General features: G+C 36.1%; 4 protein-coding genes across 10 annotated transcripts; 3 read left to right on the forward strand and 1 right to left on the reverse strand.

Annotated features, from left to right (window-relative positions):
- Positions 1-2689: 2689 nt before the first annotated feature.
- On the reverse strand, positions 2690-7713 carry LOC120429783 (mediator of RNA polymerase II transcription subunit 18). Its single transcript, XM_039594841.2, has 3 exons — positions 7152-7713; positions 6993-7083; positions 2690-3177 (listed from the first exon to the last, which is right to left on the reverse strand). Exons 1-3 carry the CDS (start codon positions 7280-7282, stop codon positions 2755-2757), a joined length of 645 nt encoding a protein of 214 aa, XP_039450775.1. The 5' UTR covers positions 7283-7713; the 3' UTR covers positions 2690-2754.
- A 174-nt stretch (positions 7714-7887) lies between these two features.
- LOC120429784 (uncharacterized) lies at positions 7888-11900 on the forward strand. 3 transcript variants are annotated; one of them, XM_039594843.2, is made up of 5 exons: positions 7888-8098; positions 8949-9147; positions 10633-10993; positions 11081-11124; positions 11232-11900. In XM_039594843.2, exons 2-5 carry the CDS (start codon positions 9007-9009, stop codon positions 11274-11276), a joined length of 591 nt encoding a protein of 196 aa, XP_039450777.1. In that variant the 5' UTR covers positions 7888-8098; positions 8949-9006; the 3' UTR covers positions 11277-11900. The 3 variants fall into 3 exon arrangements, with proteins under 3 accessions (XP_039450777.1, XP_052564164.1, XP_039450776.1); XM_052708204.1 differs by having other exon boundaries at positions 11407-11900; XM_039594842.2 differs by lacking the exon at positions 11081-11124 and having other exon boundaries at positions 11407-11900.
- Positions 11901-12570: 670 nt separating this feature from the next.
- On the forward strand, positions 12571-19244 carry LOC120429785 (delta-aminolevulinic acid dehydratase-like). The gene is made up of 5 exons (XM_039594845.2): positions 12571-12701; positions 12768-13142; positions 13207-13354; positions 17878-18330; positions 18866-19244. The coding sequence occupies exons 2-5, from the start codon at positions 13033-13035 to the stop codon at positions 19139-19141; spliced, it is 987 nt and encodes a 328-aa protein (XP_039450779.1). The 5' UTR covers positions 12571-12701; positions 12768-13032; the 3' UTR covers positions 19142-19244.
- A 5649-nt stretch (positions 19245-24893) lies between these two features.
- Positions 24894-58348, forward strand: LOC120429776 (choline transporter-like 2). 5 transcript variants are annotated; one of them, XM_052706914.1, is made up of 9 exons: positions 24894-25431; positions 35198-35256; positions 50718-50840; positions 50909-51265; positions 51454-51728; positions 52243-52640; positions 52706-53015; positions 56780-57437; positions 57503-58348. In XM_052706914.1, the coding sequence occupies exons 2-9, from the start codon at positions 35226-35228 to the stop codon at positions 57607-57609; spliced, it is 2259 nt and encodes a 752-aa protein (XP_052562874.1). In that variant the 5' UTR covers positions 24894-25431; positions 35198-35225; the 3' UTR covers positions 57610-58348. The 5 variants fall into 5 exon arrangements, with proteins under 5 accessions (XP_052562874.1, XP_039450769.1, XP_052562873.1 ...); XM_039594835.2 differs by lacking the exon at positions 24894-25431 and adding an exon at positions 34978-35128; XM_052706913.1 differs by lacking the exons at positions 24894-25431; positions 35198-35256 and adding exons at positions 40006-40210; positions 50409-50629.
- Positions 58349-63793: the final 5445 nt, after the last annotated feature.

Consider the following 63793-nt stretch of genomic DNA (forward strand, 5'->3'; position numbering starts at 1 on the left):
ATAAAAAGTGTGTAAAAATGTGAACCTGATGAAAATTCATTAGAAACTGATGAAAATTCATCAATTCCTTGTAATATTACAATTTTTTTGACACAAAATCTGTCACCATTTTCTGATGAATATAACCATCGTTTTTTTTCTGTGTTCGTTTTTTATATTTTTTATCAGACCCTCGGTTTCAACCTAGGATCAGTACCTAAGCGGACTTTATAAATTAAGTAATAATCGAAGTTGACTTTACGGCTGCCGGCCACTATTGCTAGTATCAATCACAAGTAGCTTTCTTTTATTTATAAAGACTTCGACGCCCAAGCCCTAGGTCCAAGGCACCCATATTAAAACGTAGAATTTACGACCTTTGGATTATGAGCCCAGTGAGCGGTCCAATTAATTTACACGGACGGGACAAAAAAAATAAAAGACTAAAAACTACACTCAAAGGAAAAATATATTTCAAAATCTGCAACAGTGGATTTGCTGCAGAAAATGTCACATTTTATAACATTTTTTGCAGCAAGCCCGTAGATCATTTTTGCCCGCGTGTAAACATTTCAGCGATCTGCAGTTCTCACCAACACATATAATACGGGGATGGCGTCGCTATGTTTAGACCACGGAATACCCGAAAAAATCCAGAGAAATTGGATATTTTTGGAACTCTTTATTCCCGGGAAATTTGGTCGAAACTTCCGGGAATTATGATACTTATAAATTTTGAAGCAAAATAATATAAAGCCAATCAGAAACACTAGATGACTTATATTGTATACAGATTATTCTTGTTGTTAATTCATTTATTTCTGACTGATTCAACCTTCTTGGCATTTCGCTGCCCTATTCTATAAAGAGGAAAATATTTAGCCATATTGATGTTCGAAAAAAAAAGTTCGAGATTTTGGGGCCACCGGGTTAGTCCGTATTGTGGCCAGATCACCTATTGCACTAAAAATGTTCATATTGAGGTTTGCCGTTGAAAATTATGAAGTTTGACACCCATCATGCCTTGTGGACCGGAATTCCGGAAATGTCCCCCCTTCGGAACATTCCCGGGGCCACCGGGTTAGTCCGTATTGTGGCCAGATCACCTATTGCACTTAAAAATGTTCATATTGAGGTTTGCCGTTGAAAATTATGAAGTTTGACACCCATCATGCCTTGTGGACCGGAATTCCGGAAATGTCCCCCCTTCGGAACATTCCCGGGGCCACCGGGTTAGTCCGTATTGTGGCCAGATCACCTATTGCACTAAAAATGTTCATATTGAGGTTTGCCGTTGAAAATTATGAAGTTTACCACCCATCATGCCTTGTGGACCGGAATTCCGGAAATGTCCCCCCTTCGGAACATTCCCGGGGCCACCGGGTTAGTCCGTATTGTGGCCAGATCACCTATTGCACTTAAAAATGTTCATATTGAGGTTTGCCGTTGAAAATTATGAAGTTTGACACCCATCATGCCTTGTGGACCGGAATTCCGGAAATGTCCCCCCTTCGGAACATTCCCGGGGCCACCGGGTTAGTCCGTATTGTGGCCAGATCACCTATTGCACTAAAAATGTTCATATTGAGGTTTGCCGTTGAAAATTATGAAGTTTGACACCCATCATGCCTTGTGGACCGGAATTCCGGAAATGTCCCCCCTTCGGAACATTCCCGGGGCCACCGGGTTAGTCCGTATTGTGGCCAGATCACCTATTGCACTTAAAAATGTTCATATTGAGGTTTGCCGTTGAAAATTATGAAGTTTGACACCCATCATGCCTTGTGGACCGGAATTCCGGAAATGTCCCCCCTTCGGAACATCCCTGGGGCCACCCGGGTTATTCTGGATGGTGGTTAGATATCTGATGGCATTCTCATTGGTGGAATTAACAACTTTGTAGAACATTGTTTCTTCCTATTTGGAATTATATTCGGTTTATTTGAAAATTTCTGACAGGTGCACAAAGTACACCACGCGACTGCTCTTGTAGTTTTTTTTTGCGCGACTTCCCGAAGGTTATACACCTGTCCAGTTGCTTTGCCATCATAAGTTTCCAAAATATCTAAGTATTGACAAAAAAAATTTTGTTTTGCAAAACATATTTTTTTTGCGGTGCATTTTTAAACAAGCCCAAGCATGGTAAATATGATTATCAATGAAGAAAATTTAATTTTAGATTGTTTCAGTTTATTAGACTTCTATTTTCATGAAAATTTGAAGTTCATTGGAAAAATATTTTTTGCCCCCTGATTTTTCAGACCAATTTTGAACATAAATATTGAAAAATATTTGCAACGGCCTAAATTAAATCAATCTAAAAAAATATATTTAAACTTAGAACAATTATGTTAACTCTATAATATATTTATCAAAAAGCTAAAATTTACAAATTACTGGTGTTACAGAACAAAATAACCGAGAAATTTTATTGGACACTTACCGGCCACACTATCGTCAGCATAAAATAGCAAAATAGTCACCAAACACGCGCGCGCAAAACAAAAGCACCTCCCCGATTTATTTGCGCACACACAAAGTGAGCGTAAAATTTCGCGCAAAAACATGCTCTCGGCATGACTCACATTCCTCGTAAATTTTCATCTTCAAAACCCGCACCGAACGTCATCAGAAGAGAAGTAGGAGGAGGAGGAGGAAATTTTTTCTTTTATCTTTTGCCAGAAAAAAAAAGAAACGAACGAACCGCAGCTTCCGATTAGGCAATTTTTAATTATTTTTAGTATATTTGCTTAATTTATTGTGTCTCGCGATTGCTTAGGGCATTTGGGCAAACCGTTTGTAGTCGATCTTCTCCAACTGCACGAGCGGTTTGAGCTGTTCCGCAAAGATTCTCATGTCCTCGGCGATCGCGTCCTGTCCGGTCGGAGCGAGCACCGACAGTTCCACCAAATAACTTTGCGAAATCGGCTCCGCACTGTTGACCTTGAAGATCTTCGACACGGTGACCTTCATGCGGCCCTTCCGGAACATGTAACCCTTGGTGATGTACTCAAAGTCCACCCGGAAGCCCATCTCGGTGAGGAAGTCGACCACGTGGGGCGAACAGGCAATGTCCAGGCTGCTGCGGACCAGAGTGGGACGGGTGCGGTCACCGAGTTCGGGTTGGCCGATGTACCGAAGCTGGTAGGGAGCGTCCACGTCTTGGGCTTTGCGGACGCGGAGGGTCATCACGGGGGCCTGGAATAGAAATTGTATTCAGTTAATAATGAGGGCTAGATAAGCAGAATATCTATTTACTGGTCACAATCAGACATCTTAACAACCTTCTACACAGTAAAAAAATGTGTAAGTTTGTAAGGTTGAATATTACCTCTATTGTGATGTAATTTTACCTCAATTTAGACTGAAAAGGTGACTTGACACTAGAAAAGTGGTAAAATTACACATTTTTAGAGGTAAGTTTTTTTTCTAGCAGGAGTATACCCCTTCCCAGAGGTAATATTACCATGTTTTTTTGTAACTGTGTAGTGAACACGGCTTTCCGCAAAGCATTTAATTATGTTTGGGAATTTGTTTGGGAAAAAGCAACTTTTTTTGTCAATTTTTTGTAATTATCATTTTTCTGTCAATTGAAAAACTGATACAAAAAAAAGACCAAAAGACTCATTAACTCGCGGCCACAAAGCGAAAGCTACAAAAAACTGTTCTGACCGTTTCCTACTGTTTGTCACTTCCACACCAATCGCTACCAAAAACTCTCTCGTTGCATCATCATTTTCCAACATGCGAAATACAAATTACCGTCAAACTGTGATAGTGCAGGCCAAAACAGCACCGAGTTGGCATGTTGTTAGATTCTCTCCTCTCTGAACGTATTCGTGTGTGACTCGGGTCGACAGACGGAGTAGGCAAATAAATTCACGAAGTATTTGTGTCGCTGGGAGAAGCGATTGAGCAAGTCGCTGGCAGCCTTAGTGTCGTGTTCGCTCGCGACTGGTTGCGAGCTGCAGTTGGCAAAGATTCGTTCGGCGATGAGTGAGTGATTTCTGATCTTTAACCGAAAATCAGGATCAGGTTTTTAATTGGAAGAAAAATGAAAATTACAAAAATCCTTAAATACTCTCAAATATTTAAGTAATGTTTTGAGGCCTATTTACGATCAGAAGATAGCTGTTCTGGTTGAATTGCACTTTTAAAAAAAATCAAATCGTCTAGCCAAAAACAATTATCAAATTAAATTTTGAGAGCGTATTTTATTGTCGAACCTAAAATAATAAAAAAAGGGATTGGGACTCAATCAAGTTAAATTGATAAAGTAACGAGTATCTCAAATCAAAGTGAGCAAGCAACTCTCCATTATTGATGTATCTGAAAATGTTGGTTTAATAGCGGAAATCTGCAAAAGTGATGAGAATTGGTCGAACGGCTTAGACTGATTAAAATGGGTATATTTATAGAATTTTGAAAATAACAATTTTTGGAAAATATTACGATTGAAACGCTATCAAGTTAAATAACTTTTTGGTAAATTTTCTCTATAAGTTTGTTATTTTCAATAATTTTCAACAAATCCAAAAATTCCTATATTTTTGTTTCAAAAACGTTGAGTCTTCTGAAATATGCTTCTGAAACATGCTTAATATGATTATCAATAACTAGACCCGTTTTTGTTTGGCCATTAGGGTGACCTACGTCATGTTGAGGTGGTCCAAAAAATCACCATTTTCGTCGATTTTCATAAAAACACATATTTTAAAAAGTCATAACTTAGCGCCGTTTCAACCGATTTTAACTCTGTTAGACGCAAATAAATGGAGATTAGGCAAAGTTTTGATTAGGCAAGCATTTGAAAAGTCTCATGAAAACTTCAAATGCCGTTTTGATGGATTTTGGACCAAAGGGCCTATTTCTAAAAATATTTTCATCGGATTCTTCAGATAAACTATACGTGTTAAGTTCTAAAATTCAAAAAAATCGTATATTTTTAGAAAATATTCAATTTTCTCAAATCCCAGAGAAGCATAAGACGGGGAAAAATTTCATATAGCTTTTTCACAAAATACGTTTTTTTTGAAAATTTAAGGCCGTTGCAAATATTTTTCAAAGTTTATGTCGCCCCCTTCAAAATTGGTCTGAAAAATCAGGGGAACAAAAATTTTTTTTTTCCAAAAAACTACAAAATTTGCATGAAAATAGAAGTCTAATCAACTGATAACATTCTTAAATGCATTTTTCTGCATTGATAGTAATATTTAGCATGTTTGGGCTTGTTTGAAAATGTTTTGAATTTTTATAAAATTCCAATATACAGCACCGCAAAAAAACTATTTTTCGCAAAAAATAAAATGTTCGTCAATATTTCGATATTTTGGAAATAAATGATGGCAAAATAACTGGACAGGTGTATAATGCATTTTTAAACACTTTTTTCATTAAAATATTGAAACCATTGCACAGTGGGCGAAATGGAACCCAAAATCGGACTTAATTGAACGCGGCTGGTTCCCTGGTATGAAAAATAGTGTTTCTTATGTAAAAAAAATCCGGGGAATCGATTGGTGATGGTTTCATCCACCGCACGAAACGGCAAAGGGTCCATTTTGCCCCAATTCCCCATTTTTTTACATTTTTTCTTGAAAATCGGTCTGTATTTAGAGCGGAGACTTTATGCGGCCATCAAAAATGCACTTAACTTATGTGAAAATGTCCCAGGAAAAATAACCACTTGCACCGCAAAAATCATCTTGGGTTCATTTAACCCCAATTCCGCTATGATAGCATTTTTGGCCATTTTCAAATGTTAGGTCAGATTTTAAAAATCTGAAAATATTTTTATCGTAAAGATCAGACAATCTATATATATAAAAAATTTCGATGGTTTTGTTCGAACGCGAATCAGTTCAATACGGAGCGTCAGATCGAGGTGATCTTTGTTGCGATAGGTTCGTGTAAGCCCAAGGAAGGTTTATACGCAAACGAATTGGCACTTTGGCCACTCTGGAACCGATTCCGGAGCATCGGAAAATTGTATGGGGAAAGTTACGTAAAATCAAATTTTGATCACAGGAGGCTGAATAAGCAACAAGAAAAAAACGTCAATAAACGAAAAAAAAGGCAGAACGAAGTTTGTCGGGTAAGGCTTGTTTCACATAAGAATGACGATTTGCACTTGCTTGTTTGACTCATTTATGTTGATATAGAAATTAAACAAAATAAAAAGATTGAAGAATCAGTTTTGGGCCAATTTTCCCAAACGCAGAATAAACTACCTTTTACATAATTTTTATTTTTATCAATATAAATGTGTTAAACTATCAAGTGCAAATCGTCATTCTTATGTAAAATTGTCTGATCTTTACGATAAAAATATTTTAAGATTTGTAAAATCTGACCTAACATTTGAAAATGGCCAAAAATGCTATCATAGCGAAATTGGGGTCAAATGGACCCTTGGTGATTTTTGCGGTGCAAGTGGTTATTTTTACTTGATTCCTGGGACATTTTCACGTAAGTTAAGTGCATTTTTGATGGCCGCATAAAGCCTCCGATCTAAATACAGACCGATTTTCAAGAAAAAACGTAAAAAAATGAGGGATTGGTGCAAAATGGACCCTTTGCCGTTTCGTGCGGTGGATGAAACCATCACCAATCGATTCCCCGGATTTTTTTACATAAGAAACACTCTTTTTCATACCAGGGAACCAGCCGCGTTCAATTAAGTCCGATTTTGGGTTCCATTTCGCCCACTGTGCATTGCTCGTAATTTCAATTTGTATACTTTTTTATTTTTTTGCCCCCCCCCCTCGACTTTGGTCAGAGTCGAGGGACATAAACTTCAAAAAATATTTGCAACGGCCTAATTATTTTACACTAAAAACTAGAATACAGTGAAAGTCTATATGATATTCGCGTTGTTTGATACAGTAAATCATGAAAATTTTACTGTATTAAAAACATACGATATGTTATGAAAAATTTAGTATTTTGCACTAATAATTGTAATACTGTGAAAATTTATTGAAAATGGTCGATTAGAAGATTCATTTACTTACCTTTTCATTCGGAACCTTCAAACTTAGACACATCTCATAGTCGGAGAACGTTTCCGGTCCGGTGTCCACATTGTCACAAAGTCCTCGCAACCTAAAATTGAAAAATATTAAGATTATAATTCAAAACATTACTTTTACCTACTGCCAGACGAAACTCACCGGTGCAGCAAATGCTCGGCCGCCGAGTCCAGGATCGAGCCCTGCAGCAGAAACTCCTGGTTCGGAATGATGTTCGACTGGAGCGCCTGGTGCAGCAGGTCCACCGCCGGCGTCAACGTGGAGGTGGCCATCGCGGGTTGAAATCCGGAACGAAACGAACCGAAGCAGGCGTCTTCTCTTCGCTTGCGAAGAGACTGAGGTAAACAACAACAAAACGGAGTTTGACAGCTCGTCGCAGTAGCCGGCTTACGGAGGGTGGTGAGGTGAGTTTTTTTAATTAGTTGGGTGGTGAGTATTGTTGGCGGCCATGTTGGATGCGATTGATGTCATGTTTTTTACAGGATTGTTGAGGTTGTTACTTAGCATAATTGTGTCGATCAGTTTATTAGGGTAAGTCAATGTTTCCATTTCTGTCAATCAGTCAAATATCTGTCGTTCTGTCTGTAACAGTTTACAGTCAACTGTCAATTCGAACCAGCAAACTTGTTTACAAGTTGCACCACATTCGTCGTGAAACATTTCCCTTACATCACACTGCACCACTTGCGAATGTAAACAAAAACGCACGAAACAACTTTCAAAGCACACTCTGTCAAAACTCAAGGCAATCTTGTTCTTCGTCTGACCCCTCGCCCACGGACCCCTCATTTTAAAACCCCCTTATGTACTCACTGGTTGTTCATTGTAGAACCAGAGGAGAACCCGTGTGTGTTGACGTTGAAACGTCGTGGTGGACGGTCGGGCCGCGCGATTTCGCGTTTTATTTTCGCGAGTACATTTGTACATAAAAAATAAATCTGCAAATGGGCAGTGTGTAGTTTAAGGAACGGCTTATGTGCATTTACGTACTGGGATTAAAACGGGGAGTCGTAATTTATCCAGTCACGATCCGTGCTCGTGAGTGAGCAGATGACAATAACGCGTCTTCGAGAGTCATTTTCCACTAGGTAAGATTGATTTTTGCTTGGCTACGTTTCATTCTTGGATCGATTTCTTTGACGGTGGTGAACGTCGAAGCAGGGTTTTGTCGGTGAATGTGCGCAATTTGGGTGGATTCCCTCACATCTAGTAGGCGCCTTAATTGTGCAAGATTTGTTTGTAAACTATCGACATGGGGTTGGAGAGCCTGTTTGCGAGATATTACATAAACTGCGCTTAAGCTCGATTAGTTCAGAGCCTGCTGCTGCAGCTATTGCTTACCTTCTTCTGTTTTTTTCTACCGTTCGCTTAAACGCTCGAATCGCTGTAGGTTTCTGTGTCAGTACAAGCTTTGTCGCGTGTCCAAGCGTGAAATTGGAGTCGTTCACCATCCCCTTGCTTTGTCTTAACCTTCAAGGTCGTTCGCATGGCCTACCTTGATGCATTTCGGTGCAACTTTCGCGCAATTCGAGCTTTTTGGTTCAGTCGACGCCTACTAGGTTGATTCGAACTCCCGTGGTTCATTGACTGAAAGTGCTCCAATCAGCCTCATTATCTTGACTCGTTTATCGCGCTTGCTTTCTTATCTCGGTGACCGGACCATATGGTACACGCACAGCTAAACCAAACAATTGGCCCTCTTCTCTCGGTTTGTGGTTTGTACACAAATCACGTCGTCGTCTGCGGACCACTTGTCATCGCGCGGTGCAACCGCAGCAGGCCTGGAACTTATCAATTTTCCTCTCGGTTTCGTCCAGCGTTCCGCGTTTTGACATGGCTTGCTTTGCTTTGCTTACCCTCAATGTTTACTTTGTCATAAATTACTGTTTCTGTAAACATGCTCTCATTTAGCGTTTCTCCTTTTTTTCTCTGTTACAGCTGATTCGACACCTCCAGTGCACACACCTGAGTTGATAAACTTTAGTCCGTCAGGAAAATGCACATGCACATGTCGTTCTGGTGGGGCGCGGACGTCGGCGATGTGTTCTTCAAGGGGCTGACGGTGAACACGACCGGCGCGATGGTGGCGCTCTGCGTCACGCTGACCGTGCTGTCGATCCTGTACGAGGGCATGAAGGTGAGTTGATTTTTTAAGCCCTTTGCGAAAAAAATTAAAAGGTTAAAAATGAAGTCTAACCGGACGCCACGGACACCTGCCTCTTGGCTGATAAGAGTCAAAAGATACAAATGTGTTGATACCGGGATGACGGGGCTTTCCGTTTACTTCAATCAAAATTTTGTGTGAAATAAAAAATGAGAGCATTATCAGTCTTAAATGTTTGTCTGTGGTGAGAAGAAAACGTTGGCATCAGCAACATTGTTTCAAATATAATGGATTCTCAGTTACCGTCATCTGAGGTGATTCGGAACATTGTTTTGTTTGAAAAGCCGAATTAAAAAATTACTGATTTTTGTTAAGTGTAACTATTTTTTGAAAAGGTCCTAAGCAATACCTTCGTTTTTGTATTTTTGTCATTTTTGTCACGTTTGCTCGTTTGCACGTTTGTCATTTTTGTCATTTTTGTCATTTTTGTCATTTTTGTCATTTTTGTCATTTTTGTCATTTTTGTCATTTTTGTCATTTTTGTCATTTTTGTCATTTTTGTCATTTTTGTCATTTTTGTCATTTTTGTCATTTTTGTCATTTTTGTCATTTTTGTCATTTTTGTCATTTTTGTCATTTTTGTCATTTTTGTCATTTTTGTCATTTTTGTCATTTTTGTCATTTTTGTCATTTTTGTCATTTTTGTCATTTTTGTCATTTTTGTCATTTTTGTCATTTTTGTTATTTTTGTAATTTTTGTAATTTTTGTAATTTTTGTAATTTTTGTAATTTTTGTAATTTTTGTAATTTTTGTAATTTTTGTAATTTTTGTAATTTTTGTAATTTTTGTAATTTTTGTAATTTTTTGTAATTTTTGTAATTTTTGTAATTTTTGTAATTTTTGTAATTTTTGTAATTTTTGTAATTTTTGTAATTTTTGTAATTTTTGTAATTTTTGTAATTTTTGTAATTTTTGTAATTTTTGTAATTTTTGTAATTTTTGTAATTTTTGTAATTTTTGTAATTTTTGTAATTTTTGTAATTTTTGTAATTTTTGTAATTTTTGTAATTTTTGTAATTTTTGTAATTTTTGTAATTTTTGTAATTTTTGTAATTTTAATAATTTATGTAATTTATGTAATTTATGTAATTTATGTAATTTTTGTAATTTTTGTAATTTTTGTCATTTTTGTCATTTTTGTCATTTTTGTCATTTTTGTCATTTTTGTCATTTTTGTCATTTTTGTCATTTTTGTATTTTCGTACGCTTTTTATTTCCAAAGGCCAGGCCTACCACGCAAAGTTTATCGCAATTGTGATTCGGAGAAATGAATTCAAGCAGTGTTAAAGAACCGTTATTAGTTTGTGAACTGGACAGATATTTAAATCTAGTTTTAGGGGGTGATTTACTGAAATTAAATTGAGTTTGAGATTCAGTGCAAACTGACCAGGAATTTTAATCTATTTAAAGTTGTTTTATGTTTTTAAACACTTATTTACGAATTTACCTTTTTCCAGGTCCACGGCGCCAAGGTGCGTGCCCGCGCGGCCCGCGAGCGCAAACGGTCCGGTTCCTGTCCGCCGCCGAGTGAGTCCGCCACCCTGCTCTCGCTGGAACTCCCCCCGAGCGGACTGCGGCCCCTGTCGCGCCGCGTTTGTGCCTTTCTCGCCGAAGCCACCGTCTTCCTGTTCCACAACATGCTCGGGTACGCCCTCATGCTGACCGTCATGATCTACAACGGGTACCTGTTTGTAGCGGTTGTTGGTGGAATGGCCATCGGGTACTTCCTCTTTGGCCACATGTCCATGAAGGTCAACATGGAGAACGTCCAGGCGCGACAGACGAACGTGATTTGTACGGCACGCTGCCTCCAGACAGGTTAGTCGGGAACTGTTAGTGAAGTGTAACGCGCGCTTGTAACACTAACCCTCGTGTCTTGTGTGTATATTTTTTTGTTTATTCTAGCCGAATCCTGTGCAATGAGTCATTCCGCACCCTGTCCCTCCTCTGTATGTGACGATCGCTTTTGAGTTTCCCACCATTGAGTTTCACCTTTAATTCTGTTAACCCTCTTTGTGTTTTTTCCCCCACCATCTTTATTCCCACCTTTTTCTAGCGATCCAAGCCACCCCGAAGCAACTATCAAACCCTCTGCTCCTGAAACCCAGATCAACTGTCATTCCCACCATTTTGTTTTCGTCCGCAACGCCTACTGCGTGATTTTGTTTGATTTAAAATTTCCGCTCATTTTTGTTTAATTTTGTTTGCCACAATCGTCACACCTTTCACAGATTCGTTCGACCAACCTTCAGCGTCCGCACCCAGTCAGGAATCCGGCGGCGACGACGCTGGACCGTCAACCCGAGTAACCACCGTAGCAGTGTGCCACTGACTTTTCTCAGTGTGGCAGCGATTTATATGCACCCTTTTAACGTTTTCAAGATATTACGTAATCTCAGTGTCTCAAGTCTGGAAATTGCCGTATTTTAGCGTTCGTTTAAGCTCTAGAGAGAAAGAAGAGGAAGCAGCTGTAAGGGTTTCCAAATTAAGCGCACCACCAAAATTCTAAGCCATTTCTAAGCCGTTTAGGGCAGGGTAGATAGTGTAGTGTAGCAAGGGCTGAATTGCAATTTTCTTCTACGCAGGCCAAACAAGAATACAACAAAAAATAATAACTAAACAAAAAGACAAATATGTAGCATTACTCTGTGATCTGTATATAAATTAGAGGAGCAAACAAAATATTACAAAAAAGAAGAAGCATACTACTAAAGTCGTACTAAGCCGATGATTTGTCGTTTGCAGCCAATATCGAGTGTACCTTTATAGTTGAGAAGAAAACACAAAAAATATTAAACAAAAAAGCAAACGTCGCGAAGCCAATCATATTTAGTCAGTTGGTTGTAATTTGTCGATTAGTTTTCTCCCCCCAGGTTAAATGTGGTGCTGGCTATTTGGGTAAGATTTATTTTTAAACACCACCTTTATTTTTGCTAAATTTTATTCCAGTTTTTGTGTTATTTTAAGAATTTATTCTTTGTGTAAACTATTTTTAATTCTAAGTTATTGCAACATAAAATCATTGCATTGCTTTGGTATCGAATGCTACCGCTGCCAAAATTATTTAGTTAGAGTTCTTATAAAAGATATTGTAAACTTAGAGATATAATAAAGTATCACTGTTAGAAAAAAAAAATAAAGTTGTTATTCATAATTTAGATAATCCACTTAAAAGATTATCTTATTATCTTATTATAATATTTTGATTTTATATTATTTGGTTTTTCTGTTGAATCCATGAAAAGAGTTTTAAAATTTGAGCTCAACAATTGAAACACGCTTAATACTTCTTATATACATTTGTTATTTTCTTTTATTTTAAGCTTGCATTCAACTTGCATGCAACTTTGCATGCAAGTGAATTGTTTCAACCATCAAAACATCAATATCTTCTGTCAATTCCAAATAAATAAGCCGGGTCTTAAGTATCAAATTTATTTGCATTCTTTTCGCTGCAATGTTTTTAACTAGAGGGTAAAATTACAATTCTGTAATGTAAAATTCATTGAATTTTGTGTCTGTTTAAGTAAGTATGGATTCAAATACATATCAATCTGCAATCGTTTTATTTACAAAACATCTTCGATTCCAGGAGTATCTTGCCGTACTTACCAACACTTAAGTCACAACAACCGCAAAAAAAAAAACCATTACAATCACATTCCTGAAACCGGACTTCACACACCATTCGTTACACAATCACTCGCCGATAGGTCTTGAGGGTGAAAGTCAGAGCGTTGATAGAAGTCTCACGTTGCATCAGTCGCGTTTCGTATCGCGAAAAACGGGACTGATAAACTCAACAAAAATACGCTACAAGCACTCGAAATCATTTTAATTCAAGTCATTCCCCAAAGATGTCCCTGACGAAGCTCCACAGCAGCATATTCCATCCGACGTTGCGCAAGCTCCAGTGCCAGGACGTGGACATTGCGGCCCACAATTTGATGTATCCGATCTTTCTGGTGTGAGTGTCGACTTGATAAAAATCAATTTGAACCGCTATTTGAAATGGTAATTATCACTTGCAGGGAAGATGACGATGCAATTCAGGAGATTCCCAGCATGCCCGGAGTGGCCCGGTACGGGATCAACCCACTTAAGAAGCATTTGACGCCGCTGGTCGAGAAGGGACTGGCGTCGATTTTGCTGTTTGGAGTTGTGGAAAAGTTGCCGAAGGTATGTTGTTTGAATTTCTGCATTTTCTAGTTAGTAATTAAACACAAGAGTCTATTTGAGGGAAGTTATCAGCTAAGGATTCGGTCCGGATTCAATCTAATTGTTGCCAACTTATTTTGATAAACTTTTAGAAGAATGTTGCGTTCTCACTTCTTACTGAGCTATTTATCACCTAATTTCAGTTGAAACCGCCTTTTAATAGCTAAACATGAACATTAAATTGCTGAAATTCTATAATTGAGTGCACGATGGAATTACACAAATGAAAATGTTGCACCACCTATTGAATAAAATGTAAGCTCTGGCTTCTTCTGATTATAACGCTTCACAAATTTAAACTTTTCGGGAATATTTTTTAAAAAAAAGGTCAAATAAACCAAATCCTTTTATTTTTTGCTTTTTGAGTATTTTTGATTTCTATAATTAAGGCTGTTTACTGCCCCTGATCACATAAATGTCCCATATGCATTTTCATCACTTTGGAGTTCATGATGCAGTTTGGTTCAAAATCGTGTGATCTTTCAAAAGAGCCTTCAACATCCAGTACTTTTTTCTATAAATCAGGAGGAAATCAAGTTTTTTGGCGAAAACTTAACACGAAACCTTCAAATGTTTAAAAATGCATTGACTATAAAAATAAAATAATTTCACAGAAAAATAGTTTAGAAAGAAATGTTTCTGATTTTATTTATTAGACTTAAAGTTTGTTTTCAAATAAATTGTTTATCTACTTCTGGGCGAAAACTGAGCAAAAATCGTTAATTTACTGATAAGCCTAAAAAATTATAAGCTGAATTAAATAAAAATTAAATTAAATATTAATTAAGAAATTAAACATTGTTGGGCAAATATTCTAGGTCAAAAAAATGCTTGGACTCAAGCTTCTCTGTCTTTAGATTTTGTTCTGTTCTGTTTTTCTTATGCTCTGAAATTTGAAGGTTTTTTAAAATTTTGTAAATTATTATCGAATTTACTGTAAAAACATTTGGTTGGATTTCAGTGTAGAAGTAAAATAAATTTCTAATTTGAAGTCAAGTTTTCAAAAAAATTATGTTAAAAGTATCACAAAAGCTGCAGGCAAATCTACATATGTAAAAATTTGCAATATATCTATGAACCAGAATTTTTTTTCAGATGTTATATTTTATTCCAAGCTGCGGGCCAAAATTTAAAAAGAATGAAAATTGTCTAATCTGATTTAAAAAATTAAAACTAAAAGTTTTAAAAATGGACCTTATATTACTGCGGGCGTCAATAATTAGAGTTCACGCGCGGTGATACGACCGCAAAATGATGGCCGCATGACAACCGCTGAACAAAATTTTGGCTGTTGTCAAAGGTTGCCTTGAGTTTTTAGCTGACTTTTTGGAAAATATTCAAAACAAATCAAGTTGACAGTCAAATCAACGTAGAATTTCAGTTCAACTTGCTGATTTTTACACTGCGGTAGTTAGGCGGCAATAATCTCCTGTCATTCACAGCGAAGGAGAAACGTGGTTTTATCTTGCAATAAGCAATACAATTTACGGTCTATTGAACAAGTTTTTCTTTTTTATTATATTTGTTTGCCTTTTTGGTGCAAACTGCTAATAAATCTCGTATTAATTGTAGACAAATTGCAATCAAAATGTTGGAAATTTTTGTTTAAAATATTGTTTGGTTTTTTTTTTTAAAGTTAATAATTTTCAGACTTTTTTTAATCAATCAGATTGAGGAATTGAAAACTATAAAAACATCTATTTTTAAGGGATTCATGAAATTGTTGTTCAGGAATACTTCTACAGAACGATACATTTAAATTTTTGTAATGCTTCAAAATAAAATAAAAATATCATAGAAGTATTTTTGTCACTTTCACACTCAATTTAAACCATAGATTTTATCATATTTTGATTAAAGAACTGAAATGATCAAAAATAAATTGAAATTCACCAAGATAAAATCTGGACCCATATTTGAAAAGGGCTTCTCAGCATTCTGACAACTGATGCTATTTTGAAAATTCCTAGACAACAGGTAACTATAAAACAAAACCTTCAGTGATAGGATGTGGCAGCCACATTGCGGCTGTTATTTCGATGCTTCAAAACCGGTCCGAAAAATCAGGGGGCAAAATAATATTTTTTCAAAAAAATCTGAATTTTAATGGAAATAGAATAACCAACTGACATGAGTTTGAAATGCATTTTCCTGCATTTGAAATCATATTTAATATGTCTGGGATATATATTTTTTTTAATTTTTGTAGAATTCCCGCAAAAAGTTTTTTTTTGGTGAAAAAAAAAATTCAATATTTCGATATTAGAAAGAAAAAAAAAATGATTGCAAAACAACTGGACAGGTGTAAAATACATTTTAAACACTATTTTCATTCAAATGGTAATACCATAGGCTGTAATTTAAATTCATATATTTTTGAATTTTTTTTGTCCCCCTCCCCTCAACTTTGGCCAGAGTCGATGGACATAAACTTCAAAAAATATTTGCAACGGCTTAATTAGATTGAAAATAAATTTGCCTTTTTGATTTTTTCAACAAAAACAAAAAAATACATTAATTAATATTGTAATTTATGTATTAAGGGCATTTTTCCATTAACATTATTTTTAAGAGTTTCTCTAAAAACAATTCACAGCAAATAATCCGATGGTAAAATCGCATGCAAAAGCATGCACATCACCTTTGTGAGCAAAAGCATGTAATATTGTATGAGAAAACGTGTACACAAAAAGCATGTACAAAAGAAAAATAAATAAATTTTGCACACCCCAAAAATAACAACAATCTGGTGAGAGTCATATCCAGATTACCAAGTCCGCGCCCCAACCGTCTCGGCTATCTCACCGTCTTGTAAATGTTGTGTTCAACGCCGATGTACCAGTAGGTTTCCCGTACGTCGTATACTGAATTAACTGTATACGATGTATGAGGAACGTACAGCTACATCGGTGTTGATCCTATAAGGTTTACAGTGGCGGGATAGCCGAGATGGCTGGGGCGCGGACTTGATAATCTGGATATGACTCACACCAGATTGATGTTATTTTTGGGGTGTGCAAAATTTATTTATTTTTCTTTTGTACGTGCTTTTTGTGTACACGTTTTCTCATACAATATTACATGCTTTTGCTCACAAAGGTGATGTGCATGCTTTTGCATGCGATTTTACACAGAAATTTTTTTACTGTGAAGCAAAACGAATGATAGTTGATTTTAACCTTGAGACAATTGAGGGACATGCCTCAAGCTTTAAGGAAGTTAAGGTTTCGGTTCGAAAAAGTTATTTAATATTAAAATCCGATGGTAAAATCGCGTGCGAAAACGTGTACACAAAAAGCATGTACAAAAGAAAAATAAATAAATTTTGCACACCCTAAAAATAACATCAATCTGTTTAGAGTCATAACAAAGTCCGCGCTCCAACCGTCTCGCCTATCTCACCGTCTTGAAAAGTTATGTCCAGTATGTACCAGTAGGTTTCCCGTACGTCGTATACTGAATAAACTGTATACGATGTATGGGAAAAGTACAGCTACATCGGTGTTGATCCAGCTAATTTCACAACGGCTAGATAGCCGAGATGGTTGGGGCGCGGACTAGGCAATCTGGATATGACTCTCAACAGACTGATGTTATTTTTGGGGTGTGCAAAATTTATTTATTTTTCTTTTGTACATGCTTTTTGTGTACACGTTTTCTCATACAATATTACATGCTTTTGCTCACAAAGGTGATGTGCATGCTTTTGCATGCGATTTTACACAGATTTTTTTTACTGTGATGTTTTCTCTGCTAGCTTTCAAATGTCACCCCAATTTACTTTCTTCAACTAGGTTTCGACAAATATTGGTTGAATTCAAGCTTTTTTGTACACAAAAATAAATGTTTGAATAAAGTGACCACAAAAAAGAAACTGGAATAAATAGCTGTAAATGTATTTATGTAATGATATCTTTTTACAATATTTTATAATTGTATTTTATGTCAATTACTGATTGAACGTTTTTGATCTTTTAAATAAATTCTTTGGAATAAATCTGAATAGATTTTTTTTTGTATTGCAAATTAATAACAATCTTACGATAGGCCGTTGCAAATATTTTTCAAAGTTTATGTCGCCCTTAATTACACCTCCGCCCACTTTGTTAAAAAAACTTGAAAATAGAAATAGATAATAAACTGACAATAATTTTATTTTTTTTCATTTCATTTCGCATTTAGCATGTTTTAGCTGTTTATTTGTTTTAGCTTTTGTAAAATTCCGATGCACATTACCATGCGTTTTTTCTTCGGGGAAAAAAACCATTGAAGCTTGAATATTTTGATTGCAAAACAACACTGGACTTGTTTAAAAATGAATTCTGTAACACTTTTTTTTATATGTTGAAACCAAGGCTTGTCATTTCAATTATTATATTTTTCAATTTTTTTATGCAAAAAAAAACAATTCAAATAAATCAAAACATTGTTTTAGATGTCTTGACTAAATCATTTTTTAAAATAATTTTCCCATCCCATTCCAGGACCCCACCGGCACCGGTGCCGACTCGCAGGACAACCCCGTGGTCAAAGCGCTGCCGCTGCTCCGCAAATGGTTCCCCGATCTGCTGATCGCCTGCGACGTGTGCCTCTGTCCGTACACCAGCCACGGTCACTGCGGTGTCCTCACGAAAGACGGCGTCATCGACAACGAACCCAGCATCCAGCGGATCGCGGAAATCTCGCTGGCCTATGCCCGGGCTGGGGCGCAGATTGTGGCCCCGTCTGACATGATGGACAACCGGATTTGGGCGATCAAGAAGATTTTGCGGGAGAATAAGCTGGAGAATCGGGTTTCGGTGCTGTCGTACTCGGTCAAGTTTGCGTCCGGATTTTACGGACCGTTCCGGGATGCGGCCAAATCGGCACCGGCCTTTGGGGACCGCAAGTGCTACCAGCTGCCGCCGGGATCGAAGGGGATTGCACGACGAGCTGCGGTAAGACCTTTTTGAAATGCCCAACTAGAGTTGGAAACATTTGTTGCGCAGTCTCAGAAACAATATTTTGGTGGGCGTTTTGTTTTGGTTCTTGAAAATTCGGCAAAACACAGTTCATTATGTACTGTAGCTCCACCACGTGGATCTGACTATCTAGCGGCGTCGAGGAGTCAAAAGGCAATGGCTCTTCTCTCTAAAACAAGCTCGAAAAAAACTGAAGCCGGCATCGTTCTTTGTTTTGCTTGCTCCTACTCCCTCGGAAAGTTCTGAATTCTTTAGAAAGCTTGGGGGTTTCAGAGTGGGGGATATTATTTGTGCTGTGGGAAATGCTTGCGCAAGAAGCATTATTGGAGAAAAGTTCTTTGTAATGGATTCTGTGGAACTTTTTCTGTTAGGAAACTGAGAGATGTTGAAGAAGGCATTGGCTTGAACGAAAACTAAACTAGTCTTGTCAGTTTTCTTCATTACAAAATTTAACTCATACAAAATGTATAAGAATTATTTAATCAGGATTTAAAATTCTCCTCAATTTCAGAAACGTGACGTCGAAGAAGGCGCCGACATGCTGATGGTGAAGCCCGGCATGGCCTACCTGGACATCGTCAAGCAAGTCAAGGACGACTACCCGGAGCTTCCGCTGTTCATCTACCAGGTGTCCGGCGAATACTCGATGCTGCTGAACGCCGGCAAGATCGGCGCGTTCGACCTGCGGACGGTGCTGTGGGAGGTTCTGGTGGGAATGCGCCGGGCCGGTGCGGATTGCATCATCACGTACTTTACGCCCACGCTGCTCGACTGGCTGCGGGAGTAGACTAACCTGCGATGATGAGCTTCAAAGTTGTTGAGCGATTATTGTACTTGCTCGTGTAATTTGAGTTTGATTTCAGACATCGAAACGGTGTGGGTGTGTGATTAACTCTTTAGAAGAACTTTGGTTTGTTCTGAGAACAAAAGTGCAAAATCTTATTTGTGTCTAGATTTATTAATAAAAACTGAAATATTCAAACAAGTTTCAACACTCTTCTTAAATTGATGCAAATGAGCATTATGCAACACAATCCCTCGACTCTTGCAAACTGAAAAATTCCATCAAATTATTCTCGATTTCCCTTTGAACGTCTACAAAACACACCATTAAATCGCGACGACCTTCCCCTTTCCACAACAATAGTGGCAACATTCTCAGCGAAGGGTGGCCAACCGTGCATAAATCCACCCAAACAGCCACCCCCAAACAACACCCAGTCCAGCACCACCAATGGACCGTTTGTCTGTTTATGACTGCAACATAAATAAACAAGTTCACGTAGAAATGCAACTTCATCCCTCAAACCACCCACCACCCCCATCATCTTACAAATTTTTACTCAATGTTCTACACCGAGAGAACTTTGCAAAGGTATTTGACATTGCAACGAAAACAAACAAACAAGTCGCCCTTCTCTCCTCTCATAACCGAGATTATAGCAAGCTTTTTGTTGTCCGCGGGTGATTATGCTCTATTCCTCTCTTGCTCGAAAATGTTGAGAAGGCGCTCTGTTTTGTTTTGGTTGTAAATTTCCTCTCAAGTGGAGGCGGCCACCCGCTTGCTGTGGGTGGTGGTGATGGGAGAAGGATGCTGAACGGAAAGGGAGCGAGAGAGAGCTTTGCTCTCTCACGAATGCTCATGGTTTATGCAAGACGGCCGAAAAAAGCATAATCGGAAGTTTGGCGTTCGCGGAAAAGTCGTTTTGGATAGTGAGATTGTGGCATTTGCTAAATTCTTAGCCTCAATTTTAAAAATCAATTTTTCTTAATTTTGCTTCAAAATTAGAAAAGTCGAAATTTCACACATACATTGTTTTTGATCTCGTTTATTTTATGTAAATTAGAATTTGCATTCAAAAAGTACTCGTATTTGTCTCGTTTTCAAGATATAGCCACCGACATGTTTTAAGAAAATTTGTTATGCAATTGTCTAAGAGATATTGAAGATTGGACGTTTGTTTGCTGAAATATAGCGGCTTAAAGAAAAAGAATTAGGAAAATTGAGGTTTTCTAAGTCTAATGGGCTATCTACAACCACTTAGCTTTGACAAGTCTTCTTAGCTTAGGAATTTGAATCAATGTAAATGAATTAAAGTAATCAAATTAGAAACTTGACGTAGGGTTTGAAAAATTTCAAAATCTGCGGTAAGTTGACGTTTCCATATCAAAGGTAAACAACCCAGCAAATTTTCTAAGTTGATTGTAGATGGCGGCCGTAAGTTACGTACTTTCTTAAAAAACTTATCTATTTTACTTTATTTAGAAATTTAGATGTTCTAAGTTAAGTGGCTGTGGATAGCCCATAACCCATCATTTTCTAATGCCGATGTCTCTGCAACTGCAACAGATTTTCAAAAATTAAAAAATTTAACATTCGTGAAATTTTCTGATCTTTTCTAAAACAATATTATTTTTTAGGAAGACCAACATTTTAAAAATGCGTAAAATTAAATGTTAGTCTTGATTTTTTTCAGAAATTCTTAACTCGGTGGCAACATTTTTGACCATACTTCTCTATTGCCCAAAATTTGCGGGTTTTATTCCCCTAAAACATATCAACAAATCTCTCAAATAAAAAATCGGATTTTGGGAAATTAAGTTTATTAGCTTAGCTTAGCTTAGCTTGGTCGACCGATTTTGGGAAATTAAGTTTATTGTAAAAAAAAGTTAATGAAAAAAATCGGACAGTCCTCATCAATATCTAAAACTTTGCAGAAGACACTAACTTGACAAGAAATTTTTTTCAAAAGTTACAGATTTTCGAATGCTTACGTACTATTTTTGTATGGGCAGCTGCCGAAGTTGTATGGAGACTTTTATGGATGAACCAATGACGCAAGATGGCTTCTTTAGTCATAGAGAAGACCCCCACAAAGTTTGAGCTGAATTGAAAATTACAAAAAATAGAAATGGTTGAAATCAGCCAATTTATTAGAGATTTTCTCACTCATAATAGTAGTTTATGCAACAAGTTGCAAAAAAAGGATTTTTTCAGCACGAGTCGTACATTTATCCAACGAGGTTCACCGAGTGGGATAAATACGACGAGTGCTGAAAAAATCAAGTTTTGCAACGAGTTCCATACAACATTTTTTGCAATTTCGAAAAACACCCATTGAGTGAAATTTTAAGTCGAATTTTCATGTATTTTGTCAATAAATCGTTTAAATCAAAAAAAATGTTGAAAAGTGTTACTTTTCGAAACAAGTGCTGAAAAGTTCAACTTTTCAGCACCCATTTCAGTGCTGAAAAGTAGAACTTTTCAGCATTTATTTTGAAAAGAGTTGCTATTCGATTCTGTTATTTTTGGTACAGAAAAGTAGGCTATTTCGTCGTTCAAGAATGACAGGAAAAGTAAGTAGTATCACGACGGAATTGCAAAAAAATTAATTTTAATCGATTTATTTTTTTGTGCGGCTGTATCTTAGAAACTTACTATCTAATTTTCAAAGTTTCAGCGAGAAATTTGTAGGATTTTTTTAGCTTTTGAAAAATATTTTGTTAAAGGTTGGTTTTTCGTCATGAAGTATTTTATATAAATATAAAATGTTTAAATTTCAGAAAATTATAACCTGAAAATTGCTATAGAGCATGGTGCACTTCATCAAAATCTCGGTAATGCACCTGCGCTAACTAACATTCCCGTCCCTTAAAATCGAGGTCTACAAACTGACATGGCGGGCGCCGTAGATGGCCAATGACTGTTACCTATTCGCAACTGATCTAGCTTTAGCAATCATCGGCGCATTCATACATGCTGTTGATAAGGGAAACACCACTTGATCGTCGAAGCCTATAATCAGTAGTGCTGAAAGGATATTACGGTTCTGTTCAGCAACGGAGGGGCAACCATGGGTGATCTCTCATGCTCATGCTCATGCTCAACCATCCTTCACTGAAATAAAAAAAAAGTACCAAATTCCTAAATTCTAGGAATTTTGGCTCCTTTCCTTATTTAGTAATCGGGTTTTTTGGATTAGGAAGCAAAATTCCTAGAATTTAAAAATTTTGTACTTTTTTTTATTTCAAATATGTAATATGGGGAACCAACTTGTAGTGAAAGAAATAAAAGAAATATGTAATTATTTTTGAAGTGAAACTAAGATAACAAATCGATCAGATAATGCCATCACAGATTATTATATATTTACGTACCCATTTTGTATGATCAGCCTTGATTATGATACAAAATTGCTTATTTTGACATAGGAAATGTTTCATCCCATTAAAATAAACACAAATATAAGAATCACGAAATAAATCGTGATCAATCAACTACCAAATAATAGCAATCAATCTAAAAATTCTTTCTCAGAGTTTTATTTATTTATTATACCCAAGATTGCCCAAGTTTATTACAATCTAGACTTGATTATCTGAAGACCTTGGAAAAATTTCACTTCGGATTATCAAATCTTCGGATAAACGAATCACAAAAAAAAAACTTTTTTATATATTTTTGATTGTCGAGCTTGAGTATAGCCTACGTTAAAGTGATTTAGAATTTTCAAATCCAAGATGGCGGCCAAAATGGTGGTGATAAAATATTGAAAAAATGCATTTCCTTTTGTAATAGACTATCATCCATTCAAATTTGACATATATAAAATTAGCCGGGAACCGTGGTGTAGGGGTAAGCGTGATTGCCTTTCACCCAGTCGGCCTGGGTTCGATCCCAGACGGTCCCGGTGGCATTTTTCGAGACGAGATTTGTCTGATCACGCCTTCCGTCGGACGGGAAGTAAATGTTGGCCCCGGACTAACCAAAAAAGGTCAGGTCGTTAGCTCAGTCCAGGTGTAGGAGTCGTCTCCCTGGGTCCTGTCTCTGTGGAGTCGCTGGTAGGCAGTTGGACTAACAATCCAAAGGTCGTCAGTTCGAATCCCGGGATGGATGGAAGCTAAGGTGTAAAAAGAGGTTTGCAATTGCCTCAACAATCAAGCCTTCGAACACCTAGTTTCGAGAAGGAATCTCGCAATCGAGAACGCCAAGGCAATGCTGTAGAGCGAATAATTTGATTTTGATTTTGAAAATCGCAGAATTTGAATTTCATGTTAATAGTAACATAATAAAAACGTTACTTAATCCACCAGAAGGTGGTTGCTGCCTTCCTCGTAAAAGCCTTGCTTTGGCTAACGCTTACTTAGTAAAGACACTATATATCTGAGTGCTGCCATCTATGATAAATTAAATGGATCATTTGAAAGCACTGCAGTGTTTGTGTGCGTGCACTGAGCAGAAAGTTCCGACAGCTATCCGCCGGAGCTATCAAATTATGTAAATAATGACCCTTTTTTGTATCAACCAAAACAGTTATACGAACATAACTTTTAAAGTACTGCACCAATTCGGATGAAATTTAAAAAAGACTTAAAAAACCTGAAGACGAATCCAAAAACATAGATCCGGACAAAATCGGTCGAGCCAGTTCGGAGAAAAGTGAGTGAGAAAAAAAAATTCTACGTCCATCCACACGCACAGACATTTGCTCAGAATTTGATTCTGAGCCGATATGTATACGTAAAGGTATATCTTGGAGGCTTATTTGAAAAGTTCAATTTCTGAGTGATTTTATAGCCTTGCCTCAGTGAGGTGAGGAAGGCAAAACACTAAACAAATCTTTCTTGGTTCGATTAACCGAAGTCCCAAAACCTTGGGATAATCTAATTTCGGATAATCGAAAATTGGGATAATCGAGTTTGGACTGCAAAATGGAAAAAATACGTATTAAAACAAAAAACTTTTTATAAAAAAATTATTTTTTTTTTCTGATTTTCAGTTAAGTGACTGTAGTTAAGAAACCATTTGGATAGTCTCGATTTTTGAAGCAATTTTATATGATTTATTTAACTTAAGGAATTTTATTACATAGCATATTTTATGTTGGAAGCGAATCAATATTGAGAATATGTTTTAAAAGTCCCAAAACATTGCATTTGATGATGAATAATTTATATAAAGACCTTTTTTATTTGAAAAAAAAAGCAACAGAAAAGTATTTTTAAAGCATTCTTTCTAACGATACCGAAAATAACCAAATTATCGAACCAACAAACTTGCAAAACATGTTCCTCTTCCATGACTCACTGTGATGCACATCCTCCCACTTCTCCTCCCATCGCCCCCGAAAACAAAAACCAAAAACCCGAATCGCTTCGTTCCGACCGCGCGTCTATGAACTCCCGATCCGCGAGAGCACCATCGTCGTAAACTTCAAACCGTGCCTCGCTCATTCGCTTGCATCGGCTCGTGTCGCGTGGTCGGGTTCACAGCGCTTGGCTACGACGACTCGACTACTAGATTTTTGTTTGTAGTGTCTCACAGCCTCCTTTGACGCGTCGGCGGCGGTGGTCGTAATTTCTTTGCCGGATTCGCCTTCGGAAAGGTCGTGGTTTCTCCGCGTACTTGGTGTATGTTTTGACGGTAAGAGTTGTAATTGCTGTAAGTGTGTGCTCGTAGCTCAAGAAGAAGCAATTAGTGGTCATAGCATCCGTATTGTTGTTGTTGGTGTAGTGTCTTGTATAGTATGCTTCTATGAAAGTGTAGATAAATTGGCTTTGATAGGCGACTTCTAGTGCGGTAGTCTCGAGGTCGTTAATTTTGAGGGAAGTGATAAAGATCTAATAAAAGTCATCAAGCTAAGATCTTTGTGAAGTAGTCAGTGTAGTCTGTTGATTCAGCGTCCAGAAGAACATCCACCTGATGCTCAGCATCGTGGTTCGACCAAGAACAAGAAGCATGGTCCGGTAGATCACCACTTCTTTGTAATTCTTGGACGTCGGTGTCTGTCGAACACACAAAGTAGTCATCAAACAAGGTATCGGGAACAAAGAGAGGTCGGGGAACCGTCCGTCCACCGTTAGACGAAGACGCGGCGCGGTGGTGTAACGGAGGAGGTCGTAGAAAGAGACAGCAACATCGGACTCGGAAGCTGCAGCGCGTCCGGTGAGAGAGGAAGGTGGTTGTCCCCACAGACGAAGCCAAACCAGACAACAACAAGTCAGCTGTTTTTGCCGAAGTGAAGTTGGGCAAGCATCCGGAGATCCAAGAAGAAGGTCGTAGAAAGAAGAAACGCGGTAAGTTGGCACAAAGATTTTCTTTCACGGAACGGAACAATCTCGGCGTGGCGCGGTTTTGCCACAGTTCCGCCTTGCCCGTCTGGCGGACTCAATAGCCTCCACCGTCTAGCTGGCTTCTTCTTTCCCTCTTGATGGTTCAATTAAACTTTACTACCTTGCTGTGTTGTGGTGAAGCATGAGGAGTGGTGGGAACTAGGTGGGGAAGTCGGGTTGTTTTGCTTTTGAAATTAACCCTGTAGGAGTCAGATGTGTGGATTATTTTATGTTTATATTCTGTTCTAAATGTTGCGCTAATGAAAATTTAAAGTGTTTTGTCTGCCCTTTCTTCAACATTGTCCCAAAATATGAACGGGGTATTTTTTACAAATTCGATGAAAAATCAGAGACAGATTGAAAACTACAGTCCAGACTATATTATCCGAAGTCATGATTACCCAAAGTTCGATTATCCGATGGTTTGTGTGGGACTTCGAATAATCGAATTATGAACATTTTTTTTAATAATGTACATTTTAAACTTCTAAATTACTTAAGAGTGCTTTAGTGGTCATACTTAAGCTTGACAATCAAAAATTAGACTACGAAAACAAAAAGATTCGATTAAACGAAGGGATTTTTTTCAAAGACTTCGGATAATCGAGTCTGGACTGTATATATTTTTTGCATTCTAATCAAATGAATAAATTTAAAGTAAAGTATATATTTTAAAATATTGGATCACAGATGGAAAAAAGACTTAACACATAAAGGAAAAAATATGTGCATCAATTTACGAAAAACGTATTTTGTGCTTGTTTCTGCTATTTTTTTATGTTCAAAGTATTACAAAAAATATAAAACTCCGAAATTATCCTATACTTGAGGAATATGCTATCAAAAATTTCAAAAATATCCAAGAATTTATTTTAAAAATATTTCCTCAAAAGTTTCAGGTCTTTTTTTCGGAACCATATAGTTTTTTAAATTACCTTTGAAAATGTCCCATTTGATTTAGTATTGAAAAACATAAGTTTTCAATTTCATTTACAAGTACTTTTAGTAAGTTTTTCTATTAAATTTTTTATATTATTTTTCCTCTTGATTTTTGGAATCATTTTAGAGGGGCTGAATTTTAATCTCAACTCAATTTTATATTATTTCCCGTTTTGAAAACAAATAGGATCCAACTAAAAAGTGCTTGGCCAAATTAATTAAATCCGTATTTTTTTGATTGTCGATTCGAGTGCTCTTAATCAAAATAGGGTGGGTCGAAAAATGGGATGTGCGATAAAAGGGCGAAGGCTAGAAGTCGAACAGACAAAAGGTTGAAGGTGAATAGAAGGTCAAATGGACAAATTGTTGAAATTTTGCCTTTCTTACTAAAGAAGCTTTTGGCTCCGACTAAAGAGCAAGCTTTGGATCATTTCCCGAGAAATATTCATTGGATAAATTAGCAAAAAATCATGGCAATTTTGAAAACAACCTATTCTTGATAGTCATAATATATTTTTAGTTTTTTCCATTCTTTTAAACTTAAAAAGATTTTTTGAAAAAAAACAGACAACTAAAATATTTTGTGAGTTTTTCCAGTTCGTAAAAAGAAACTATTCTTGATTTTTTTCCATTCCAAGAACTGTTTGTCTTTAAAATAGATTAAAAAGTTTGACTTCTAAAATATTTTGAAAGGTTTATTTTATATTTCTTAAATTCACCTATTCTTGATCGTTAAAAAAATGTGAAGTATTTCATTCTTTCAATCATTATCATTCTTTCAAAAAAAAATCGACTTCGTTGATTCGTTGAAAAAATTGTGAATATCCATCAACATGATTTTAAGATATGATTTTTTGAAAATTAAATCATGATTCTTAGATATAATTTTTTGAAAATAAAAACTGGGTTTTTTTAAGCGCATTGCGCTGAACCCAAACAGACGGTAATAACTAAATTCATGCCATTTCAATTACAAATACTGTTAAAATAACAGAAAGTAGTATGGAATATTCTTGAAAAAAATATTTTTTTGCATAAGAGTTCAATAACAGTTCATTTTATCATAGCAAAATTTGTTATTGGTCTGATATTGTTTGAAAGCCAGAACAACTTGGGAATAAAATTTTTTGTTAAGGAAGAATACCTCCAACTGTTATTGGGATGATCGGATTAGTTGTTAAAATAACAAAACAAATAATAATAAAGATTCGTTCGAAGAATAACGTAAAATGTTTTTTGCAATTCCGTCGTGAAACTACTTACTTTTCCTGTCATTCTTGAACGACGAAATAGCCTACTTTTCTGTACCAAAAATAACAGAATCGAATAGCAACACTTTTCAAAATAAATGCTGAAAAGTTCTACTTTTCAGCACTCAAATGGGTGCTGAAAAGTTGAACTTTTCAGCACTTGTTTCGAAAAGTAACACTTTTCAACATTTTTTTGATTTAAACGATTTATTGACAAAATACATGAAAATTGGACATAAAATTTCACTCAGTGTGTATTTTTTGGAATTGCAAAAAATGTTGTATGGAACTCGTTGCAAAACTTGATTTTTTCAGCACTCTTCGTATTTATCCAACTCGGTGAACCTCGTTGGATAAATGTACGACTCGTGCTGAAAAACTCCTCTTTTTGCAACTTGTTGCATAAACTACTATTTAGTATGTTATTATATGTATGTTATTATTTTAACTTTTGGTAGAATTGACCAAATTGGTTAATGATGATCTTAATGATTTTTAATTTGTGTATTACAATTATGCACTTTCAAATTGTTTTCATGAGATGATTTAATGTATCTGTCAAAGAAGCGCATTAAAATGTTTGTAAGGGAGAATTTGCTCTATAAAATTTGTGCAATTTTCACTGTACTCAATATAAAATACAGCCTCAGGACTTAAACCGTCGCCTTTATTTTTTTTTTTTCTTGTAAATTAAAACTTTTTGAAAAAAAAAATGCATTTCAAAATCCTATTTTATTTATGGTTCCGATGCAGCTGACATGCGAGAAATAAATGTCACTTCAAACGCTCCCATTTGATCACGTTCATTAATCTTGAACGTGTTATTCCATTTTAAAACGCAAACAGGAACTTGCGATCCCATCGCTCTGCTCTGCTGAAGCTTCTAGCACTCATTTCTAAATAATTAAGTCACTACACTACTGCTAATGACAAACAAATTTAGTGTAATTATTTGAATTATTGTTTTTCAACCGGATGTAAAACATTTCAGAAATGAATCTGTAGAAATCTGTTGATAAAACTTCTTCAAATAATTCAAATTTCTGTTAAAAGTTGACCTCGAAACCTACAACAAAAAAAAATCATTTCCTACAAAAGTTCAGCCAATCATGATTCACATTCAGGTGAACTGTTTTGGGAAAACGATAATCGTGTGGGTAATTCCCAACCGTTTCAGCAGTGAGTTTGTGAACGCCTTTTCACGTCGGCACGAGGCCCGAATGCTAATTAGGTCTCTCTATTATCTTGCAGGGGAACGGTTTTCAATTCTACGTTGTAAAGTGGGGCTGTGGTGTATGGTGAATGTATTGCAAGGTTTCTTGTAACTATTGTCAGTTGAAATTTGGAAAATTGTGCTTTTCGCAGTGTAACAAGTTGAACATAAGTCGATTGAACCCTACAAGGTCGAAGAAATTCAATGTCTCCAGTGGTCATTAGCATATCTTGCGACATTCTCAATAACAAAGTGACAATAGGTGGTAATGGATGAGCTAATGAGGTTCATTCCACATAAAAAAGAGCAGCGCTTGCCGATCAATAAAAAGACGAACTTGAGTGTGTCAACCATAATGGCAGTCCGTCCCACAACCGTTGAAGGTCAAACCCATTCAGAGTCCGGTCGCGTTCGATCGTCGAATGTACAATCAAGTGTGATTCATCAACCTGTTAAGGTAAAGTATGAGTTTGCATATATCTGCGACGACGAGTGATAAATCGACTTTCCTGGTCGGTTATCAACTTGCATCGCAGATCAGATGACCATTAAGCAAAACCTTGATTGAATTTAAATGGAAATACATGGCTCCACATTTTATGCTTCCGAAGCGAGGCTAATTTTGAATACAAATGAGAGAATCGAAAGTGAGTTTGCTGGGTACCGTACGGCGGCGTGCTTACATCTGCAATACAAACACAGTTCAGTACGGACGGAGCTTGCAAAAGCTGGAACTGGCTCAACAAGTTGCTACTCGATCCCAACTTGTGCGGTGAGTTGAATGCTTGCCGTGGGGTTTGCCCCCTTGAGAGGCCAAGAGTTGAGAAAGTGGTCATATTTTTCAAATAAAAATTATTATTTCAGTTTTTTTGGATTTTAAAACATATTTATTTCGTTATTATATCTTTAAGTAGTCTAACACAACCTTAGTATCTAACTTGCAAATTCATTGGAATCTCTTGATGATCGTTCAATATGAAATGAGTTTGCGGTTCTCTTCAAAGCTGGGATGTCCAGGTGGAATCGACGTCCGTGATTTCACGGAGGAAGATATCCAGCCTGGATTCGACTCTTATCGAACAACTTCATTGTTTTCTGAAAATATAGAATACAAGAAGCACTTGAAATAATGATCAAAATGTCGAAACACACGATAAAACTATTAAATTACTTACCACAAAAGCTTAAATCTCTATCACAGTTATCTTTAGCTGGTTACCAAGCTGTTGTTTTCCGGGATTTGTTTGTAATAAAATAAAAATATTTGAATGCTTTTATAGTAAGTCAAATAGGTATGACCTTTTAACAAATGCAATGACTACCGCCATAAGTTTGTTCATTAAATAGGTACGGAAATATTTAACACAGCAATATATTTAAAAAAATACCTGCTTTAATCAAGATCATATACCTTAGTTTTTTTGTTGTTGTTTAGTTTATTTGTATGTTGTAAAAGTTTAAAAAACGAATTAATGTAAACCAATGCTACATTTAAAAATAATAAGCTGATTTTTTTTAATTCTATGGTTTCGATTAAAATAGGATAAATAGGATATTTTGTTAAATAGATTTAAAAGCATGAAAAATAGGTTTTTGGTGAATTTCGGTGAATCTAAAAAATTTTTTTATGGTTTAAAAAAGAAAAATAAAAAAAGCTCAAAAGATTAAATTTCCGCGTTTTAAAAATTTGACAGCTTGTTTTGTATTAAAACACCCTTTTGAAATAAAAGTCTTGATTCCAAAATCTTCAAAATTTTCGAAAATATCATAAAATTTCACAAATGTTTCATGAGATATTGGCATTAGAAATATAAAGAATTGGAAATGGTAAGACTTTCAAAACTTCAATTTCCTGTGTGTTTTTATCAGCTATATCTCAGCAACCTGAGCTCAAATCTTCAATGTTCCTGAGGCAACATTTAAAGATATTTTTGAACCCTTGAAAAACAGGATAAGTACAAAATAAAACAACTAAAAAAGAAAGCATAAAACAAGAAAAGTAAAGTTTTTCATTCAATCAAAACTGCTCAAAATGCCCTCCTGAACGCGGAAAAAATAAAAAAAATCAAAAGAATTAAAAAAAATTGAGCATTACAGGGTTAAAATCTAATTTTAAGTAGCGCATATCTTGAAACGGTACACTTAATCAAAATTTCTGAAGAATACTATCGATTACAAAATTGATTTAAAATAAATCATTTCCAGATTTTTTTTGTAAATGTTTTTGGCACATTTAAAAAAATCGTAACTCTGCGCCTACTTTTTGGTCGTACTTCTGTTAGGCTCAAAAGTTGTGAGTTTTTTGTTTCCTTAAACACATCAAAACATTTCAAAAATAAAAAATAAGGACTTGGCCATTAAATATTGCGGAAGAAGTTTATTTAAAACCCGGAAAAAATCCGTGTACCTTTTATTCTGAATAGTCTGAATACCTACAACATTTCCGAAGACTCCAAATCGATCAAAAAATGTCTCCAAAAGATATAGATTTTCGAACAATTACATACCATTTTTGAATGGACAGTTGCCAAAATTCTACCGAAACATTGGAAAAAGGAAAAGCTTCCAATAGTTAAGACGAATAAAAAAAAAGATAAAATCCACTTCCGAGAATTGCTCTACAATTTAAATAAATTTGTCTGGTGAAAAATAAATAAAATCAATCCGATCCCATTAATTTAACACAAAAATCTTGCAAGAAATAAATCTATATTCTGATGAAACAGCCGTCCTGCTTAAATTGATCAACACCTCTAACTAAGTGTCACATTTGGTTATCTCGTAATTTTTAAAAGGTACACCGAAATCCAACAAAGTAGCCGCTGCCGCACGCGTGCGGTATAAATAAAAGTCATCAATGACAAATCACAACAAGCCAACCGGCGGTAACTTGATCACACTTTTCCTCGCGACAAGCAATCGAGAAACCTATTTTTAATATTACTCGTATTAATTGTGTACTCGTAGTCCTAAGCCTCCTATGTGCAACCAAGTCGAGCATTCTTCACAAACCAATCGTTGCAAACGCGCGAAGAGGTAGATATTTTTAAATACCACGAAATTTTACGTTGCGGCATGTTCTGAGGAAGATGGGAAAAAAAAGAAAGTCCAACCCGACTTTGTTGTGTTGTACACATAAGTCGTCGTTTTGTGAGATATTTTCGTAATAAACATTTTCCTCGCAACAACATTGCGTAAGTTGAATGACAAGCTCGGTTTGTTTAGACAGCGCCGATAGTTTCCCAACCATTTGTCATTCGAGATATCGAATGTCTCGCGAATTCCGCGAACTAATGTTCTGAAAACATCGCATGATCTTAATTGATTGATCTAAATCAAACAAATAGAACCAAATGTACATTCCGGCAAATGTTCCCACTTCAAGGTCTCAAATTACATTGGCCACTTGTAACACCACAAATGATGCCACTGTCACCGCACAGTTGGCCATGACCCAGAGCAACCGTAAAAAAAAACCGCCACCGCCGTAGAAACAAAGTAACCGCGGCTTGCTGCGACCATCCCATTATATTTTCGGCACGGGTGGGAAAATCGATTCGAGGCGCACTTGAACTTCGGGGTGGTCAAAACTAAGCTGGATCGATTTAGCCGAGCCAACCGGAGCAGTTTCGAAGGTTACCTCTCCAAGACCGAACCTTCCTGCGGGGCACGTTTCAAGTTCAAGAACGTTCGCCGATTCTAGCGTGCCAGTTAGACGCGTTCTATGACTTCCTCCATAATTTTAAAAGATAAAACAAACACGCTGCTTCCGAAAACCAAAACCACATGTTTGTAAGTGCGTACGGGTCGTCAAAATGATGGTAGAAACTGACTGAATCATGCCGCGCCTCTGACATTTGCCGCCATGTAGTTCTGCCTTCCTCCCTCATGAGCATTAGCGACTAGCGAATTCCGTACACGGAGAAAAATCTGCTCCCAAAATTGTAAACAAGCGTTCATGAATTTCGGAACCATTAACAATTGAACTCTTTGTTCATGATTCTGAATTGCATGAACTTGTGCACGATTTTGGGATCTGATATTTCTTAGTGTAGTCAAATGACGATGATGGGGCGCCAACGTCACATGAACAGCGCAACAGTTTTGCACGCAACTCGCAATACATTGCGCTAATGGCTTGGAAGTTGATTTACGGTGACATGGGACGCGTGTGGCACAGAATTAGGATTGATAAAATAATTTAATTTGTGATGATGATTTTACTCTATAAAAAAAGTTTTAATCTGAAAATTAATCAAAAATACAGAAATACAAAAATACAAAAATACAAAAATACAAAAATACAAAAATACAAAAATACAAAAATACAAAAATACAAAAATACAAAAATACAAAAATACAAAAATACAAAAATACAAAAATACAAAAATACAAAAATACAAAAATACAAAAATACAAAAATACAAAAATACAAAAATACAAAAATACAAAAATACAAAAATACAAAAATACAAAAATACAAAAATACAAAAATACAAAAATACAAAAATACAAAAATACAAAAATACAAAAATACAAAAATACAAAAATACAAAAATACAAAAATACAAAAATACAAAAATACAAAAATACAAAAATACAAAAATACAAAAATACAAAAATACAAAAATACAAAAATACAAAAATACAAAAATACAAAAATACAAAAATACAAAAATACAAAAATACAAAAATACAAAAATACAAAAATACAAAAATACAAAAATACAAAAATACAAAAATACAAAAATACAAAAATACAAAAATACAAAAATACAAAAATACAAAAATACAAAAATACAAAAATACAAAAATACAAAAATACAAAAATACAAAAATACAAAAATACAAAAATACAAAAATACAAAAATACAAAAATACAAAAATACAAAAATACAAAAATACAAAAATACAAAAATACAAATCTCATTCACGGTGCCCAAGTCCAACCACCCGTCATAAATCGACAGAATAATAATATTTCATATTCGTAACTCGACTTCAAAATAACAGACGCCGTAGATCTCAGCAAACACGCACATTTAACGCTTCCTTCCTTCTCGGATGGTGGGCAAATCCATCTGGTCCGCGAATAGACGGCCGTGCCTACTTTGATTTATTTTTAACGCCGTGAACTAATCTAAAACAACCGCCAATTACCGTAACACGGCCCCGGGCAGATAAGTCGGAACTGTTGGTGCGGTCTTCTGGCGGTGACCCCTGAAATTGAGCAGCGTTGAAGTGGTGGGGGTCGTCCGGAACTTACGTAACATTCTATTTTTTAATGTTAGTTAAATTTTTGATTGTTCGTTGAGTAGTTTATGAATGACCCAGAATGCGTCAGGCGGAAAAGTGGTCTTTCCCCCATCAAACTTGTTGGCGTTGCTTATCAGAAAGAAAAGGTAAACAAGCATTTTTGTGCTGTCGAGTGTCTTCTTACGAACGGGGGGGATTTCACGTTTGAGATAGTGAGAAATGTTTGACGTTCGTTTACCTTATAGAAGGTTATGAATCATAGCTTTATGTACTTAAATAGAAATGTTAAAACAAAATCTTATCAAATGAAAACTTTTTAAGTTTCTATCCGTAAATTCCTTTAATTATGTTGATCATTCACTTCAACTTTCAATTTTATTAGCACACGTCATTAGTCAGTAGCAGTGACTATTTCCCCTGAGAGCAATCCTGTGAACCAACCCTATTCTAGCACGAAACAGTACGACAGCGTTGTTATCTATATACAAACACATTCTGTCGGTTGCTTCTAGTCTAGTTTCAATAGTGATATCTTCTGGAAGAATGCTACTAAGTAAATTTAACACCTGATTTACCAAGCATGAATCTGCAAGATCAATTTTCAATTTAATCAGCAAAAAGACTGATTTGAAGTAGAAAATTTTGGAAAAATTATTATTTGCCATACGCGATTTCACAGCTTGGTAGCCAAAGTGTTAAACATTAACATCTTGTAATTATCTACAAAAAAAAGTTCAAATGTTTCTCCAATTAAGATTTCAACCAAACAAAATCCACTCAAAACCAACAAAATGACTCACTCCGCCATGCAATATTGGCTAGTTTTCCGCCCTCATCCTGATAACAGACAACTCTTGTACAGGTTGCACTTCCCTCCCAGCAGGGCCACTTATTGAAGTTGGCATTTAGCTCAGTGTCTCGTTATCATTCGACGGGGCGACACACAGGTGAAGAGGCAGTTGGAGTTTGAAAGACTGTCGTCTTGGGGAAGTTCTTTGTAGAGGTTGTTTTGAAATTTGTTGCCTAAGGTTTGTATTTTGAACTAATGCAGGGTTTCTTCTCTTAATTTTAGGTGCCAAATCAAGCTGGAGCTGTAAATTATGGCCAGACATGATGATGGGGAAAGTTATGGTGAGTTTTTACTGAATAAAAATGTTTTCTATGTTATCCAGGTAAAAGAGAACAAGCTAACGTTGAAAGTGATGATTGATGAACCACATGTGCCAACGTATTTTCTTTGTTCAAGTGCAACTATCCAGTATTGATTTGAGAGTTCAGCTAAGTTAAATGGTTTCTTATCAATGGTTCACAAGGTAACCAACAAAAACAGCTATGACATTTCAAACCATACCTATTTCTCTGTGATGCAAAACAGCGCTGAAAAAGATACCGTAGCTACTCTCTTGGCTGTTTATTGGCACTGAGTGAATCACTGCACTTGACGGTGTCATATACCACCAGGCAGAGGAGATTTATAAGCGTCAATTCAAGTGCCACTAATTAAGCCACATGCGCTCTTATCTGATGGTGTTTGTGCACTTCTTTTGTTGAGTTTGACAGTTTTTGAAAGATACCTTCGAAATTAGGTCATTTCCAGTCAAATATGGTACTAAACTTGACATTTTTTACTCAAGAGTAAGGACGTTTCAGATATTTTTCGGAGTTTTTGACTTTGATAGGTTGGAGATTTTTCCGCAAAATGAAAAGTATAAGTTAGGGGTTACATACATGTAAATCGGCAAAAATTTCAGAGGTTGGTTTGAGCACACACTTAAACTTTTTTTAAATCTGTTTTAAGGGCATTAAAATAAATATTTTCAACTATTATCAAAATAAATTTGAAGACATTTGGTTGTATAATTGCCGAGATATAGATATTTGAAGTTAGCAGTTTCAAAAAACGGGTGCCACGATATCTCAACACTGCTTTGACCAAATCGGCTCAAAATTTTGGTGAAGCCTCGTTAAACCGGTCCTGTGTGCATGACGAAGCCCGATTTTCAAAAAAAATATTTGAAAAAAAGATAAAAATATTTCTGTGTTTTTCATTTAAAAAAATTGTCAGTTTTTGATTTTTGTATTTTTTAAAAAATGTAAAATTTCAAAATCGGGCTTCGTCATGCACACGGAATATGTCTTGTAAGTCTTCACCTCAAATTTCAGCCAATTTGGTCCATCCCATCTCGAGATATCGTGGCACCCGTAAATCAACTCGGCGTTTAGAGAAAAACGCTCACAAAGTTTGACAGTTCGCTTTGCGCATGGCAAAATTTTGAGCGTAAATCATCTCTTACTCAGTTTAATCATGGAATATCTTCATGAAACTTTCAGGAGTGATTGAAAATCATATTTTAAGTGGATTGAATAAATTTTCTGAAACATGAAATTTTGTGATTTTCTACATGTATGTAACCCCTTAAATGCGTATGAAATTGTAATTGTAATTGTAATTGTAATTTTATTGAGACGATATCCTGTTAGTTTACACTGTATATCAGGGCAAAGGCAAGAAATGGTATGGTATCATACTGACCGTGGTAGAGAAGTGTTCAAAGTACTGCATGAAGAATTTTTCATCAATTTTTTAAATGTTTAAAATGCAGATGAATAAGATTATTCTAATATTTTAAATATTGTCATGACTTTTTCAATGAATATTAGTACGTATCGCGAAACGAAATGCATTTTCTAATTTTTTGGACAATTTTCCACTAAATGAAGATAAAAATAATTTGAAATATTTAATTTTATGTGTATTTAAAACACATTTCGACATGTACAAGTTTAGAAAAACTTTCCGAATAACACATCTCATATAATTTCTTTTTCAGCGGCCTAAGGCACTACAAATGGCTACTTTTGATTTTTAAAATCATTCTAGAGTTTTTTTATTATCAAAAAAACAAAACTTTATTTTTTCCCTTTTTGGGTGTTTTATAATGAAACCGCCTTAAGTCAGGATTTTTTTTAAAGCATCAAAAAAATGGTTTATTGAAATCTTCCAGCAAAAAAAAAAAAACGAATTTGTCAAACAAAATTTAAAATTTCCAATCAAAACAGACTTTACACCTTTTTTAATAACATAACAATTTGTTACATTGTTTGCAAATAAAAGTAAGTTTATGTTTTTATACAGTTCAGTTTTCTGCAATTTCAAAACTCTTAAAAAGGAAAAGCATTTGTGAAAAGCTGTGAAAATTTCCTGAAGTTAAAGCCTCTTAAAGGTAAAATATTAAGATAATGAGTTATTCTCAGTGTTATCTAATATGCCCTCATTTTTCACACCGTGATGTATCAAAAATATGTTTAAAAATTAAACTTTCGTGAAATTCTTACCTATTTTCTACAAACATAATTTCAAAACAAAAAAAAATCGAGCATCTTTTTAAAACTTCCAATTTGAGTGTTTTTAGCCCTTTCAAAAGGTTATTCTTGGATTTAATAAATCAACTTTATGTTATTATTATGTTATTATTCATTGAATTAACATTGAAAATCCAATCGTTAGTTTCCGAGATATCGTGTGTTCAAAAAGGTGGGCTAAAAATATAACACTGAGAAAAATTCTTTATTCACAATAATTTAAACTTCAAGATTCTGAGAAGTTTTTTGAATTTTTGCATATGAGCAATTCTCTACCAAAACCGGAAATGGATTTTATTTGTATTTTTGATTTGGCTCAAACTTTTTGGGGGCCTTCCCTATGACCAAATAAACTATTTTGTGTGATTGGTTCATCCATACAAGTCTCCATACAATTTTGGCTGCTGTCCATACAAAAATGGTATGTAAATATTCAAACAGTTGTAACTTTTGAGTGAATTTTCTGATCAATTTGATGTCTTCGAGACTTTTGAGAAAAAAATAGGTACACGGAAAAAAAGCCGATTTAATCCCACCTGGGGTGAGATAGAGCCTTTCTTACAAAAGGAAGATAACGGCAGTTGATTTTTTTTTTTTCAAAGAAAGATGGTCCATTCATGAATCAATTCAAAACTCAACATGATTTTTTCATAAAACTGAAAAGCGCTGGTTTTTGCCTCATTTGCCATGGCCGGGTGTAAGCTGTGCTCGCACACAAGCATTTTCGATTTTTAAAATCAGAACAAATTATTTGTGAGGCAGAGAATTAGCTCACAATTTGCGATGTTCTTAATGTTTTCTGCCTATCGCTAAATTGTTCTTATTCGCATAAATGTTCTTGAAAGCTTTGAAACGCCTGCTGGAATTCACTAAACTGACATTTAGGCGTCAGGCAAAATTGTGAGCTTTCAATAAGCAAGCCAGAAAATGATGTAATTTGGTATGGAACTGGTTCAGGTTCAGCACATCCCCTTTCAAATGCGCCCAAGAGAGCTTAAATCCATAATGTGGGCTCTGAGAAACCCCCTACCACAAAATTGAGCACTTTTTTACCACACACGGACGTCACGCGTGCTCTACAGTAAATTAGGCGCCAAAATTCGGATATTGGAGGAGGACCAATTCTGTCATTGTCAATCGATCGGGCGTCGAAAATCGATCGTCCATGAATATTTCTCAAAAAATGATTTGGGAACGAAGCTGGATTTGGCGTCGGAGCCAAAAGCAAACCCTATACCTTTCTTTAGTAAGAAAGGCAAAAATCGTTGAAAATAATTACGAATTCGAATAATAAGAAAAATACTCATTACTCATTACTCATTAAATGCTATTCAAAGTGTATCATTTTGCGATCAAAAGTCAGCACCAGTGACGGAACAAAATTAACATTAACATCGATTTTTTTTTTTACATGTGTCAATTTTGTTAAAAACTGTTAAAAATAAACAAAATTCAAAGCAGGTGGTCGTCTCTTTGAAAAATCTCATATCAAGGATCAGAAACACCGTCAACTGTGGTGAATCGGTTCATCCAAGGTAAATTGTGACACTATTTTTCGTCAAGTTTCGGCTCAATATTTTATTTATTTTTTAATTGATTCGGTTGTAATCGATTTAAAGTTTGCACTGCTTATTCCAAATTTAATACAACTTTTACAGTAGTCTCATTCCGTCCAAATCTACGACAAAAAATGACGATCTTTCAATCCCATTGCACGTGTCGTCAAGAACTCGCACATCAGGCGTTATTTAAACACCGTGAGAATCTGTTCACAGCTCCAATTCGCGCACCAGTTCCGTTTTGCTCACTGAAGCAGCTCTCCTCACAGCATGCTGAGAGACGAAAAAACACCAACATCACTACTTGATTTGCACTCGATCGCCGATCGCAAAGTTGCATAAGATCACCGCTACACAGTAGCAGGCCATGCACGAATGATAATTTCGCAATAAGATAATTATTTCTCGTGTTCTAGGAAAAAAAAGAAGAGTTGACCGCACAAAGCCTACCGAGTCGCGGTGACCCGTTTTGTACACTCACCAAGTCGCTTAATCAACGTTACATCTTCCGCCGTACTTGACGTTGCTCAACTTGTCGACTTAATTAAATATCACACACGACGCTGAGAAATACTGTCCATTCTAGCTCGAATGCTCTTTTTATCACCGTAGATTGAAGTTGGCGGGGGTCATCCATAGATGACGCCGCAGCCCGTCAAACTTGTTCTAATTTATTTTCCATCCAGCTTAATTTGCTCGCCATTGAGAGCTTCCAAACAAAGACGAGATTGGTCGTACCCCGGTGGCCGGTGGCCACTCCCTTGTGTTCCCGGCGGTGATGCTGGACAAAGGCGCTTCCACCAACCACATCCACATGCCACATGCTTGTAGGTTTAGGTTGGGTTGTAGGTGCAAGCGACGCCAACAAAGAGTCGTCGTCAGCTGTTGATGATGTTCGGTGCATCGGTTGTGGAGTCCGCAACGCTCAGTCAGTCTACGTCGAGACTTGCCGCGTGCGGTTCGTGTGTAATAGAATTAGCGTTCGTTGTTCGGCGGAATAATAACGTAACGAACAATATCGGCATTCAATCAGTGAACCGTAACCGTTTGTGACAAAGTTGATGCAAGTTGGAGGAAATCCGTGAATGATTTCAAATCAAAGCAACCATTGAACCCTGTTTCGTAACGATCCCAGCGCTGAACCGGTTACAAGAAGCCACCCCGTTAGTCATCCTCTGTTTGTTCTGGGGAAGCCATGGAAGTCGCGGCAGGCCGTGCAAGCAAACGCCAAAGCGGCGTTTCTGTTTACCAACAAATCGTTATCAGTCGTAGCGTGCGGAATCATTCTGTGGTTGCTTTGTTTAGTCTCTGAATTGCGGTTTTGTGAGGAGAAGTTTGCGAGTTGTGGTGACCTTGTCCTGTAAAAAAAAACTTTGTTTGGGAAAACGGAGAAAAAGTGTGCTGAACAAAGACAACGTGACAAAGGCTGCTAGGGGAATTAGTCGGTGGAAGCAGAGTTGACAAATTATTTCAATTATTGGTTGCTTGACGCTGTTTTCGGATTAATAACATAAATATAGATTTGTTAAAATTCAACGAGACAGTTGAAGAATAAATCAACTTTGATTATTTTGGTAGATTAATGCACGAAATTGCTTCGCATACCTTAAGTATTTTGTACTGGTGACGGTACTATGTGCCAATGATTAGCCAATTTGCATGTAGTAAATAATGTAAGAATAATTGTTCACATTATTGTTCTAAACTTTATCACTGAATTTTAAAATGATTCAAAACTTGTTTTTTTTTTTAAGAGGAACTCCTAGCTTTTTAAATAGTTCTTAAATTAACCAGAGAACTAAAACTGAATTTCAATTTATACTTACACTGTAAATTTTTAACAGTTTTCAATGTAGGCTATTCCAAATCTTTTGTGCGTTTTTGTGTGTTTTCGGCCCTGGTCAATTTGATTTTTGTGCCATACAGTATGTAAATAAAAGTATTTACACCCCTTGGGCACTATGCACATTTTGTGATGAAACATGTAAAAAATTTAAAGTTTGACAGGAACCTAGTACTACGTTTCGTTCAGAAACTCATGTCAAACATTTTGCTACAAAAATCTCATGAAAAGATGATTTCTATAAAAAGTTATATAACAAATACTAATACGAAAATAAAAAAGGTGCATAAAAAGTTTGTACACCTTTCGAAAAATTAACATAAATAATGTTATTTGTTGACAAATCACCATAAATCCAGTCTCCCAACTTCAAATAGGCATCCTTGACTGATTAAAAAAATAATTTGGATTTAATATAAAGTTTACTAACTACTAAGTATGAAAGTTTATATAACTCTCTAAATTCTATATAAAACTTATCTAAACTTAATTTTGCAAACTTTTAATTCAACTAAATGTCAATATATTACCATAGCATTGCTAAATAAACATTTTGGAGTGGGTATAACACCGTTTTGGGGGTATTTGTATCGATAGAATAGATTTTTCGTTGGAATTTCGTACCAACCCGGAATTACGTCTTCGGAAAATCCGCCGGCATCTGAACCGGTCCACAATTCACAAGTCAACCTATGTGGAATCGAAAAGGGCATAAAATTTCCGATCTTTTGATACCTAAACATCTAGGTTTTCTTTAAAACCTACGTTTTTAAATACCTGGGCGTATAGTTAAATCATATATTAACTCTATGCAAATTTAATTAAAAAATGCAAATGAAATAAAATAAAGTTACAGTTTGTTAACAACATTCAATTTAACCATTTCGCATTTCTTTACAAATGCATTATTTTTTCTCAATTGAAGTTTTATGAACTTAGACCGTTGCAAAAATTTGATTGAAAAAAGTGTTCTTAAATGTTTTTCAGATCAGTTTTGCAATTATTAGCTTTAAAAAATACTTTAAAAGCAAACATCGGAATTTCACAAAAATGTTAAATATTTTTCAACGCAGGGAAATGCATTAAAAATTGAATTAGAAATCTATTTACAGTGATATTTTTAAGTTTTTTGAAAAAAAAAATTGAAAAAAAAATAGAAATACAGTGACTAAGAGTATCACAAAAATTACTTTCAAATTTTAATTGACAAATAACATACATAAATTTGAATTACTCGCCATGGCATGAACATTTGAATTAAAAAAGTGTTTTAAATGCAGCTCACCAGCCCACTTGTTTCGCAATCATAAATTTTCGAAATATCCAAGAATCGAAGAAAATTTGTTTTTCCGGAAAAATACTTTTTGTAGTACTCTACATGGAAATTTCACAAAAAAATAGGGCCCAAACATGCTTAATTTGATTTTCAACGCAGGGAAATGCATTTTAAATAGTTATCAGATTGTATTTCAATTAAATTTTTTGAAGTTTCTTTAAAAAAATATTTTTTTGCTTCATGAGTTTTCCGGCCTATTTTGAAGGGAGGAGGTGGCATAAACTTTGAAAAACATCTTAAACAAAATGTATTTTACAAATAATTCCAACAAATATCTTTGAAAGATCGGTTCATTCTTCAAAGAATTTCTCAATGCCAATACTAGCATCACTTACCCTACCACATCAACCCAGTTCTGGCGCAAGCAGAACTGTGCAATAACGCAAAGCTTTTTTGTGGTATTTATTTTCTCTTCTTCATTCGCTTCTCTGCTAAACTCGACTTTTTTCGCACGTCTTCTTCGAGTGTGTCACACTTCATACTTCCATATATTTAATTTCTGCTCCTTCGAGCTGTATGGACTGAGTTGTTGAAACTTGTCAATAAACACAAAGAGCAAAACTTACAAACGACAATGTCATAAACAAGATTCTCAGTTTTAAATGTTGAAAAAAAAATATATGAAAGGGTAATATTTTTAAATTTTAATGTATTTTTTTCAATTTGATTCTTTTTTACATGAAAAATAACAGTAAAAAATAACACCACACAGCGATAATATTTTGCTCACTACCGTGAGTGTGGGTGCGTTTACTTTTTTCTTTTTTTTTTGTTGTTGTTATACAACTTGAAAATCTGCGTCCGCCCCTCGATCGTCTCAGAACGACAAGCTCCACAGTCAGCAGCTGTCAGTCGTCGGTCTAACGCGCCGGGGAAAGGATTGGTCGTGTGCCTTGTTTCTCATCAGCATACATACGTTTAACCCGAAGGTGGTCGGTCGGTGATCAATTCTGCTTAATTGTGGCTTTAATTGACTTTTAATTGGGCGGAACAAAGCGGTCGGAACGGTTGCGGTGTTTTTTTAGGATCAAAAAGTGTGTTTAGTGATAAGTTTGTGAATAATATGTGGTGATTAGGGACTATCCATAAACCACGTGGACACTTTTTTGGGAATCTCAACCCCCCCCCCCCCCCCTTCGTGGACAATTGTCCATACAAAAAAAAACTTTTTTGTATGGAGCGTGGACAATCGCTTACCCCCACCCCCCTCCCCCCAAAAAAGTGTCCACGTGGTTTATGGATGGTCCCTTAGTAGGAGGTGTTAATTTATGTGTACTATTTTTTTGTTATGAATTATTGCGCAATTCTCACCAACTTAAACTTCGCACTTAATTATAGCTATCGATCGCACTATTGCGCCTTGTCAAGCTGGCTTGGGAAATTTCAATTTTCTCAAAAAATGATCAAAGCGAGCCGATGTTGCTCACCTGTCAATCGCAATTTTAAAGTGCGATTGTCCAGTTTGGTGGAAACTGCGAGTGGAAATGTAAATAAACAACTGCTGGTTGCCTAGTTTTTGGAAATTTTGTTGTCAAAAGTGCGGGCCAAATCCAAGTTACAGTGCAAGGATCAATAGTACACTGTCTTTGATTGGCTGTTTTTGTCTTAAATATTTAAATATTAAATATTTTAACAAAAAAACTTTTATATTAAATGAATTAAATTGTCAAAATAAAATTACTGAACATTCTTAATCATAACTATCAAACGGAAGTAATTTTCTCCAAACCCAACACATCATTCTTCACAAAGATGGAACTAGTACGTGCTATTAATAGTGATCTGATAAGCCAAAAAATAAAAAAACTTTTGAGCAACCGACAGTTGCGTACTAAGTGCTAGTTTCCTCCACCATTCAAATTCACCAACCAACCAACAGCAGAACGACACCACCGCACAACTCTTTTTTGGCCTCACAAAGTTTTTGTTATGAAGTGCCAAAAAAGCCAAAGCAAGCCGGTTGTTGAAAAAAAAAGCTGTTGCTTAATTGAGTGCAAATTAAACAATCAAAGGTGACATCAGCTTTTGACACTCGATCGTGATGGGGAACCAAATTCAAACTGGAGATGGCCTCTAATGGTTGGGGAGCTTAACCGCAACATTGTGAAGGGAAAGCCATTTTAACCGCAACTTATAGTTGCTTTCTGTTTTGTTTTGTCTCGACTAAAACTTTTCAGTATTGACGGTATTTAAAAAAAAATCGGATCGTCAAAAGTTATTATGTATAAAATACCCCACTCCAAGTTATCAATAAAAATTTGCAACTATATCAATTTGGTCACACCTCAGTCTTCATTGTCACATATCTGCCACATATGTTGTTGATTTCCCGGAATGCAAACTAGGAACATACAGCCAAACAGTCTACGATTCATGAAGGTGTGGTGTGACTCACGTACTTTTTTCGACTTGCCGCGTGAGTACACGTAAAATGCCATACCTGGCCTCTGTTGTCGCCAGAAGTTGAGCTGAAAATAAGTTTACAGTTTCGCATGCGTTGCACTTTTTCCTTCGCTGAGCTTTCTCGCATGTGTTTGCGTCTCAAGAAGGTTGAAACTTTTTATTTGGAGCCAACGGTAATAATGGCACAATGCACAGTGGTCCAGATCGCAAAATTAAGTGGAAAATGGATTTTCCGAAAAATGGTGACGTTTTGGAGCTTTGGTGTCTTCAGAAGAGTTGTTGCAAATGGAAAGGGGCAACTTTTGGTTTGGTTCAAAATTAGGGTGGTTCACGATTAGGGTGATTTTGAAAATCTAACTTTTCAGGAATATTTTTGGGAATTTTTTTGTCTTCTAAAAAGTTGATGGGCTTGCCAATCCAAGCAACTTTGTCGAAGACACCAAAATTTTATCTCGTAATCTACGCCTTCTATGACCAAATTTATAAAAAGCATCTGAGCAAACCTTCAAAAATCAGTTTTTTGAACGTGGCAATTCAGGGTTAACTTTTAGAGAAAAGTGATATTCGGAGCACTTTTAGAGCTCTACAAAACAAACATTTTCATTTTTTGACATGTCAATTTGGACTTAAGGGTCAAAAGTTACAGCCATTTTAAGGTAAAAAAGATGCAAATTTAAAACTTAAATATCTCAAAATGGCGCAAGCCAAATTTTGAGCACTAGGTTGCATTTGAAAGAAGAGATCTAGCATTACAAACGCTGAAAAAATCTCAGGGGTGTTTTTCTTTAAACTTGAGATATCTTCATTTGAAAAAGTCTAATTTTCAAGGGAAAACCATATGGGACCACCCTAACGAAATTCGAAAATTGTCCAAATATATGTTTTTCCATGTAATTTTGCCCGCTGAATCTGAATCTGCCCTCAGAATTGAGCCAAAATGTCAACAAATCGATTTTTGGTCATATTTTGGGTTTAAATGATAATTTTACATGGAAACCCAAAATATGACCAAAAATCGATTTGTTGACATTTTGGCTCAATTCTGAGGGCAGATTCAGATTCAGCGGGCAAAATTACATGGAAAAACATATATTTGGACAATTTTCGAATTTCGTTAGGGTGGTCCCATATGGTTTTCCCTTGAAAATTAGACTTTTTCAAATGAAGATATCTCAAGTTTAAAGAAAAACACCCCTGAGATTTTTTCAGCGTTTGTAATGCTAGATCTCTTCTTTCAAATGCAACCTAGTGCTCAAAATTTGGCTTGCGCCATTTTGAGATATTTAAGTTTTAAATTTGCATCTTTTTTACCTTAAAATGGCTGTAACTTTTGACCCTTAAGTCCAAATTGACATGTCAAAAAATGAAAATGTTTGTTTTGTAGAGCTCTAAAAGTGCTCCGAATATCACTTTTCTCTAAAAGTTAACCCTGAATTGCCACGTTCAAAAAACTGATTTTTGAAGGTTTGCTCAGATGCTTTTTATAAATTTGGTCATAGAAGGCGTAGATTACGAGATAAAATTTTGGTGTCTTCGACAAAGTTGCTTGGATTGGCAAGCCCATCAACTTTTTAGAAGACAAAAAAATTCCCAAAAATATTCCTGAAAAGTTAGATTTTCAAAATCACCCTAATCGTGAACCACCCTAATTTTGAACCAAACCAAAAGTTGCCCCTTTCCATTTGCAACAACTCTTCTGAAGACACCAAAGCTCCAAAACGTCACCATTTTTCGGAAAATCCATTTTCCACTTAATTTTGCGATCTGGACCACTGTGCAATGGTAAAAAAATGGACGAAAAAGTGGTAATTTGGTAATTAGAAAAATTACATATTTTTAGACCTTTCCGAAAGATATAATTGATTTTTTAATTTTGAATTATTTTTATTGCAGAGATCAGAAAATTTTAATGTTAAAAAAATCATTTTGCTTTAAAATGATTTTAAATATTCGTTTTGTCCAAATTTTGATATTTTCAAAAAATATATTTTTTAAAACTTTCATATCTTCTAATCCAGATTTGCACCATCCGTACTACGGTCAAAAAGATATCTTTTTTAGTCCCCTTAAAAATTTCGAAAATTAAAAATCAGGCTTTTTGGGAATTATACATTTAATTATAGTCGGATTTTTTCCGTGTGCCTATTTATTCTGAAAAGTCCAAACCATAACCTACAACTTTGCCGAAACCACCAAATTGATAAGAAAATCCCTTCTTAAGATACAGAATTCATATTAACATTTAAAATTCACATACCCATTTTGTATGACCACCCCCCAAAATAGTATGGAGACCTGTTCCTAAATCTAACTATGCAAAATGACTTCTATTGACATAAGTAGGGCTAGTGATTTTTCACGGCAAAAAAATCGAAATTACGCGGCATGTTAGTTTTTGAAACCATGGATTTCACGGCAATTTCACGGCACTCTAAAATCTGCTCAAAATAAACATAAAAATACTTTGTTTATGCATAATTATGTACAGAAAAGTGTCTAAAAAGTTAAGCAGTAGTTCAAGATACAAATAAAACCACCTCACACATATTATTCAATTAAAAAAAAAAATGAAATTATGCAGCATTTGCGTCAGCTAAATTATGATTCAGCTATTTTAATTTTACTGAGATTTTAAAAATTGATTTTGTTAAAAAAATCTTTTAATCGAAGCAAAACCTAAAAGTAGAATCAACAAAAAAATGTTATAAAAATTTCGTTTGTTTTCATAAATTTCAGCAAAAGATATTTTTTGCATTCAAACAAAGATCAGGCAAATTTCATTTGTAGCATTTATTTACATTTATTGATATTTCCAGAAAATTATGATACCATACAAAATGCAAAGTAAATTTTATTTCAACCTGTTCATATATAACCAAATATAAAAATTCTCTTCTCTTCAAAATATAAAATAGCTATTTTTTACTTTTTCTTTTACTGTAGTTTTCAATAACGTTATTTTACATTCTTTTAGAATTTTGCGAAGTCAAGAAATTTTGCTGAAATTTTCAATTAATTATCTGTACATCGAAAAATATTGTAATGAACAATATTTTCAAAAAAAAAACTAAATTTGCCATGTATTTTAGTTTAATTTGGGAACTTGTAAAGCGTACGAATAAAAAAATCAATGCTTTATTGCTCTGAAAAGTAATTATTCTAATAACTATTTCAAATTTCGCGGCATTTCACGGTATTTACAAGATTTCACGGCCAGGGGAAAATTTCACGGATTACGCGGCTTCCGCGAAATCGCGAAAAATCACTAGCCCTAGACATAAGGAATGCATGAAAGTTTCATCCACATAAAAAAAAGAAATTTAAAAATCGCGACAAAAATTGCGAAATTGTAGAGAACTACTCAATAAGAGCAAAGCATTTAAATCTTTCAATTTTGTGCATTTTATATTTTTTTGTATTTATTTATTTGGAATAAACTTTGTGTGGGTCTTCCCTATGACCAAAGAAGCCATTTTGTGTAATTGGTTCATCAATTCAAGTCTCCATACAATTTTGGCAGATTTCCATACAAGAATGGTGCGTAAGTCGAAAATCTGTTTCTTTTGAAAGATTTTTTCTGATCGATTATTTATTATTATCTTTGGTAAAGTTTTAGGTATTGAGGAGGACTATTCTGTAAAAACAGATTAAATCGATTTCTAAATTAACTTTTTTTTTCACAAAAATGCAATTTCCCAAAATCCGTATTTTTATATTTTTTTGTATTGTGAACAAAAATTCGCAACTTTTGAGCCCTATGGCCAAAAATGTTGTCGCCATGTGATATGATATGATATTTTGAAAAAAGTACCCAAATTAAAAAACAAAAAACATTGCCCATTTCTGAATTTATTTTTTTTCGAAAAGTTCAGTTTGAAAATTAGACAATAAATTTTTATTAATCTTAAAAATTCTCCAAAAACCTCTTTTAACCAAATTTACAATTTTTAAAAGTATTGATTTTATTTGTTTCATGTTACTTTAACAATGTTTGAAAATACATTTTTTGAGATTAACTTTGGCCATTTTTTTAAACTAACACCCCCTACTTTTAATGTGAAACCAAGTATGCTGTAATTTTTTGTTATGCCCCAGATCATGTGTTGACATATTAAGTTTGTGACTTAATAGCTAATTGTTTTTCTCAAAAGAAATGTAAAACACTCAAAAATAAAAAAACTGAATGGAAAGTACCGTAAACTGGGGTGACTTTGATAGCCCGGGGTGACATTGATAGAAATTTGATTTGGCCACTATTTTTGATACATCCAATGTAACAGTCACATTTTTGTATATATGTTCGATAATAAGCTTTCCCTTAATGCTTTCATACTCAAAATTCTCAAAAATGTTTAAATATTAATTTGACGGGCATTTGAAAAACCTATCAAAGTCACCCCGGGCTATCAAAGTCACCCCAGTTTACGGTATATGAAGTCAGCTAGAAGGCAAAAGATTGTAATATTCAAATAAGCTTAAAAACAGGAAATACAAACTTGACACTTAAATAATAAAATTAAGAAAACCTTAAAACAATAGAAGTAAAGTTTATCTTACACAGTAAAAATATAAGTTAATTTGGAAGATGTAAAATTTGTAGGTGAATATTAATTCATAACGATTTAGATTTTAGTCTCTTTTTTCTGACATGAAAGTTGTACCCAGGTGTAATATTATCATCATTTTTACTGTGTAAAACAAAAATTATTCAAAATGACCACGAAAAAAATAAAAAAAAAGTCGAAAAAAATTTTAGCGGTAGAGGATTACAACCACATTAAAATGCTGCCAAGCGTAATCGTTTTAAAAAAAGCTTTTCTAAACTTTCTTTTTCAATTTTAAATAATTCTAGACTCAATTTCAAATGTATAGAAAAAAATGAATCATGGTGCATTGCCCAAACTTTATCTATTTTTTTATTTTATGAAATTAACAAAAATGAATGTAACCATGTTTAATGCATGTCATCAAGCCCTTCTTTATAAAGTAGTTTTATCATTTTACCTTAGATATTTTCACACTTAAAAAACTTTCTATACATTTTAAGAATATTTTTTATGTTTTCTACAAAACCCTACAAAATATTGTAATTCAAACAGCATAGGTTTTAACAAAATAGTTTGAAAATCTGCTAATTTGCACAGGAGAGGGAACATTTTGAATCTCGAACATAGTTGAGTTTTTGCTATATATAAAATTATACTTAGCAGGAAGATAAGAGGGGGAAATTTTCAAGTCTTCTTGTAAGAATTTCTAGCCCAGAAAACGGCATATGATTGACATACATTCCAGGACAGTGCTTTTATGATAATGCTTGGAAAATGGTAAGCTGAATAATTGCATAATTAGTCAACAAAATTTCGGTCGGAGAAGTATTTATTTTTTTATGAAATTTGAAAACGCAAAAAAAAGTTCAATTTATTTACCAAAATAAATTGTAGTTTAAAATCTTAGCAATAGAATCGACTCACACCTGTACAAGAGATAACCGAAAAACAGTTGCGCCGATTTGTCATCAGTTTGTCTCGGCCCCAGCAGGCTTTGGCCGCATATCAGCGCGGTAGTAGCTCCGATACCTGCACGAACGAAGCCTCGCACACAGTGTGCTTATTTACCATGACGTCATCATAAGTATTCTAGCTCTACCAGAGCCTACTATGTGGCGCTGTGAAAGTTTGCCGGGGAAAACTCTTTAAAAAAATGGGATGAAATCACGTGTTCTAATGTCGCAATATAAACGCAAATATTGATTGTTTTTCTTTCTGCGAATATAATTTAGTTGTATTAAATTACTTTGATTGCAAAACAGTGATAAGAGCGGGTGAGGTAGCCCATGCAATGGTTATCAGTTGCGCTTGAACACTTTTCTATACGGTGATTTCATTGAAAAAAGTGCTCGCATAAGTCTAAAGCAGGAGGTTGGGAAGATGGGTCTCTGCTGTAGATCTTCCGACTCCATAGTTCACCACACCGTAGACGACGAGCTGCATCCGTCGGAAAGTAAGATTTCTAGTTCGCAAGCGCATGATATCTTCAAATCCGCGCAAGAATCGGTCCTAAATTTGTGCTTTCTTTTCATTTTTTCCAGGTCAACCCCTAAAGTTCGATCCCGACTTCAAGGGACCACTGTCGAAGCGGTCATGCACGGACATTCCGTGCCTGTTTCTGTTTGTCGCGTTCCTAGCAGGCTGGGGCTTCGTGGCCTACTACGGTAAGTTTAAAGGAGCTCAAAAAAAAATAACTTGGACTAATCAGCGACTACTTTGCGTGCGCGCGTAGCTCTGCACCATGGCGACTTGGATCGGCTGCTCGTGCCGACGGACTCCAAGGGGCTGAAGTGTGGCGTTGACAGCGAAGTTCAGGACAAACCGTACCTGTTCTTCTTTGACATCAGCGAGTGTGCCAAGTACGACGTTCCGTTGTACGGGTGCAAGACTCCGCAGGTTTGCGTGAGCAAATGTCCGGCGGATCAGTTTGGCTTTGAGCTGAACGCCTGTAACGCTGCAACGCTGGATACGTTCCGGTCGAAGCTGATCTGCGATCAGACTGTGCCGAAGGATTCGTTGAGCTGTTCGGAGATTCAGGATAACATCGACCGAGGTCACTGCGCCAGGTATTACCTCAAGAGTGTCCCATGTAAGTATTAAAATCAAAACGTCCAATTGGTTATCTACCCCTCCTTGACCTCCTTTCCTTTGATTGTTGTCGCATATTGTCTGCCATGATCGATGTTGTCTAACCAAGAGAATGAAATTGAAGCTAGTGATTTAACCCCAAAATTGTGGTAGAAGGTAGTGAATGTTGACCAACGAGCTTACTTTCAGTTGCGAAGCGGTGTATTTCTGACCTGCCGGACACAGAGTGTCCGTACATTCCGCCCAAGGTTCGCCAGCAGTATCACCTGGCCGCTGCTCCTCCGCAGCAGGAGTCCGGCATTCGGAACGGTAAACAGCTGTCCGCCGAGATGAAAGACTGCTCCAACAACCGCCGGCTGGGCCGGCAACTGCTGGAGGAACGGATGACCCGGCTACAGTCCTACTTTGCGCGGTACGTGGACAACCTGCTGTCCCACGTGACCAACGATACCAGAGTCCACCAGGTTCGTCGCACGGCCTACTGCGCTCTAGACTGACCCACGTGTGCATGATCGTAGTGTGCGGACTAATCCCGATTTGGCTATGTGGCTACTTTGATCTCCTCTTGAACCTAACCTCAATCTCATAACCCCTTGAAATAACCCCCCTTAGATAACCAAAATGCTAGAACTCTGCACCTATTTCTTCACACCTCATGCCGTATTTATGCTATTTCTCTCATACACATCACAAAATCCGCGCCCGCGTAGTCTCCAAACGTTGCTTGCCCGACCTGGACCAGCTGAAGGACATTCCGGCCGATATCGTCGACGCGATCGCGAACATTAAGCTGTTCGCCGGGGTAGGTTTCCAAAAAAATCGCGATCACACTGTAAAGTATCTCACTCTACCTTCAAACAACTAACCCGCGTAGATTTGATCTAACCAGAGTGCGTTCAAGAACTAACCCGTCTGAGCCTCCTTCCGATCCCAATTCTAACCTCACTTCTTCAAATTCAAAAACAAAAAACAAAACAGACCGGCCAGATGGTCGTCGAGGACATCCTGGAAACGTGGCGCCTGGTGATCGTCATCCTGGTCCTCTCGCTGGTCGCCAGCCTGCTCTTCATCACAATGCTGCGCTGGATCGCCAAGCCGATGGTCTGGATCTCGATCCTCGGCGTGATCGCGGCGCTCAGCTACGGCGTGTACTACAGCTACACCCGGTACGACTACATCAGCAAGCACCCGGTCGAGAACCACGTGAACGTTTCGCCCAACCTGAGCTCGCTCGTCGAGTCCTGGTTCAAGTCGGAAAAGGTGTGGCTCTGGATACTGGTGATCCTGTCGATCGGGCTCGTCGTCCTGCTGCTGGTGGTGCTGGTGTTGAGGAAACGCATCGTGATCGCGATCGCGCTCGTCAAAGAGGGAAGCAAGTAAGTCCGAGAAGTGATCCTCCCCCCTAAAATACCCCAAACTCACCCCCAATCAATCTTTTTAGAGCCGTCAGCGCCATCTTCTCAACGGTCTTCTTCCCGATCATCCCGTGGTTGCTGCACATCGCCGTAATAGTGTTCTCGATCGTTGTCGGGCTCTACCTGGCATCGATTGGGGAGCCCGTCTACCGGGTGTACGGGCTAAACGCGACGCAGTCTTGTGTATGCGATAACGCGTACCGGGATGGGGATATCTGCGACCCGACTACGTTCAATGCGCACTGTCAGAACAGGCTGATCCGCGGGGGGATCTGTACAGATGCGGCGTGTCACTTTCAGGAGATTGATAGTCCCAAGGAAGTGGGGTATTTTCATGTGAGTAGCACAATTTGTAGCATTGGAAATCGAGAAATCTAGATTTTTTTGGAAGGGTCCTATTAACTTAGAGAATCCTACAATTCATAGGACCTTTTAAAAAAAACTAAATATCATCAGTTGAAAAAAAAGTGTAGATTGCCAACACTTGGTCCTTGGTCCAAATCCTTTTTATGGGCTGAATGACCAAAATATCCGAAACGAACAAAATTACCGAAAAGGCCAAAAATGACCAAATCGATCAAATCTACTGAAATTGCAAAATGACCAATACGACCAAAATTACAAAATCAACAAAAACGACCAAATCAACTATAATGGCCAAAATGACCAAAATGGTCAAATCGATCAAAATGATCTAATCAATAAAAAATACCAAATCGATCAAAAAAACAAATCAATCAAAACTACCAAAATGACAAAATGGTCAAAAAGATCAAAATTATCAAATCGACCAAAATGACCAAATCGATAAACACGATCCAATTTACCAAAATGACCAAAACGATCAATATAACCAAATCGACCACAATGACCAAATCGGCCAAAATGACCAAATCGATCAAAACGACCAAAATTACCAAATAGACCAAAATTACCAAATCGATCAAAACGACCAAAATGACCAAAATCACCAAATAGATAAAAACGATCAAATTTACCAAAATGACCAAAACGATGAATGTAACCAAATCGACCATAATTACCAAATCGATCAAAACGACCAATTTGACCAAATTGACAAAAAAGATAAAAATAATCAAAACGACAAAATCGACCAAAACGATCGAAACGACCAATTGACCAAAATTACCAAAACGATCAATATAACCAAATCGACCAAAATGACCAAATCGACCAAAATTACCAAAACGACCAATTTGACCAAATCGACCAAAATGACCAAAATTATTAAAACCACAAAATCGACTAAAATGACCAAAACGATCAATACTACCAATTGACCAAAATGACCGAATCGACTAAAATGACCAAATCGACCAAAATGACCAAATCCTTCAAAATTACCAAAATCGACCAAATCGATAAAAACGATCAAATTTAACAAAATGACCAAAACGATCAATATAACCAAATCGACCAAAATGACCAAAACGATAAAAACGACCAATTTGACCAAATCGACCAAAATGACCAAATCGATCACAACGACCAATTTGACCAAATTGACCAAAATTATTAAAATAACAAAATCGATCAAAATGACCAAAACGATCAAAACGACCAATTGTCAAAAATAACCGAATCGACTAAAATGACCAAATCGGCCAAAATGACCAAATCGATCAAAACGACCAAAATGACCAAAATCACCAAATCGATAAAAACGATCAAATTTGCCAAAATGACCAAAACCGATCAATATAACAAAATCGACCAAAATTACCAAAAAGATCAAAACGACCAATTTACCAAAATGACCGAATCGACTAAAATGACCAAAACCACCAAAATGATTAAATCGACCAATTTGACCAAATCGACCAAAATGACCAAATCGATCCAAACGATCAATTTGACCAAATCGACCAAAATTACCAAATCGGCCAAAATGACCAAATCGATCAAAACGACCAATTTGACCAAATTGACCAAAATTATCAAAACGACAAAATCGACCAAAATGACCAAAACGATCAAAACGACCAATTGACCAAAATGATCGAATCGACTAAAATAACCAAATCGACCAAAATGACCAAATCGACCAAAATTACAGAATCGACCAAATGACCAAATCGATCAAAACGATCAAATTTACCATAATGACCAAAACGATCAATATAACCAAATCGACCAAAATGACCAAAAAGATCAAAACGACCAATTTACCAAAATGACCGAATCGACTAAAATGACCAAAACCACAACGACCAAAACGACCAATTTAACCAAATCGACCAAAATTAGCAAATCGGCCAAAATTAGCAAATCGATCAAAACGACCAATTTGACCAAATTGACCAAAATTATCAAAACGACAAAATCGACCAAAATTACCGAATCGACCAAATCGACCAAAATGACCAAAACGACAAAAATGACCAAATCGATCAAAACGACCAAAACGGCCAAAATGAGCAAATCGATTAAAATGACCAAAACGACCAAAATGGCAAAATGACCAAAGCAACCAAAACTACCAAAATGGCTAAATCACCAAAAAGACAAAAACGATTAAAATGACCACATCGATCAAAACAACCAATTGACCAAAATGACTAAAACGATCAAATCAACCAATTGACTAAAATGACCAAATTAAATAAAATGACCAAATCGATCAAAATTGCAAATTAACCAAATTACAAAAATGACCAAAAAAACCAAATCGACCAAAATGACCAAATCGATCAAATAGACAAAATCTACCCAAAGAGCTGAAAAAGTCTAATAAAAAATAAAAATAAAATAAAACAAAATCGACCAAAATTACTAAAATGATCAAAATGACCCAAACGATCAAAACGAAAAAAATGCCAAATCTACCAAAATAATATAAATAACAAAATCGATTAAACAGGCCAAAACGACAAAAATAACAAATCGACCAAAATGGTCAAAACGCCAAAAATTGTCATATCGACAAAAATGTCCAAAATAACCAAATCGACCAAAATGATCAATCCGACCAAAATAACAAAATCGACCAAAATGACGAAATCTACAAGATGACCAAATCGATCAAAATGACCAAATTGATCAAAATGGCCTAAATGACAAAATCAACCAAAATGATCAAAATAACAAAAACAGCTAAACTGGTCAAAACGATAAAAATTATCAAATTGATTAAAATGACAAAATCGATCAAAACTAACAAATTTGCTAAATTGATTAAAACGACCAAAATGACCGAATCGATAAACGACCAACTCGACAAAAATTGCCATTCCATCCACCATCTTAATTGCAATATGAAGCAAAAAACACCTTTATCTCGAAATGCATATTCTTTAAAGTGCTGAAATTGTATTGATTTTATGGATTTTCTTTGAAAAAATCGGAAATAACATTTTAAAATGGCTGTATCTCGAGAACTACATCAGCAAACCTTCTGAAACTTGGCCCAGAGATACTTGACAGTCATATGAAGCAAAAAGAATCATTATCTCGAAATGCATATTCCTTAAAATGCTGGAATTAAGTTGATTTCATGGATTTTCTTTGAAAAAATCGGAAATAACATTTTAAAATGGCTGTATCTCGAGAACTACATCAGCAATCCTTCTGAAACTTGGCCCAGAGATACTTGACAGTCATATGAAGCAAAAAACATCATTATCTCGAAATGCATATTCTTTAAAATGCTGAAATTAAATTGATTTCATGGATTTTCTTTGAAAAAATCGGAAATAACATTTTAAAATGGCTGTATCTCGAGAACTACATCAGCAAACCTTCTGAAACTTGGCCCAGAGATACTTGACAGTCATATGAAGCAAAAAGCATCATTATCTCGAAATGCATATTCTTTAAAGTGCTGAAATTGTATTGATTGTTTTGGTTTTCTTATTAAAAATCGGATGTAACATTTTAAAAGGGCTGTATCTCGAAAACTACATCAGCGAATGTTTTTATTTTTTTGCACAGAGATGCGCTATGGTGTAAGGAATCGATAGACCCCAAAATCTCGGAGTGCATATTTTTTTCATAATAACGGTATTTTGAGCACCGTGAATTGCTTAGAATAATCCTGACTTTGCGTCAAATTTTGTTCTCTCCTCCTCCTCCTCCCGCAGGCCGTCAACGTGGTCGGTTTCTTCTGGGGCATCTGCTTCGTGTCCGCGTTCGGCGACATGGTCCTGGCGTTCACCTTCGCCACCTGGTACTGGACGTTCCGCAAGAAGGAGCTGCGCTTCTTCGTGCTGACCACCGGGTTTCTGCGTACCGTCCGCTACCACCTGGGCACGCTGGCCTTTGGCTCGCTCATCATCGCCATCTGCAAGATCATCCGGGCGGCGCTGGAGTACATCGACCACAAGCTGCGCAAGTACGACAACGGGGTGGTGAAGGCGGTGCTGTGTCTGTGCAAGTGCTGCTTCTGGTGCTTGGAGAGCTTCTTGAAGTTCCTGAACACGAACGCGTACATTATGTGTGCGATTCATGGAAAGAACTTTTGCTCGAGCGCCAAGGACGCGTTCAGCCTGCTGGCCAGGAATATTCTGAGGGTGATTGCGGTGGACAAGGTGACCGGGTTTTTGTTCTTCCTGTCGAAGCTGATGCTGGCGTGCGGGATGGCGGCGGTTACGTACACGTTCTTTGATAGTGGCGCCGCGACTAAGCAGCTGCACTACGCGTTCATTCCGGCCATCTTGGTGTTTGTCGGGACGTACATCATTGCGGCGGTGTTCTTTAGCGTGTACTCGGTGGCGGTGGACACGTTGTTCCTGTGCTTCTGTAAGTATCTGCTGAAGGAGAAGGTGATGGAATTGGAACTAATTTCAAACTCTTTATTTTTTTAGTGGAAGACTGCGAACGCAACGACGGCACCCAGGAGAAGCCCTACTACATGTCCAAGAGCCTGATGAAGATTCTGGGCAAGAAGCAAAAGTTTAACACCTCTCGTTAGTACTAGGAAACGAAAACCAAAATCAGCGAAACGGCCAAAGCATCTCACAGCAAACATTACACTTAAACCCCACACACACAAAACACAGAAACAAACAAACCCCACGCGAGAGCAGCAATACTGGTGCAATCACACACACAGAGTCAAGAGTGTTGAAGAGCTTTCTTTTCCCGGTTGAAAAGAGCAAGAAAAAGACTTACCACTTAATGTACTGTACTAAATATATATTCTGATATATTTAAAGGTAGGAACACCGTAGCTTACAAAAACAGAGTGTTCGTTTAGATTTGTAAGGGAAAGAATGCAATCAAAGAAGCGCGTTGAACCATCAGTTAGTGCAGGGAAAAGTTGATAGTATTTGCTAGGCATACGTATTTTACACTTATTTATATGTTACAGGAACTAGAGCAAGAGTCAAGATTGTTAGAAGTGTGTGTTTTTCTCATTGAATGAGAAATTCGAAGAATCGTTAGAAAGTGTTTCTACGTAATTTAGAGTTGAAATGGAAACCGATTGTGATTGAAAGGCGCGATAGTGCGAATGAATGAATACATATTTGAAAATAAAAAAAAATGAAATGGATATACCTCGATGAAATGAGCAAGCGGAAGGTGTTTTTTTCTACTAAACGTTCTCGGCGAGACTTTTAAAGGAAGCAGACATTCTGCAGTGATAACGTAAATAAAGAGGAATGAGAGATAACATTTCTGTCAAAAATAAACTGAAATCAAGCAAACTATTTCATAAAAATAAGGTGTTTTTATTTATTGAGTAATTCTCCCTGGAATGAGTCTTTTTTGTAACTTTTTATTATTTAGTATTTATAACTTGTCTTAAGCTTTGCAGAACCATACATGTTTTCATACAAATTTGCCGGCTGTCCTTACAAAAATGGTTTCTGAGTATTCTAGAATCTGTATCTTCAGAACGGAATTTCTGATGAATTGTTGGATTTGATATCTCAGGTGAGTTTTCAAAAAAACCGTAAGAGCCACCGTACCTCTGACACTAATTTTCGTTTTTCTTGAAAATGAAACAAAATTTCATTTATTTTTAGTTTGGGGCACTTCACAGAAGAAAAAAAATGATGGTAATATTCATCAGGAAATGGTGACAGATTTTGTGGCAAAAAAATGATTAATTTTACCCCAGAAAATGATGAATTTTCATCAGTTTTTGATGAATATTCATCAGGTCCACATTTTTACACATTTTTACACATTTTTACACATTTTTTATGTAATATTCAACCTACCAAATTTTCAACATTCCAAAATTCAACTTTTTTTTCTGTGTTGAAGGACGTGTAGATGAACCATCTCGAGCATTTTTGATATTGGTTTTTCGAAAGTAGGTCGAATACCGATGCAAAAAGATCTTTGTTTACCAATGGCTCTTACGGCTTTTTGAAAACTAATCCGAGATATGGACAACTCAGAAAAAATAAGTTCAATAATTTAAAGAAATATTATTTCACTTTTTACACTCTATAACCCAACCCCGCCTCTAGACGGGCTTCGATCTAAAAATTCGCCAAAATAAATGTTTTAACCTATTTTTGATATTTAAAAAGCATTGGAAAGAAGAACTCTTAAAATTTTAGAAAATGTTAGGTTTGGAAGTTTGACATGTTTAATGTGACTTTACAAATGTTTTTAAAAATATTTTTTTAGGGGTCAACTTAGGCTGTGTTTTCGCCTTCCTCACCTTACTGAGGAAAGGCTATAAAATCACTCAAAAAATGAACTTTTTAATTAGACCTCCTAGACCTACCGTCATTTATACATATCGACTCAAAATCACCAGCTAAGCAAATGTATGTGTGTTTGGCTGTACCAAATCAATGTCACTGGAATATCTCATCACTGGTTGAACCGATTTTGACCGTATTGGCCTCATTCGATTCGTCTTGGGGTCCCATATGTCCCTATTGAAATTTATAAGATTTAGTATAGTAACTCAAAAGTTATGCTCAAAAAACTGCTGCATATAAATTTCTCAATTTGCAAAAAGGTTGGTTTTTGCATGGAAACCTGCCATATTATATATTTTTAGAAAGGTTCTCAAATGACATTTCTTGTGGATTAAGAATTTTCAAGATATGACTTACCTATCTAAAATTAAAGCAGTTTAAAAAATGGTCTCAATTTACATAACCTAAAATGGTCAGGTCTGATCGCCACAAAAAACCGTGTAGGGGGATGCCATTTTCCTCAAAGGCGGTGTCTGTATAAACTTGACAAAAAGTCTGTAGGTAGTCTGTTTTTTTTACTCATCACTTGTTTTTATTTGGACCTCTCAGGTGCTGCGATCACGTTACGACAATTCAATGATAATGGTATCATTTAGTGGAAAATGTGAAAAACATGCAAAAAATTGAAAAAGTTTCTGTGAAAACGTGAAAATCTAAATGGGCAAAAAGTAAATTTAGGAGGTGGTATAATAGGCCAAACACTATCAAGAACAAACATAAACTAGAAATCATAAATGCAAATTATAATACCGTAAACCGGGGTGACTTTGATAGGATTTCAATTTGTTTTTAAAATATTTTCCAACAGGTGAGGTTTTTCTCAAGCTTATTATATTTAAAACGTGTACTGGGGTAGGCCACACCAAGTCCATGCACTTTTATGGAAATTTTTTTTTCAATAGTGTTCAAAAAAATAGTTACGTTAAAAAATCTTAGTTTAAATTCCGGGGTGACTTTGATAGTAATAGTTTTTCTTGTTAAAATCATATTTAAGATGATCAAACTTTATTTGTACGTTAAATGTACCATCACTAAAGTAGCTGATATAGTTTTTAAGATAAAAAAATCAATGTTTATATTTAGTTAACTAAGTTTATATGTTTTTAAACAAAATACATATGAATTTAAGGTAAAATTGCTAAAAGGTCGGAATTTTCCCTGAAATTTGTTAAAACTAGTTTTGATTACAAAATTATCGATTCATATGGCATTTTATACTGAAATCGAAGCAAGAATCGATAGTTTTCACATTTTATATGAAGTTTGTTCTACTGAAAATGCCTAAAACTTGGGAGATTTTTTTGAATTATGTTTCCAAAACACACCATATCAATTATTTACAAATTTATTTTACCTTCTCCTATTATAAAATTGTCCAAAGAATCCGAAAATGCATTCCATTTTTTGATTCAAAATCAGGTTCATTGAGAAAATCATGACACTTTGAGAATATTAAAATGATGCTATTTATCGACATTTTCTTAATTATAGTTAACTAACTTTCTAAACTTTTCAAAATTTTATGAAAAGTTCTTTTTGAGGTACTTTGAACACTTCTCTACCACGGTCAGTATGATTCTAAACTATTCCGTACGTATTTTAATTGTATTTTTCATTTTGCGGAAAAATCGCAAACCTATCAAAGTCACCCCGGCTATCAAAGTCACCCCGTTTTACGGTACTAAAAACAAAACAAGAGAAGTAAAGTTGTTCGTGACCTCCTGAACACGGAAATTTTTTTTAAAAAAATGGGCAGTAGAGGGTTAATATAACTATTCCAGTTGGGCAGAACATTATTTTTTAAAGTAATCAAAAAAACAAGTGTTTAGCTTCAACCCAGCTTGGGATTTTTTTCTGGCAGCGGCGCTAATTAAAAAAAAATCATATTGCCTAGAAAAAAATACCAAATTGTTAAAGCCATTTCTGTATTGTTTGCCATTCTGTTGTGATACTTCTTATTTTTACTGTCGTTCCCGAATGACGAAATGGAAGTCAACTTTTTCGCACTTGTATCGAAAAGTAATACTTTAACATTCAAGGGGGAAACAAACGCTTCACTGAAAAAGTCCATTTTAAAGGTATTTAGTTCGGAATTGCATAAAATATTGTGTTGAACTCGTGGCGCGACTCTTTCGTTGTTGTACGACTTTTGCTGTAAAATTAATTAATTGGTTAAATTTTTACTGTCAAAATTTTCTTTTTGACGCTTGTTGCATATACTACGGAAAGTTTAGAAAATGTCCTTCAAATATGTCAAATATGAAATTTTGAAGATTACCCGATGTACTTTTCCTAGATCAAGAATGTAGACTAGATTGTTGCAAATTTTACCTTTCGTCTTCTGTAACTGGACTGACTGATCAGAAGCACTGAGTTAATCCCGACCAGTTTCTGGAATTCAACCATTGAAGTATGGTTTTCAAAATGTACCTCTTTCAGCAGCCGGAATCGATGGTCAAATTTTGAGCACCTAGGTTTAACTTTAATAACTTGTACCGTCCTCAGGGGTGGCTTTGGGTTTGGGGGGTGAGATTGGGTGTGTTTGTGTGTGTGCAACCATCCAAACGGGACCACGCGGCCACTTCTTACAAATTGAGTTGTTTCCTTGTATTTAGATCTACACCCTATACATGCAAATAACTCGCATAGGCATTTGGAAGGTGTTAGCTCTGCCGAGCTTCGGTGACCCATTTCTACGCTGGCTAGCCGAGCGCGAGGTACTTCAGCTTTATCGACAAGCCCCGCCCTGAAGAACGTTTGCATCAATCGGATTCAAACGTTATTTAGAACTTCCGAACCCTTGTCAAATGGACAAGGACCCAGCGCGTATATAGTTGATAGTTGATAGTAACAGTATTCCTAATTCCAGTCATAGCTCACCAAGTGGTTAGCATTTTGTTTACCAATTCAAAGGACGGGGGATCGAACCCCACCTCGAGCGACTTTGATTTTTCGTTCTTATTCATTATTTCAAGTATTTCTAAGTCTTAAACATTCTCGTTGGGAGCAGATGGGCATCAAACCCAGGACCATTCGCTTACAAAGCGAACATCGTAACCAGTCAGCCACGGCCGCTCCTTAGTAAGATAGGCGTAGTTGTCTTAATTGAATTGTATGGATGTTAGAGTAGATGAAAGAGTTATTTGATCAAAATTATGGAAAGCTCTCACCAAAAACACGAAATCTTCAACAGCTTGATTCCAATCTTCTCGACACGTTCTTCTTGAATCATCAGCAGGAAGAATCATCAGTAGAATTCCCAGGAGCGGACCTGGTACCGATACACGACTTTGAAGTAATCGAACGATGATCACCACCCACACCTTCTTCCTCGATGTTTCAGCAACGCTTGAATTAACTTCAACTTCGCGATTGTTGTTCCTGCCTTTTTTGCTTCCGTTGATGTGGAAGTTGAATTTCTTATGTTCTTATCGCTTACAATTGTAACAAGACCTTCAAATTTTAACTAATTTCACAAATTTTAAAGAAAATTTTAAGACGATCAGAAAGTAAAAAATGACAGCAAACAAAAAAACGCGTCCGACCCCAAGCACAGCTTGCTTCGATCCCCGGTTTGGGGGGTGAGATTGGGTAATACAAAAATGCTCAAATTTGTATGACCCAATCTCACCCGCCAGACCCAATTTCTTGCCTTGTAGTATTTCATTTACAGCCCATGTTCGCATCAATGTCCCATATGCAAAAACAGCAAGCTGATAAAAACACATTTGAAGTTTGTCCCACACATGGCTACGTGTTAAGTTTTCGCGAAAAAACTGGATTTCCACCTGATTCTAGAAGAACCAACCTACATCAATAACTCAAAAGTGACAAGAAAAATGCATATCGGACATTTATGCGATCAGGAACAGTTTAAAGGTCAACCTTAAGCACGACAATCAAAAAATATATATTTTATTTTCCGTGATTCGATTATCGAAGCTAAATTTTTCACTCACATCATGAATACTGAGTTCTTTGAGTTCATTTGCTAAGTCACGGTTTTCTTGTCTATTCACTTCGAAGGCGCGCGCGCTTTTTTCCCTTTGTTGAGCTTACGCGCGCCCCTTCGCTCTCTCGCACTCTCTTCGCTCCCAGTTGATATAACCTGAATAAAGTTATGAATGTTATCACACACATGCATGCACATTTTTTTTTTTTTTAGCTTATCTTCAAATTTAAGCTGAAATTGATTGCTGGTTACGCAAATTGACTTCAATCGATGACGTCGTCGTCCCGGTTACCATCGTCGTGTGTTCCGGAAAATTCCCATACATGGGATGAAAATGCGTTCAAACTTGTGAGCCGTGTCGCTGTGTGACTGGCGGTAGACTTGAAGAAAGCAAGGAGCAAGGTTGCATCGTCCAAATAAGTAGCACACATTTGAAGTCTTTGAATAGCGGTTTTACGACCACGATTTTTTTTTTTTTT

The sequence above is a fragment of the Culex pipiens genome, chromosome 2 (assembly GCF_016801865.2).
Source record: "Culex pipiens pallens isolate TS chromosome 2, TS_CPP_V2, whole genome shotgun sequence".
Taxonomy (NCBI): Eukaryota; Metazoa; Arthropoda; class Insecta; order Diptera; family Culicidae; genus Culex; species Culex pipiens.

Bases quoted from the DNA above. Each gene is read 5' to 3' on its own strand.
- LOC120429776 (XM_052706913.1), top strand. From the start codon at position 50,557: ATGGGTCTCTGCTGTAGATCTTCCGACTCCATAGTTCACCACACCGTA. The intron at 50,841-50,908 runs GTAAGTTTAAAG...GTGCGCGCGTAG, and splicing joins GGGCTTCGTGGCCTACTACG to CTCTGCACCATGGCGACTTG. The intron at 57,438-57,502 runs GTAAGTATCTGC...TTATTTTTTTAG, and splicing joins CACGTTGTTCCTGTGCTTCT to TGGAAGACTGCGAACGCAAC.
- LOC120429784 (XM_052708204.1), top strand. From the start codon at position 9,007: ATGCACATGCACATGTCGTTCTGGTGGGGCGCGGACGTCGGCGATGTG. The intron at 10,994-11,080 runs GTTAGTCGGGAA...TGTTTATTCTAG, and splicing joins GGCACGCTGCCTCCAGACAG to CCGAATCCTGTGCAATGAGT. The intron at 11,125-11,406 runs GTATGTGACGAT...CACCTTTCACAG, and splicing joins CCGCACCCTGTCCCTCCTCT to ATTCGTTCGACCAACCTTCA.
- LOC120429783 (XM_039594841.2), bottom strand. From the start codon at position 7,282: ATGGCCACCTCCACGTTGACGCCGGCGGTGGACCTGCTGCACCAGGCG. The intron at 7,084-7,151 runs GTGAGTTTCGTC...TTTCAATTTTAG, and splicing joins GCCGAGCATTTGCTGCACCG to GTTGCGAGGACTTTGTGACA. The intron at 3,178-6,992 runs GTAAGTAAATGA...TTTCTATTCCAG, and splicing joins TGAAGGTTCCGAATGAAAAG to GCCCCCGTGATGACCCTCCG.
- LOC120429785 (XM_039594845.2), top strand. From the start codon at position 13,033: ATGTCCCTGACGAAGCTCCACAGCAGCATATTCCATCCGACGTTGCGC. The intron at 13,143-13,206 runs GTGAGTGTCGAC...TATCACTTGCAG, and splicing joins ATGTATCCGATCTTTCTGGT to GGAAGATGACGATGCAATTC. The intron at 18,331-18,865 runs GTAAGACCTTTT...CCTCAATTTCAG, and splicing joins GGATTGCACGACGAGCTGCG to AAACGTGACGTCGAAGAAGG.